The sequence below is a fragment of the Pelodiscus sinensis genome, chromosome 1, assembly GCF_052426305.1.
Source record: "Pelodiscus sinensis isolate ZL-2025 chromosome 1, ASM5242630v1, whole genome shotgun sequence".
NCBI lineage: Eukaryota > Metazoa > Chordata > Testudines > Trionychidae > Pelodiscus > Pelodiscus sinensis.
In genome coordinates, this window is record NC_143052.1 from 355892389 (window position 1) to 355955273 (window position 62885).

At 48.9% G+C, this 62885-nt stretch overlaps 5 protein-coding genes and 1 pseudogene across 5 annotated transcripts in view; 4 read left to right on the forward strand and 2 right to left on the reverse strand.

Annotated features, from left to right (window-relative positions):
- LOC102457481 (olfactory receptor 52B2-like) overlaps window positions 1-596 on the reverse strand; it is a 963-nt gene extending 367 nt beyond the window's left edge. The window contains exon 1 of the mRNA XM_006111287.4: window positions 1-596. This exon is cut by the window's left edge and continues 367 nt beyond it. Within this exon, the coding sequence (XP_006111349.4) occupies window positions 1-596 (596 nt within the window).
- An 18963-nt stretch (window positions 597-19559) lies between these two features.
- On the forward strand, window positions 19560-20507 carry LOC102455262 (olfactory receptor 52E4-like). Its single transcript, XM_006111278.3, has one exon. The coding sequence runs from the start codon at window positions 19560-19562 to the stop codon at window positions 20505-20507; it is 948 nt and encodes a 315-aa protein (XP_006111340.3).
- A 9301-nt stretch (window positions 20508-29808) lies between these two features.
- On the forward strand, window positions 29809-30756 carry LOC102455505 (olfactory receptor 52E4-like). Its single transcript, XM_006111279.4, has one exon. The coding sequence runs from the start codon at window positions 29809-29811 to the stop codon at window positions 30754-30756; it is 948 nt and encodes a 315-aa protein (XP_006111341.3).
- Window positions 30757-36200: 5444 nt separating this feature from the next.
- LOC102457739 (olfactory receptor 52R1-like) lies at window positions 36201-37148 on the forward strand. The gene has a single exon (XM_006111288.4). The coding sequence runs from the start codon at window positions 36201-36203 to the stop codon at window positions 37146-37148; it is 948 nt and encodes a 315-aa protein (XP_006111350.3).
- Window positions 37149-41834: 4686 nt separating this feature from the next.
- Window positions 41835-42830, reverse strand: LOC102457991 (olfactory receptor 52M1-like). Its single transcript, XM_075923084.2, has one exon. It carries the CDS (start codon window positions 42828-42830, stop codon window positions 41835-41837), a length of 996 nt encoding a protein of 331 aa, XP_075779199.2.
- A 12444-nt stretch (window positions 42831-55274) lies between these two features.
- On the forward strand, window positions 55275-56211 carry LOC102458228 (olfactory receptor 52R1-like; annotated as a pseudogene).
- The last annotated feature ends 6674 nt before the right edge of the window (window positions 56212-62885 follow it).

Here is a 62885-nt window from a genome sequence, read left to right on the forward strand (position 1 = left end):
AGCAGGTTGAGTGTGATATCGCTGCAGGCCAACCGAGCGAGGCCCATGTGCTGGCAATAGGTGTGAGGCAGGAGGTTGGTTCTGCAAAAGTTCAGCCGCTTTACGAGAAAGATGGCAGGGAAAATGAGACAGAAACTCCTTGTAAGAACAGCCAGCCCGATCTTCCCGATCACAGGCTTGGTGAGCAGGGTGGTGTATCTCAGGGGGTTGCAGATGGCAACGTACCGATCAAACGCCATGGCCAGCAGGATGGCCGACTCGGCGATAAAACTGACATGGACGAAGAACATCTGGGTGAGGCAGGCAGCAAAAGAAATTTCCCCTGCTCCAAACCAGAATAGATCCAGCATCTTGGGCACTGTGGTGGTGGATAACAACAGATCAGCAGAGGCCAGCATGGAGATAAAAAGGTACATGGGCTCATGGAGGCTTGGTTCTGTCATTATGATAAATAGGAGGAAAGAGTTCCCCAAAAGTGCTGTAATGTACATAAGACAGAAGGGGGTGGCGAGCCAGATGTTAGACTCCTCTGTTCCAGGAAAGCCGGTGAGGATGAAGGTGACAGGATCAAAAATGCTGTGATTGTCGGCTGGCATCACATACCATCCCTTGGAGTGTCCGCTCAGCTTCCAGGAACTAACAGCAAAAGGAACAAAATTTCAGTGGGAACCGGAATGTGAGCAAGGACTATGCAGCGGGCGATGACCTGTCCCTTGCGGGGGGGCGGCAATGTGGGAAATTAAGGGGACCCCCCCCCCAGCTAGCCTCCCCTCATACTGTGGTGCTAGGACAAGCTACAGACGTGCTCCCTTTTGTGCACTTCCCCCAGCATTCCCACGGGGACACAATCCTGTTGTGATTACACGAGCCACTGGGTGTGAACCTAAAATTGGGAGGCTGCAGCCAAATTAAGCATAAGCTTCCCAGAATGCGGTGTAGACTCATGGAATTTACTCCCTCCCTCAATGTGGAGAGGAACATGCTACATACTTTGCCCCTCGTGCTATTATTTTCCCAGGCACTTCACTGCAATTCACTGGTTGAGAGAAAACCAAAGCAAATGTATTAACCACAAAGTTCAAATTTGTAAGTGATCATAAGTGATAGCAAATAGACCAAAGCAGATCACCCGGCAAACAAATTCTCACCCTAGCAAATAGTACAAGCAAACTGTCAGATTCTCAAGCTCCAAGCTGCACTTCCCTTGTAGCTTGGAATCCCCAGGTCTTTTATAGCAGGAAGAAATTCCTTTAGCCTGGGTCCAGCACTTCCCCACAGTTCAGTCTTTCTTCCTTGGGGGCTCGCAGGAGTCTTGTTGTGTGGGGAGTGAAGAAAAAAAGGTGAAACCAATTTGCATCTTTAGCCTATGGCGGGACCCGCATTTCAAATGTGTTTTCTAGACCTTTTGGAGGAAAGCTACAGATATCCCAGGATGGAGTCCAGAGGCACATGGGCTGGTCACATGCCCCTGCAGAGCGATAGCATCCAGTATCCATGGGTAGCCTCAAGTAGTCTCAAGAAGATTCTCCAGGTGGGAGAAAAGTTTTTCTCAGAGCCTATTGTTTTATCCAATGACTCATTGTCCTGAATAGGCCCCTCTCCACCCGCTATCTCGATTGAAAGCATCTAGCCAGGTCGACATGACCCAGGTGTAATCACAATAGAATTACAGATGTAACTTCCAATACAAAACCAGTGACTGCAAACAAATAGCAAATTGTAACGTATCCAGTGACACTTCACATGACCCATTTTGTACAAACTGCATCCTGACACCATCATAAACTAATCGTGTCACCATGACATACGAAGTGCACACAAAATCATGAATACCATTGAAAACTTCTTTGTGGCCATGTCTACACAAGGAAACTATTTCAAAATTACTCTATTTGACTTAATAACTTCCAATCTAACAAAGTCGAAATAGTGTGTCCAAACTCCAGGGAAGCCTTGAAATTAGTCTGAGGCAGGCTTCATTCATGTGGAGGGGCTGCCTTGTACTTAGACCCCCAGAACTCACTGGGGAGTAATTTCTTCGAATTACTCTGGGGAGCAGTTATTTTGAACTAGTGGCACTGGAGCTTCCACACTACTGTTATTTCAAAATAACTATTTCAGAACTAGAGGCAGTACAGATTTTGAATTGAGTGGCCTGTTATTTCAAAATAACGGGGCTTAGTAGTGTGAATGCCGAGCTTATCAATTCAGCTTAAGGGGGGTTATTCTGCGTCTAGATTGGCATGATTTTTCCGGAAATGCTTTTAATGGAAAAGTTTTCAGTTAAAAGCATTTTTGGAACAGAGTGTCTAGATTGGCATGGACGCTTTTCCACAAAAAAGCCCCGATTGCCATTTTCGCCATCGGGGCTTTTTTGCGGAAAACAAATCTGAGCTGTCTACATGGGCCCTTTTGTGCAAAAGCTTTGCGCAAAAGGGACTTTTGCCTGAACGGGAGCAGAATAGTATTTCTGCAAGAAGCACTGATTTCTTACAGTAGGAAGTCAGTGCTTTTGTGGAAATTCAAGCGACCAGTGTAGACAGCTGGCAAGTTTTTCCTGAAAAGCAGCTGATTTTCCAGAAAAACTGGCCAGTCTAGACACAGCCCTAGTGTAGAACAGAATTGTGTGACAGCTTGGACCACAAATCCAAAAATGCTCTCTGGCTATGGAAGTTCTCCATTCCCAAAGAAGAAAGATGATTGGATGCGTCTGGCCCCTCCTGTTGTCTATTCCCACCTCAGAATCCCTCCTCCACATGCTTTCCCTCAGGGCTCGATAGTGACTCTGAAAATGAGTTAAAACAGCCACATGACTGGTTCCTTCTCCCCTTACCCTAGGTTCACACTCGCTGCTGTGGAGTCACCCCCGGTGATAGTGGCACGAGGGCAAAGCTTGTTACATTCCCAAGACCTTCACCCAAGAAACATTCAAGCACACAACTAAGCTGGTGGGTAAACTCACCTTCATTTCTACAAAAATAATCACATGAAAAAATGTGTACATTTGTACAACCGGATTGGCCCTAAATATGATGTGCCAGTCCCAAGTGAGGTCCAGTGTACACTACAGACCTATATTGGGATAACGACATTGTTCAGGGGTGTGAAACATCCACCCCTGTGAGTGATGCTGTTACACTGACCTAGCCCTAAAAGCAGCCAGTTGTAAACTGAGTGAGAGGCCAAAAATGGACAGACACAGAGGGAGTTTGCTGGGGTTCGACAGGGACTCTGAAAATGAGTTAAAACAGACACACAACTGGCTTCTTCAGGTTCTGAGGCCTTGACCCAAGAAACACTCAAGCTCCCAAGTAAACTTGTGAGTAAATTCCCCTTGACTTTTATGAAAATTGTCACATGAAAACATTTTTACATTTTTCAGGATTGGGCCCAAAATAGGATGGGCCAGTCCCTAGTGAGGTCCAGTCTATACTACAGACCTATATTGGGATAACGACATTGCTCAGGGGTGTGGAAAACCCACCCCCGTGAGTGATGCTCTTACACCGACCTAACCTTATCAGTAGCCAGTTGCAAACCAAGTGAGTGGCCAACAGAGGACAGACATATAAGGAGTTGACCTGGGGGGATTCCCAGGGAGTTTCTGTGCCTCTCATTGAGCAGGAACGACAGCTGAAGAAGCTCTTCGAAGGAGGACAATGCTGCTGATGAGCGATCAGAGTTGTGACCTGGGAAGGGGGAGCAAGGAGTTGGAGGCACAAGTCATATTCTGGTCCATCCTCCTGGTAGATGGAAGAGACTCAGGTAACCAGGGACCATCAAAGTGTGGAGGTAAATGGGTGGTTGTCCAAGTGGCATGGGAGAGAGAGAGAACTTTTGATTCTTTGACCAGGGGATGTTGTCCGAAGAAGAAGACTTGCTAGCCCCTGGCCATTGCCTTTGAAAGGAAGAATCCCATGCACTGCCCCAAACTGGGGGCCAACTGGCTAAGTGGCCACTCTGCAGAAACAGCCCTGGGGAGAGCAGTGGGTGAGAAACCGGATATGACTGGGCAGCATGACCCTGATTTCCAGAAAGGCCAATGGCATCCTGGGTGGCCTTAGTGGTTGTATTGCCCGCAGACTGAGGGAAATGATTCTTCCCCTCTGTTTGGCCCTGGGGAGGCCGCATCTGGAGCACTGGGTCCAGTTCTGGGTCCCCCACAACACAAAGGATGTGGACGCATTGGAGAGGGTCCAGTGGAGGGCAACCAAAATGAGGAGGGGGCTGGAGCACATGATGTATGAGAACAGGCTGATTTGGGCTCATTTAGTCTGCAGTAGAAGACTAAGGGTATGTCTACACTACAATGTTAGTTCGAACTAACTCTGTAGTGTAGACATACCCTAAGGGAGGATTTGACAGCATCCTGCAACTTCCTGAATAGCCAAGAGAATGGATCTTAGTTGTTCTCAGGGGTGGCAGGTGGCAGAACAAGGAGCAATGGGCTCACGTTGCGGAAGGGGAGGTCTAGGTTGGAAATTAGGAAAAACTCTTTCCCTAGGCGGGTGGGGAAGCACTGGGATGGGTTCCCTGGGGGGGGGGGGGGGGACTCTCTGTTCTTTATGGTTTCTACATCCTGGCTTGACCAAGCCCTGGCAGGGATGGTTTAGTTGTGGTTGGTCCTGCTTTGGGCAGAGTGTTGTATTTGATGACCACCTGAAAATGGGTAACTTGTCCCATATTTTCCATCTTCCCCTGATCTCTACTGGCTGGTCCTGGTATTGGCCAGGTCCCTGCTGGTCAGGCGCCCGCCATCAGCATGAGTGTGGAGGGGCCCAACACCCGACTATCGGGATGGGTGCATCAGGCTGGGGTGGGGGCGGGGTGGAGCTGCAGCACGCAGGGTGATCCGCTCCCCATGCTGCTCGTTAGCACAGCCTGGGTTTCATGGCAACTCTCGGCCAGCAGGGGGTGGCCCCTCCCATTTCTGACCAGCATTGGCTGCCTGCACTGAGCTGCCGTGGCTGGTGAGTTTAGGCAGGTACTGGGCAGGGCCTGTTTTGGGTCACTTCTCGTGCGCGCCGTCCCTCCGTGACTCTGACTGCTTGGCTCTTTCACCCCCAACTAGCCGAGGAAGAGCTGAGACGTGCGCAGGCTAAACCCCTGCCCAGCGCTGGCCCAGGGAGACCCCTCAGCTAGTGTCTGCAGTGGAGGGCAGGGGTGGGAAGCATTTTCCAGCCTGTCCGTGCCCCAAACCATCACCCTCTCCATGGACTTAGCACCACGTTCCTGCGCGGCCATACGGGACCCATCTAGGGCCATGCACCTGATGAGGAGAGCCATGCAGTTTGAGGGGGGGAGTAGTGGAGGGTTCTGGAGAGGAGAGAGGTGCACGGTGAGGTGGGGAATAGGGGGTGAGGAGCGTGGTCCATGAAGGGCTGTAGCACGCCGAGTGGGAATAAGCCCCCCCCTCTCTCTACCTTGGGTCTGGGGATGCCGCACTCCCCTGGAGCCAGCCCTGGAGAGGGTGTGGCTGCAGGGAAGGGGCTGGGGGGATTCTTTCTGACGGCCACAGCCCTGGGGCAGCCTGCACCCCAAAACCCTCATTCCCAGTCACATTTCCGAGCCCCTGCCGGAACCCTCATCACACCAACCACCTGCCCCATCCCTGCCCCCCCCCACAGCCCCCGCCCTGTGGGTGCACGTCACCGATTGCAGCCAACCAGCAGCAGAAGGAATTAGAGGTAACATTGCATAGCCCGCTCCTCCCCTCCCCTCCCCCTCCTCTCCATGTCCTGCCACCAGGGAGCAAGGGGGATTTTCCATGCCACAGTCACCCTCCCCTGCTGAGCCCCCACCCTTTGGGTCAGGCTGGCTGAAGCTCCCGCAGCTGAAGGTCCCTGGGTCTCTGAGGCAAAACACTCCAGCCTCTGACAGAGTTTGCAGGGCCCTGGCGGTTCACTGACAGAGGGGCCCGGCTGATGGAGGCTCAGCCGATGAGGATGGAGCCTGCGACTAATCTCCGAGGCCTTTGCGTGTCCCTGGCACGCGGCGCTCCAGCCCCATGTGCAATTCGCAGGACAGGCACTGAGGCAGGAGAGGGCAGAGCTGAATTTATGGAGTCTGCGGGCGGTTCTCATGGCCCCGTACATGAGGGGAGGGGTCGCAGACCTGTCAGAGAAGCCAGTCTCCGTGCCGGGCGAAGGACGCCGTCTCCACAGAAGAGCCGGTGTGACAGGGACAAACGCAAATTGACAAGCTGCCTTTGGCATGTGGCAACGTATCGCAGCTCGAGGAAGGCAAAACGCCTCCTGCCTCCTGCACTCGCCAGCCCGCAGCACCCCACCTCTCCAGGCCCCTAGGCGTACACACGCCCAGTAGCTTCCCCAGCAAGCAAGACATGGAAGACCATGGAGACGGGGAACAGGAGAGGTGGCCCACTCACAGACAGAGCCCAGGGCAACAAGCCGGCCAGTTTGTGTCTCAAACCCAGCCAGACCCCCTGCCAAAGCTTCCCAGCCCCTCACTCGCTCCCTGCCCTGTGCTCGTGGGGAGGGTGAGGACATCGGAGGGGTGTGGAGAAGCTGCTGGGGGAGGCCCCCCTCCCTCTCCAACCTGCCTCCCCAGCCTGGGAGCAGTGCCCCAGACAACGCTGAGCCTACAGGGGGATGGGACCCGCCGGGCTGGGGCAAGTGGGGACGCGGCGAGGCTGGAAAGTGGGGCTCTGGCTGAGCAAGGGGGCTCAGAACCATGCCTGGCTCAGCTGGCCCGGGGGCTGCACGGAGCACACAGGGCCCGAGGCAACTGCTCCCTAAGGCTGGGACTGAACACATCCCTGGGTCTTCACCTCTTCCTGCCTGCACTACCGGGACGTGGGGGGGGGGGGCAGCTGGGTGATATTGGTGGCCAGCAGCGGCCTGGAGGAGTGGGCTGCCTCTTGATACTGTGAAGGCAGCATGGGACACACCACGTCCAGCCCTGGTGGGTGCAGGAATGAGGAGAGACATGAGCCAGGTCGCCTCTCGCCCGTCTCTCCCAGCCTGGGGCTGAAAGCAACTCCCTCCCACCCCCGTTCTCTCCCACACAGACTCAAAACACTCCTGCTGGCCAGAATCGGGTGCCAACTCTGGTGCAAATCCAGGGGGCTGGGGGCATGGGACCCTGCCAGCATCCGAGAGCCCCTCCCCTCTCCAGGAGAGGCAGGTCCTGCCCCGGGGCCCAGCCAGGCTTTGGGGGAGGAGCGAGCCAGCCTGGATGTTCCCTGTGAAAGAGGAGCACAGGAATGGGGGTGTCGCCTCAGCCCATTCGAAGACCCAGGCCAGAAGGTACCGGAAAGGAGCCCCGCAGCTCAGGGCTGCTTTGGAACAGGGCTCAGGCAACTCAACGCTGATGTCAGGGGCCTGCCCAGCCTCGTTCCCAGCAGTCGCTGAGGAACCTCCCGGGATGCCAGTAACACCACCCGGCATCACGGACTCAGCGTGGGGGAAGACGTGGGTTTGCTCACGAAAGTGCATGGCACGCCCCTGTGATGGCATGTTGGGGGTCCCCCGCCTCCTGCACCCCCGTAGTGGCACGAACAGACCCCACCAGCCAGTAGAATAGGGGGAGTTTATTGCTTCTCCAGGATACAGCACAGCACAGATGTAATCTGATTACAGGAACTGGGGCTATGAGGCCTCAGCCCCCCTTGAGATGGGGGGTGGTTGGGTCCTACAATCCCAGCCCCCCCAGCTCCTTCTCCCCTGCTTCCCAGACCGAAACTAACCAACTCTCTCTCAGCCCTGCCCCCCAGCCAGGGGTATCATTCCACCTTCCTTTGTTTCTCTCCCTGGGGGGGTAGCTGGTCAGGCAGGTTTGGAGCCCCCTTTGCATAATGACTCATCCCCTGCCCTGCTGGGCCATGCTACAGACAGCAGAGATCACACAGAGCCCACATAGCAACCAGCAAGGTACCCCCACTGCGCGTGTCTCCGGTGCCACCGGATTCTTTGTTGTTACTCAGTCGGGGGAACACGGGTATGGAGAAAGCCGAGTCATCGCCAGCTCCTGGGTGCTGAGGTTCGGACACAGACAGCTCCGATGTGTGAAACAAACACGCATCAGACCCCAGACCCCTGAGCCCACTGGTGCCGTGAAGGGATGTTCGATGTGTGTGAAGGTGGGTGATTTGGGGGTGGAAGTTCACAGGACTGGAGGGGATTTCAATGGAACGACCCAGCCCTGTGCCACTGATTCAACAGCAAAGCCCCCAGGAATTTCCAAGGCACGGATCACAACCTCGACACATTGAAACCCAGCCACCTCTTCCTGCCACCCTCTGCACTAGGGGTGAGGGAGGCAGCCCCGTTCCAGCCAACCCCCCTCTCCACATTTCCTAGGTTCCAGCCACCCCGGGGCAGATTCCTGCCCTGCCCAGGACTCACCAGGCTCCTGACCCAGCCGGGATGAGCGATTGCTGCCTAGACACAGGGAGCTGCAGGGATGGAGAAGCCGCACTGCGCAGGGCGGAGGGACAGGGGTGTTTATACAGCAGCCCTGGGAATCTCAGCGGAGGCTCTGAGCCAGCAGGGAGCCCCCAGGACCTGGCCTCTGAGACTGACTCAGGTGGAAAACAGCAGCAGAGAATTAACCCTTTCCCCTCCCTGGCTGTGTCTGAGCCTGTCTCCTATTGTACGCTATTTAGAAAGGTTGTGGCGATGTTGAGGCAGCCAGCTGCCCTGTTCTTTGACACCAGCTGCCATCTCAGACCTGACACACTCACTATACATGGGGCCTACACACTATTTACCCATAAAGACTAGCGTGAGAGGTGTTCCAGCCTGTCTGCACACACCTCAGGATTCACACCCATCATATAGCCCAATGTCTGAGGGTATATCTACACTACAAAGTTAATTGGAACTAGCAGAGCGCTTAATTCGAACTAAGTAAACCTCATTCCACGAGGACTAACGCCTAGTTTGAATTAAGTAGTTCAAATTAAGGGCTGTGTAGCCCCTTAATTTGAACTAGTGGGAGGCTAGCCCTCCCCAGCTTTCCCTGGTGGCCACTCTGGGCACAACCAGGGAAACTTTTGTGCCTCCCTCCGGGCCCCGGAGCCCTTAAAGGGGCACGGTCTGGTTACGGTCCTTGTGCCAGTTTCAAGCCTACCAGCACCCAGCCAGCAGACCCTGCACCTGGCACGGGATGAGCCAGCCACCCGCTGCCACCCAGCCCTCCGCCTCTTTCCGGGACCAGGCGGGCGGCTCCCAGGAGCCTGCCCGTAGCCGTAAGAGGCGAGCGCCTGCCTGGTCTAGTGCGGAGATTGTGGACCTCATCGAGGTTTGTGGGGAGTCCTCCAATGTCCACGACCTCCGCACTAGGCACAGGAATGAAGCCGTCTAGGGCAGGATAGCTGCCAGCCTGGCCACCAAAGGCCACATGAGAAACCAGGAGCAGGTTTGCATGAAAATCAAGTTGGTCCAGTGAGACCCCCACCCTGAGCCCTGAGCTTAGAACATAAGAACATAAGAACGGCCGTACTGGGTCAGACCAAAGGTCCATCTAGCCCACTAGCCTGTCTACCGACAGTGGCCAGCACCAGGTACCGTGGAGAGGATGGACAGAAGACAATGACTAAGTGATTTGTCTCGTGCCATCCATCTCCAGCCTTCCACAAACAGAGGCCAGGGACACCGTTCCTACCCCCTGGCTAATATCACTCCATGGACCCAACCTCCATGAATTTATCTAACTTCTCTTTAAACTCTGTTCTAGTTCTAGCCTTCACAGCCTCCTGTGGCAAGGAGTTCCACAGGTTGACTATGAGCTGTGTGAAGAACTTACTTTTATTAGTTTTAAGCCTCATGTCCTCTTGTCCTTATATTATGGGAACTAATGAAGAACTTTTCTTTATTCACCTTCTCCACACTACTCATGATTTTATAGACCTCTATCATATCCCCCCTCAGTCTCCTCTTTTCTAAGCTAAAAAGTCCCAGTCTCTTTAGCCTTGCTTCATATGGGACCTGTTCCAAATCCCTAATCATTGTAGTTGCCCTTTTCTGAACCCTTTCCAAAGCCAAAATATCTTTTTTGAGGTGAGGAGACCACATCTGTACACAGTACTGAAGATATGGCGTACAATAGTTTTATACTTCCCCTCCTCCTTCTTTCCCTGGCTTCCCCCTTCCAGCTTCCTCCTCCCAGGTTTCCCCCTCCCCTCTCCCACCCTCTCTCTTCCCCTCTCCCACCTCCTTTTCCCAGTCTCCCCAGAGATTAATCCCCCCCCCCCCAGTTTTGTTAAATAAAGAGAGTTTCTATTTTTGAACACACATGTCCTTTATTTTTACATCTGGAACGGGGGCTAGGGAGAGGTAATTGGAAGGAGGTGAGGGAGGAATGGGGTACGAGCCCCCGATGGGGAGGCCTCCTGTATCTTGACAGCCCCCCTATTAACCCCCCCAGATGGCAGCCTGCGGCAAGTGCAGCCGGGCTGATGGTCGAGTGCTGTGATGTGCCGAGTGTGGGCACTCGGGGCACTCCAAGACAGGACTGCTTTGCCGTCCCTCATTGAGTTAGACAAGCAAGTGGGGAACCCTGAGAACTGTCTGTCCGGGGTGGGGGTCGGGTCCCTTTAAGCACAGCCCTCAGCTAGCCTGAGGCAGCAGCTCCACGCTCTAAGTCCTAACCTGATGCCCTGCTGGCACTGCTTCCGGCCAGCCTTAACTTCGGTTCAGGGTCCACTCAATGTGGACATGCTAGTTCGAATTAGTAAAACGCTAATTCGAATTAGTTTTTAGGTCTAGATGCACTAGTTCGAATTAGCTTAGTTTGAATGAACTAATTTGAATTAAGTTAGTTCGAATGAGTGCTGTCGTGTAGATTTACCCTCGTATCGTAAGTTTCACTCACCCATGGAAGGCCAAAGCCCTGGAAGGGGCCTCAGAGCCTCGGACAACTACAAATCATTGCTCAGAAACTCGAAATCATGCCTCCCCTTTCAGAAGCCCAATTTGCAAATCTATTCACGGTGTACTTTAAATAATTGCTTGTTGCATATCTCGTTTTTGTTTTTACTTTCTACCCCTAGCCAATCACCTATGGACCACACCTACCGCCTATCAGGGAAACACTATTACCTCTCCTACACATCCCAAGGGGAAGTAGTTATGCCTCGCACATTTTGGGAGGAGGAGTGGGGATATAGGCTTGTGTTTATCAATTGTGTTTACCTGAGCCGAGGGCGGAGTTACTATGTAATCTTTTCGATTTTTTGGCTTATTTGCTCATAATATCTTGCTGCTAGAACCTATCAAGGGTCTTGGAAATGCCCCTTCCTGTTGTTTCTCTCCAGCCATCAGCTCCCTTTATAGCGTCTTGTGATCGTTTACGTGGCAGTGTTCGCTGAGCCCAAGTGGCAAGGTAGCACTCTGCCAGCGTTGTGTGTAATAAACCTGCCTGTTTGAATCTACACGATGTCTACATTTTTGGTTTCCAAAACACCCCAAGAACGATCACGTTTGTTCTTATGGAGCCTGTACGTATGTCTGGGGTGTTGCTGTACCCCGGATTTAGAGAGTCGAGGATGGGGAGGGAATCTCTTTTATGGGACGAACTTTGTCGGCTCGTTCACCTGAATGGTCACTTAGAATAGAATAACGGCTCCCCTTAAACTCTCTCTTCTCCCTGGTACCATGCTGTAACCTTTCCTTGCCCTGATGAAATGCACCGGGTGGCTCCAAAGCTTGTCTGCCTCACCACGAGATGCTGGTCCAATACAAGATAGTCCCATCCCCACCCTGTATCTCTCAGGATACGTCTACACTGCAAGCTTACATAAGAACATAAGAACGGCCGTACTGGGTCAGACCAAAGGTCCTTCTAGCCCAGTATCCTGTTTGCCGACAGTGGCCAGCACCAGGTGCCCCAGAGAGGGTGGACCAAAGAAAATGATCAAGCGATTTGTCTCCTGCCATCCCTCTCCAGCCTCTGACAAACAGAGGCCAAGGACACCATTTTATCCCTTGGCTAATAGCCTTTTATGGACCTAACCTCCATGCAATTATCTAGCTTCTCTTTAAACTCTGTTATAGTCCTAGCCTTCACAGCCTCCTCTGGCAAGGAGTTTCACAGGTTGACTACACGCTGTGTGAAGAAGAACTTACTTTTATTAGTTTTAAACCTGCTACCCATTAATTTCATTTGGTTTCCTCTAGTTCTTCTATTATGGGAACTAATAAATAACTTTTCTTTATCAGCCCTCTCCACACCACTCATGATTTTATTGACCTCTATCATATCCCCCCTCAGTCTCCTCTTTTCTAAACTGAAAAGTCCCAGTCGCTTTAACCTCTCCTCATATGGGACCCGTTCCAAACCCCTCATCATTGTAGTTGCCCTTTTCTGAACCCTTTCCAAGGCCAAAATATCTTTTTTGAGGTGAGGAGACCACATCTGTACACAGTATTCAAGATGTGGGCGTACCATAGTTTTATACAGGGGCAGTAAGATATTCTGGGTCTTATTTTCTATCCCTTTCCTAATAATTCCTAGCATCCTATTTGCCTTTTTGACCGCTGCTGCACACTGTGTGGAAGTTTTCAGAGAAAAACTCTGAAAGCTTCTTTCAGAGTAAGGTTTTCTGGAAGAGATCTTCCAGAAAAGCTTATTTCGAAATAGAATGTCTACGTGCAAAAAGCGCAAGAAAATAGTGATGTATTGATTCGACATTTAAGGCCACCCGGAACCACTTCAGGCAGGGAATTAGGGCAGCAGTTGCTTCCTGGAGCTGCTGCCTAAGGCTAGCTGAGGCACTTGCTTATAGGGACCCCCCTGGCCAGCCATTTCTCAGGTTCTTCTGCTTGCTTGCCTACCTCTCTGGGGCTGTGTCCAGACTCAGGGGTTTTTTCGAAAAAAGTAGCCGTTTTTCGAAAAAACTTCACCTGCGTCTAGACTGGAGCCGCGTTCTTTCGAAAGTTAAATCGAAAGAACGCGGCTTTTCTTTCGACGGAGGTAAACCTCATTGCACGAGGAAAAACGCCTTCTTTCGAAAGTTCCGCGTGCAGTCTAGACACTCACTTTCGAAAGAAGCTTGCAGTCTAGACATAGCCTGAGGGACAGCAAAGAATTTCCTCTGCGTGCTCTGGTTGCCCTGCCTTTGGGCACTACAGCACATTCCCTACCATGGAGCCGGAACTGCCTTCGGGCATGTGATAGCCCCATACGGCCATGCTGCATTTTCTGGAGACTGCCTTCATGGCCCTGCACAAGCTCGACCTCCAGCTCATTGTGGAGGACCTCTGCCTGCCTGCGGGAGCAAGGCCCTTGCAACTGCACCCCACGCTGGAGCACGCTGGAGGCTGGACTCAAGTTCCAACTGGTGGGACGGGCTGGTGATGGAGCAGTGGGACAACCAGCAGTGGCTTCAAAACTTCTGCATGAGGAAGGAGACATTCTTGGAGCCATGTGTCTGGCTCACCCCTGCCCTCCTACGGTGGCACACCCAGATGTGACCTGTCATCCCCCTGGAGAAGCAGGTCGCCATCACCGTCTGGAAGCTGTCCACGCCAGACAGTTACCCATCCATGGCCAACCAGTTCTTCATGGGAAAGTCAACCATCAGGACCCTTCTCATGCAGGTATGGCACTCGTGGGCTGCAATCCCAGGGGTGATTACTGGAAAGGGGGTGTTTGGGGTGTACAGGGTGGCCTAGGGGTGGTGGGGGGAAGCCCCGTCCCCAGGGGGTTCTGCAGTCCAGCCCTCACACAGCCCTGCGGGGAGGGGGACTTCATAGGGGGTGGCTCCTGGGGGTGTTTGTGGGAGGGGGAGGGCTGTTTTGTTTCTTTGTTTGTCTCCTTTTGTAGGTTGTAAGGGCCATTAACACCATCTTGATGCGCAGGATCATCTACCTGGGTGACCTGGACTCCATTGTCACCAGATTTGCTGCCCGGGGCTTTCCCAACTGCGGAGGGAGAGGAGGGGGGCTATTGATGGAACCCACATCCCCATCCGGGCCCTCGACCACTGTCAAGTGCATCACATAATCCGACAGAGATACTTTTCTATGGTCCTGCAGGCCGTGACTGACCACTGTGCACAGTTCAGAGACATTTTTGTTGGCTGGTCGGGGAAGTCGCACGATAGCTGTGTCTTCCCCAACTCCAGCCTCTACCACAAGCTGGACGCTGGCACATTCTTCCCCAAGTGCAGCATCAGTGTCAGGGACAATGAGATGCCACTGTGCATTGTGGGGGATGCGGCCTAACCTTTCATGCCATGGCTTATGAATCCATACACTGGACACCTAGACCCAAGTAAGGACCAGTTCAATGGTCGCCAATTCAGGATTCACATGCAGGCAGAATGCGTTTTTGGGCAGTTGAAGGTGTGGTTCAGATGCCTTCTGACCCACCTCGACATGGGGGAGCAGAACACCCTCCCCTCCCTGGTGATCTCCACATGTTGTTTGCGCCACAACATGGTGGAAAGGAAGGGGGAGGCCTTTCTTACAGGGTGGGGGACAGAGGCTGGCCGGGAGGGACAGGCATTTGAGCAGCCGCACACAGCTGCCATCCACCAGGCCCATCAGGTGTGGTTGTGTTAGAGAAAAGAAACTGCCCCCCAGTAAAAAAGTTTGGCCAGGCCGCTCTTGACTCCTTGAGAGAAACCGGCCGCACCCTTCCTGCATACCATTGCCTTTAGAAAAGGGGAAGGTGTGAAAAGGGGAAAATAGCCTGACTCTCCCACCCGTCACCTTGGCGTGAGAACTGCGGGGCTTACCTGGTCGCATGAAACCTGCAGAGTTTTGGCCCAACCCCTGGGACACAGACCCCCCCACTTGGTGACCATTGGGCAATATATGGTAATATGCAAGCGCGGGAAAGCGATGTGCAGATTTGGGGATAAATACCCATGGCACAGTTTGCTCTAGGAGGTCTTCGCAACACACGTACCACCGTGCATGTGCCTTCTCATATACTTCAAAGCGCTGCCGGCCTGATCAACCGACCAGCCACCTCCCCAGACTCTCGGGCGTAACCAAGGCCTTCGCAACCGAACCGATATCTGTGAAATGTTCTGTGTGCTGTGTAAATTGGTATGTATGATTTGATTTTTTCCTGTTGTATAAGCTTAGTGTTGTAGTTGTTTTTGGGTAGTACATAAGAGTTTGTAGTTATCAGGGGAACGGGGCCAGTCCTGGGAGGGGAGGCGGGGCCAGGCCTGGGAGGGGAACGGGGCCAGTCCTGGGAGGGGAACAGGGCCAGTCCTGGGAGGGAAGCGGGGCCAGGCATGGGAGGAGGAGCAGGGACTGGAGCAGGTACTGGGATTGACACCCGGAAGGTCAGGAGCTCCTGGACACACACATGTTGTGGCCCTGCTGCAGCAGCTCATCCCAGACCTCCTGGGTCAGTGTCTGCTGCATGACGGACACCTGCTCTCTCATGAGCTCCTCCTCGACCCTCCGATGTCTATGACTCTCCTGGTTGGGCGGCTAGCTGGGTGCTGTCGATCACCCCACAGTCACGGCTGGTCCGGCTGGGGAGAATAAAGAGACATGATCAGTCATCCCTGGAGACACTGTCCCTGAGGCCTTGCCCTAATCTGAGAGCTGAGAGCAAGAGTTCTCAAGTCAGAGGAAGGTGATGAACTAGGACCAAGGCCATGTGTGGCCTGGTCAGCAGGTCCTGCCTTACAGGGGCCCAGAGGTCCCCAGAGAACCATGCTCCCCATCTCCCCTCACCCCCATCACAGGGACAAGCCGGCAAGGGAAGTGTCCGGCCACATTGGGGCCACACACACACCTGCACCTGGCAGCGCTGTCCCCGGGAGCAGGTTCTGCCTCAAGTGTGCAGGCCTGCCCATGTACCGTGTGTGGTATTGCAGAGTCTGTGCGTGGGCATGATTGTACCCTTGTCCCCAGACTCCTTCCAGCAGTGGCTGGGGGTGGAAAGGCATCTCCCATGGGGGTCAGAAGTGTGGGCCGCCTTCCTAGAGCCTGTGAGCAAGAGCCCAGGGATGCTCCGGGGCTGCCTCCTGGGTCTTTGTGACACAGACTGGCGCTGCACATACATCCACATACACTGACTGCAGCATGAGGCCGAGAAGGCCGAGTGACGATCACACCCCAACCCCTTAGCACCCGCCACCCCAACCCTGTTGGGGTGGAAAACTACTCGGAGGAGGGGGAAGGCTCAGGCTGCCTATTCCCAGTGGGATCGCCAGCCTCGCCAGCTCCCTGGGCAAGGCAGAGAGTGGGTGGGGGTTGGGAGGTTGCCCTGTGCCCCCAGAAGGGGTGGGGCTATGGGCAGAAGGGGAGGGGTCAGCTCAGTGCCTTCTGGAATGCCTCGCCCCAGCCCTCCATGATTTCCGGAGCTTTCTGTGCAGCCATCTGGCAGCGATTTTAAGGGCCTGGGCCTCTGGCTGCTGTCGGGAGCTCCGGGTCCATTTATATCAGCAGGTTCTAGTTAAACTGTCCCCCTTCCATTCCCCTCCTCCTGCCTCTTCCAGCCTTTCCTCAGCATCACGCCCCATGATCAGTTCCTTCCACAATGTCCCAGAGCAGGAGTCTGTTCCCCCTTGGCATGAGGGAGGGACTGGGGCTACAGCAGGGAAGTCAGGGTGCCTGGGTTCCCTCTGCCATCTTGGCATCCCGTCTCCATCTGACCATGGCTAATTCATGTCCCCCCATGTCTCAGTTTGCCTCTCTGTACAACGGGGATGTGAGCAAAGCCGCTTTCCTTGCTAGGGGTTGTGAAGACCCTTCAGTGGAAGATGCGGCCCAGTGTAATGGTAGCTACCATTGAGCAATACCATTTGTGGATCCACTGTTGGAAGCTCGTATGTCTGGGGAAGGCTCTCTTCTCTCCCTGCAATCAGCTTTCTCCACGTCTGTCTGTCCACAGTCAGTCCCCTGGGGCAACTGGCATTGGCCACTGTCGGCAGACAGGACAAAGGGATGGATGGACCTTTGGTCTGACCCAGTCTGGCCGTTCTTCTGTTCCATCCATTCCAGGCATTCACGGGGGATCCAACTCTCTGGAGATCCAGCCATTATCCTACGTTTTTCCTCCTAATCAGCTACAACTGATGAATACACACAAACGCACAGAGCAGCCAATTCCTCCCTGACTCCGCCCAGAGCCCGAGTTCTCCTCTCCCTTTAGGGACTTGCCTTAACTGCTGTTTACTCCTAGAGCTGTATAAATAGCCCAGAAGAGGGACCACGCTGCTCTCCAGGCTGCTTCCATGCAGATGCCTCTTCTCCGTGACAGGTTGAGAAAACCGTGAGCGGATTGCAGTACTGTGAATGGTGCACACCACTATGTCGGCTTGCGGCGCGGGAGTATTCAGTGGATGCTGGGGTGAGAGGTGCATGGGAAACAGCAGCCTGATGGGGATTCCTAGGAAAGGCCCTTATGTCCACAAACTCACAGATAGCTGTTTCTTGTTCGACAAGACCAGGGAAATATCTTTCTCCCTCCCTCTCTCTCTCTCTCTCACTCTCTCTCTCTCTTTTTGATCTATTTCTTCCTGATTGCACACTGCTTATTCCGAAAGATAGATATCATCAACTCATAGTCAACCTGTGGAACTCATTTCCAGAGGATGTGGTGAAGGTTAGGGCTTTAAAAGGGTTCACAAAAGAGTTAGATCGATTCATGGAAGTTAGGTCCATCAATGGCTATTAGCAGGGCTTGCCGAACTGCGGCGAGCCCCGCTCGCCAGCCGTGCTGTCCAGCGATCTGCCCATGCGCAGATCGTTCTGTGCATGTGCAGATCGCAGGAACCCGGCTCTTCCGGGTTGCAATCTACTCGCCACGAGCGATTAGATTGCATTATTTATCAAGTCCTGGTTATTAGCCACGATGGGTAACAACCGTGTCTCTAGCCTCTGTTTGTCTGGAAATGGGTGACAGGGGAGGGATCACGTAAGAATTACTTGTTTTCTGCCTTCTCTCTGGGGCATCTGGTATTGGCCACTATCGGCAGGCAGGAGACTGGGCTAGATGGACCGTTGGTTTGACCCAGTCTGGCTGTTCTTATGTTCTTATGAATGAGACGTCTAGTTGATCGGTCAGTTTGTACCTGTGCTGTGCATAGCTCTGCAGTGCCCTGTAAATGTAATTTAACATCCTCTTTGACTTCTAATGGATTGGAAACTATTTCATCACAGTGCACCCCATGCTACTTCCTTGGAAATGCAGGAATATTTCTTGAAGGCCTTTACAGTTTCTGCCACATGAAAAACTTTTTTTCTCCTCGTAGGAATTAGTCTGCAGCATGTCGAGGTTTTATTTTATCTTTAATGTATGTAATAACCCACATTGTGGAATCCTGACTCCTACCACACAGGGGGTTTCCCCTCATTTTTTTATAGTCATAACTTCCAATAGTCAAAAGCACCATTTGGGAAGGAGGGGAGGGAGAGGAGCCATGCATAAGTGGGAAGCGGCTTGCTTCTCTTTCCATTCCCCTGACGATAAAGGAGTGAGGGGAAGGTACTTGGATCCCGTGCATGCCTTTCTCTGCTGGGTGGTGAAGGGAGCAGGCAGAAGAGTAATTCCCAGAATCCAAGTACTTTCCTCTCTCTCCCTGATTATCAGGGGAATGGGAAGAGAAGCAAGCCACATCCCAGTACACACGGCTGATGCCCGCTGACTGTCCCAAAATGGCGCCCTTGCCGATAGGTGTTGCTTGCTCTCTATTTTCCCTCCTTTGTCATGTATATTTCTTTCCTTCCACTTTACTGCTGCCTTCACATTGCCACCGAAAAAGATTTTTAGCTAAAATTGAGTATTTCCTTCATTGTGGAATTGAGGATTTTTAGCAATCTGATCAACTCTTCTGAAGAAGTTCCAGTTTTTATTCCTATTTCTGTAAACTTTTTCTCTCAGTCAGTTTTGTTCATAATTTACCTCAGCTTTGGGGAAATCGCCCTTTGGAAGCAATAACTCTCTACAGGAACTGCTGGTTGGGAATTGTGCTCTGACTATTTGAATACAGTCACGTTTATTCTTTTGTTCTTCTTCTTCATATATCCCCTCATCTCTTTCTTCTCTCAACTAAATGCTCGCAGACATTACGGTCTGTCTGAAGTAGGGAGCCTCCCCCATTCCAAGAACCTCTTTGAACAATCCCTTTTATCTCTGCTCAGCCTTTTGTAGATGCTTGTTGATGACCATATCTTTAACCCCAGGTGAGTGACAATGTACTTGGGACTCTCCTTACAGCATTGACTTTCTAGACCATAATCTTTGATATAAGGGCCAAAAAAGGATAACCAGAGGCCACAGTCTAGTTTCCGTTAAGGTTTTCAAAGCTGTGATGTGCAGGAATTGCTGACACACAAAACACCATCAAATACGGATTTGGCATCAATAGTGTCAATCCTTCATATTTCACTCCTCTGAATAATGAAAATGTAATTTTTAAGGGGGTGAAGAGAGACCAATCTCCTTTCCCCATGGGAACATGTATAGTCTCATACTAACATTACCTTTCCATCCAGGCATGTCTGTATTTCTACTGCGACCATCACCGTAGATCCAGGGCACGCTCAAGAAGTCAGGGGAACATATGGTACATTCCAGAGACATTGTTCTGCCTCAGAGTTCGAGACCTTCTCCCCTGCTCCATGTCAGATTCAAACACAACCAACTTCACCAGCCCCTCCTCTTTCATCCTGCTGGGAATTCCTGGCCTGGAGACGGCCCATGTCTGGATCTCCATCCCTTTCTGCATCATTTATGCCATAGCCATCTTGGGGAACATTGCCATCCTGTTCATTGTGAAGAGGGAGCCAAGCCTCCATGAGCCCATGTACTATTTCCTCTGCATGCTGGCCACCACCGACCTGGTGCTGTCTACATCCATCCTGCCTAAAATGTTGGCAATCTTCTGGTTCAATTCCAGGGAGATCCCTTTCAATGCCTGCCTCATGCAAATGTACTTCATTCACTGCTTCACTGCGTTAGAGTCAGGAATCTTTTCGGCCATGGCTTTGGATCGTTATGTGGCCATCTGCCACCCCCTGAGACATTCGACCATCCTGGCGAACCCTGTGGTGGCCAAGATTGGTTTGGCAGTGATGTTTCGCGGCTGCACATTCACGATGCCTTTTCCCTTCCTATCAAAGAGGTTGCCGTACTGCAGAACCAACATCATCTTCCACTCCTACTGTGAGCACATCGGTGTGGCAAAGCTAGCCTGTGCTGACATACGTGTCAATAGTTACTATGGTCTGTTTGTGATCTTCTCTGTGATGGGTGTGGATATCATTTTCATCACTGCGTCCTATGTTCTAATCGTCGGGACCATCTTCAGCCTCCCCACAAAGGACGCCCGGCTCAAGACTTTTGGGACATGTGGGTCCCACCTCTGTGCCATTTTATCCTTTTACATCCCTTCTCTTTTCTCCTTTCTCGCACACCGATTTGCCCACAATGTGCCCCTGAACTTCCACATTCTCCTTGCCAACGTGTACCTCCTGGTGCCTCCTATGCTGAACCCCATCATCTACGGGTTGAAGACCAAACAGATCCGGGATAGGCTGCTCCATCTCTTCACTCGTAAAGGGACATAAAGTTTTCTTCATGTGCTTTGTGCCTCAGACCAATCAATCGGCAGAGATGGCTAATGCCAGGCACATTTTCCTGGATCACTGACTTAGCTGTGCGGTGTCACATGACAAACTGGGCAATCTGTGTAAGGAGCTCTTTAATTCACAGAGTTAGACTCACAGAATCCTAGTTTTGGAAGAGACCTCAGGAGCCTTTGAGTCTAAGCCCCTGCTCAAAGCAGGATCAACCCCAACTAAATCTTCCCAGCCAGGGATTTGTCAAGCTGGGATTTAAAAACCTGTAGTGTTGGAGATTCCACCACCTCTCTAGGTCCCAAAACAAACCCCCTGTGAATCCCCACTTGTTATGTCCTTCCAGCATGACTGTGAACCATTAATAACTACTCTCTGAGAATGTTTATGCAGCTAGTTATGCACCCAAATTATAGTATCCCCATATAGATTGTATTTCCCTAGTTTATTAATGAAAATATCATGTGAGACCATGTCAAATGCCTTACTAAAGTCTAGGTATATGACAACCATCACTTCTCCTATATCCACAAGACTTGTTATCCTATCAAAGAAAGCTATCAGATTGGCTTGACATGATTTGTTCTTTACAAATCATGTTATTATCTTCCAAATGTTTGTAGGGGGATTCCTTAATTAAAGAGAAATTAAGAGAAAAGAAAACAGCCCCTATGGAATATGCTTCAGATATAACAACACCAGTGTAACAGATGATAAAAGGGGCATCCCAGCCTAGGGGAAGCAGGAAAAGGAGACAGAGTGTTTGGGAGATGCTAGAAAGAGGCCACTGGTGATGGGGAAGGTGCCGGTGATGAGGATGATGTGTTAATAAACTACCTATATACAAGAGTTCCCATAGTGTGAGTGTTGTATCTGTGCTCTTCAGGGTTACCAAGCACAGAACCTGTCAAGCCTAAAGGTGGTAACTGGAAATTACATCAGCCGTCTCAGATCCGGAAGCACTTTGTCTAATGGGTAGAGTATACATTAGGAAAGATTCCTACAGGAGCTGGACCATTCCCCCACTTCCATCTGTTAAGAATTCTTCTAAGGACTTTCTTCACTTTTCTCTTCTCAGGTGAAATTTTACCTTTGGATGTTTTGTTCTCACAGGATACACACAGCCCTTCACATTATGCAGCCCCAATTTATCACAGCGGTACAATTAGAATGTGATTATCATGCATCCTGTACAAAGTATGTCATGTGCGGTGTCATTGGAAAAGTTCTGATTTGCTGAACGTGATTATCCTGTGTGTCCACGCATCTCACTTTTGGGTCTGGAGTTATGAATATTGACTCTGTGTCTGTATTTCAAATATGGCTGCTCCTGGGTGACACCCACAAACAAGATGCTTCCCCTAGCTGGGAAGGGTTTTTTAGAATAATAGAATCATAGAATACAAGGACTGGAAGGGACCTCGAGAGGTCATCGAGACCAGTCCCCTGCCCTCATGGCAGGACCAAGTACTGTCTAGACCATCCCTGATAGACATTTATCTAACCTACTCTTAAATATCTCCACCGATGGAGAGTCCACAACCTCCCTGGGCAATTTATTCCAGTGTTTGACCACCCTGACAGTTAGGAACATTTTCCTAATGTCCAACCTAAACCTCCCTTGCTGCAGTTTAATCCCATTGCTTCTTGTTCTATCCTCTGAGGCCAAGATGAACAAGTTTTCTCCCTCCTCCTTATGACACCTTTTTAGATACCGGAAACTGCTATCATGTCCCCTCTAAACCTTCTCTTTTCTAAACTAAACAAACTCAATTATTTTTGCTAGCTTCTGTAGCACCTCTTGGAATGAGAACATGGGGTGATTTTGCATCATTGAATATGACCATTTTCATTATTGTTGCTACCACTTCTGTGCAGTTGCTACAAATCTTCTACAACATATGTCCTGTCACGTGTCAATGGGAAAGTTATGATGTGCTAAGCATGATTTGCTTGTTTCGTTTCTCTTCTCTTCTCTTCTCTTCTCTTCTCTTCTCTTCTCTTCTCTTCTCTTCTCTTCTCTTCTCTTCTCTTCTCTTCTCTTCTCTTCTCTTCTCTTCTCTTCTCTGCCTTGCCTAGCCTAGCCTAGCCTAGCCTAGCCTAGCCTAGCCTAGCCTAGCCTTCCATCTTTGGTTATATCTAAATTGCTTCCCTCTTGTGGAAGAGGAAATGCAAATGGGGTGCATTCTCATTTGCATATTCTTTTCTGATCCTTTTTGTGGAAGAGGTTTTTACAGAAAAAAATGCAATGTAGAAGGGGCTGTACCTGCTGTTTAACAACCTCCTTGAGGGCGAATGGACTGGACAGTACTTCTCACTTTGCATGATCTGAATATTTAATACTGCTTCTTTTCATGGAAATAAAATAGAATTTCAAAGAAATATTTAGAGCACATCTTCCATTTCTTCAACATTAACTCTAGTAATTAATACTAGTACTATTTAATTCTAGTAACTAGAGTTTTCTCCCTCTAGTAATCTGCCTCCTAGCCAAGGCCCCGAGTTGGGGTCCTTGCCCCTCGAGGAGCAGTACAGACACTGAACCTCTTCAGATCCAAGGAAAGTGCAGTTTAGGGCCCAACCACCTGAGGTAGTACGTCCTAGTTGGGATTGAGCCTTCTTTGGGCAGGGGGCTGGACTTGATGACTCCTGAGGTCTCTTCCAGCCCTAAGATTCTATGACCCCAAAGAATTAGGTGAGCCCCCTTTAGCAATGGAAGAGGGAATGTGCACACTGGTTGCCCCCCCCCCCCCCCACAGGTAACAATTATTTACACTGGGTTTGTAAATGATTTTATTAAGTTGAAGCAGTAGGATTTAAGTGCTGATAAGTGAGAACAGGCCGAGCAAAATAATTTACAAACTAAAAGAAACAAAATCGCTTGGCTAATTCTACTCTGAAACCTCAGCACAAACTTACTCAAACTCACCCTAGAACCTCTTTTCCTGCTGCCTCTCCAAACCAGGCTGTCTCTCCACCCTGGGGTCTTCGGCTCTTTCTTTCAGGTGCAGCCCGGCCAAAAGACCAAGGCCCCTACCTTCCCATTCTTTTTGTTAAAGAATTGAAGTCACTCTCTACCACCCACTGCTAAGACTTAAGATTGTTTAACAATTGGGTAACACCCTCCATGTCTCTCATTCACACATTTAAAACCCACAAAGTATTCCCCACTCTATACTCTAATTTTTACACACACAAATGATACACAATGAGGTGTAAAAGGTTCAAATTACTAAATTCAAATTACTGTTTAACTGCCGCGTGTAGCCGTGAGCAGTTAGTCTGGACTAGTGGCATTTAAAAATGGCGCCCGGACAGGAACATGCAAATAAAGCCCAGGATATTTAAATGTTCAAATGCTTACATTAGACTCCCTAGTTCAAACTAGGGGGCTAGTGTAGACGTACCCTAACAGGAAAATCCTAAAAAAACAGCAAATAATCTAGTAGCACTTTAAAGTCTACATAGTTACAGGAGGCTGATAAGAACCATTAGTTTGCACTTGGAAAGGAAGATGACCCACACCAGATTCTACACCAACATCAAGAACCATTAGCACCTTCATTGGTTGGTTGGTTGAGTAGGTCATTAAAATGTGGAAGACAATGTGTGAGCCATCTAATATCCTTTTTCATACCATCTGCATAAGAATTAGACTTGTGAATGAAGTTACGTTCCAGCCCTTCTCTGTGTATTAGGTTTGTGGAATTGGCCTGAAACAAAACAGAGACTTGGAGATCCATTAATGAGTGTCCAGGCAGATTAAAGTGTTCTCCAACAGATTTCTGTGTATTGCTTTTTTGGATATATGATTTGTGTCCGTTGATTCTTTCCCGTAGGGATTATCCAGCTTGGCCAATATACATGGCAGTGGGGCATGGCTGGCATTTGATGGCATAGATCACATTAGTGGATATGCAGTTTAATAAGTCTTTGTTTTGGTGGCTGATGTCGTTGGGTCCAGTGATGAAATCATTACTGTAGATGTGTGTGCAGAGCTGGCACCCGGGCTGATTGCAGGGCTGGGTTCCCGGATGATTATGATGGAGGTGTGTTATGTGGTAACTGTAAAGAATTTGTTTGAGATTGGGGGGTTGTCTGTAAGCAAAAATTGACCTTTCCCCCACGGCCTCTTAGAGCGAGGGGTTATTTTCCAGGATAGGTTGTAGATTGTGGATAATGTGTTGCGTGTGGCTCGGATGCTTCTTCTGCTTCATGTCCGGGGACCTTGGGGACCTCAATGGTGGGGGGATCCTGGGAGGACAGGGAGATAGGCAGGAGGGGGACCTGGAAGGGGTTGGACATGGGAGGGGGAGCAGGGACTGCAGTAGGGACCGGGACTGGTGCCAGCTAGATCAGCAGCTCCTGGATGGTCACACACAGATGTTGTGTCTCTTCTACAGCAGCTCTGTCCACATCTGGGCCTGCCACTGCACATCATCCCGGACCTTCTGGGCCAGCATCTGCTGCATGTCCCGGAAGATGGACACCTGCTCCCTCATGAGCTCCTCCTGGAACCTGCAACACCTGCAGCTCCCCCCAGTCAGGCGGCTGGCTGGGTGGTGTCAATCACCCCACAGTCACGGCTGGTCCGGCTGGGGAGAATAAAAAGACATGGTCAATCATCCCTGGAGACACTGTCCCTGAGGCCTTGCCCTCATCTGTAAGCTGAGAGCAAGAGTTCTTGGAAGGTGATGTCCCAGGAGCAAGGCCAGGTGTGGCCTGGACAGTGGATCCTGCCTTACAGGGGCCCAGAGGTTTCCAGGGGACCATGCTTCCCACCCCACCCCCTAGTCCCACAGACAAGCAGGCAAGGAAAACGTGGGGCCACGCTGGGATCGAATGGCTGGGAAAGGGGCCTCGAGCAGCCTGGCTGCGCTGTCCCCAGGAGCAGGTGCTGCCTCAAGCATGCAGGCGTGCCCGTGTGCTGCATACAGCACAGCAGAGTCTCTGTGCGGGCTTGTGACTTTGTCCCCAGCCTCCTTCCAGCAGGGGCTCCTCATTGGGAGTCAGAAGCATGGGCAACCTCCCCAGAGCCCATGAGCAGGAGCCCAGGGGTGCTTTGGACCTGTCTCCTGGGGCTACGTGGCACAGACTGGTGCTGCACATACATCCACATGCACCGACTGCAGCACGAGGGCCAGGCCAAGAAGGCCGAGTGACGATCGCACTCCAGCTCCTCCATACACACTGCCCCTGATATGTGTGTGTGAAAAACGACGAGAACTCAGCTGGTAATCTCTCCCCGGCCTTGGAGGATGCCTGGGACACATCCAGGCTGTAGGGTATTGCCTCCAGCATCATGGTAGTCATCATGCTGGCTGTGACTTCCTCCTCCTCCTGGGCTTGACCCCTGGGTGGGCGAAGACTGGTGTCTCCATCCCTGAGTCCACCACCAGGAATGGGGAAGGGAGCCTCGAGCATCCTGGGCTTCCATCGGGGCCACACACACACCTGTACCCGGCAACACTGTCCCCAGGAGTGGGTGCTGCCTCAAGCATGCAGGCATGGCCGTGTGCCGTGTGTGGCACTTCAGAGTCCACGTGTGGGCATGTGCCCTTGTCCCCAGCCTCCTTCCAGCAGTGGTTGGTGGTGGGATGGCTTCCCCCTGGGGGGACAGAAGTGTGGGTGGCCTACTCAGAGCCTGTGAGCAGGACCCTGGGGGTGCTCCGGGGCTGCCTCCAGGGGCTGCATGGCACAGACTGGTGCTGCACATACAACCACGTGCACGGACTGAAGCGGAAGGGCCAGGCCAAGAAGGCAACGATCACAGCACAGCCCATCTGCGCCCAACACCCCCACCCCGTTGGGGTGGAAAACTACTCGGAGGAGGGGGAAGGCTTAGGCTGCCTCTTCCCAGTGGGGCCGACAGCCTCGCCAGCCCCCTGGGCACGGCAGAGGGTGTGTGGGGGTAGGAAGGTTGCCCTGTGCCCCCAAAAGGGGTCGGGCTATGGGCAGAAGGGGAGGGGTCAGCTCAGTGCCTTCCGGAATGCCTCGCCCCAGCCCTCCATGATTTCCGGAGCTTTCTGTGCAGCCATCTGGCAGTGATTTTAAGGGCCCAGGGCTCTGGCTGCTGTCGGGAGCTCCGGGTCCATTTATATCAGCAGGTTCTAGTTACACTGTCCCTCTTCCCCTCCCCTCCTCCTGCCTCTTCCAGCCTTTCCTCAGCATCACGCCCCATGATCAGTTCCTTCCACAATGTCCCAGAGCAGGAGTCTGTTCCCCCTTGGCATGAGGGAGGGACTGGGGCTACAGCAGGGAAGTCAGGGTGCCTGGGTTCCCTCTGCCATCTTGGCATCCCGTCTCCCTCTGACTGTGGCTAATTCATGTCCTCCCATGCCTCAGTTTGCCTCTCCGTGCAACGGGGATGTGTGCAAAGCTGCTTTCCTTTCCTAGGGGTTTTGAAGACCCTTCGGTGGAAGATGCGGCCTAGTGGAATGGTAGCTACCATTGAGCAATACCATTTGTGGATCCACTGTTGGCAGCTCGTATGTCTGGGGAAAGCTCTCATCTCTCCCTGTAATCAGCCTTCTTCACGTCTGTCTGTCCACAGTCAGTCTCCTGGGGCAACTGGCATTGGCCACTGTTGGCAGACACAACAATGGGCTGGATGGACCTTTGGTCTGACCCAGTCTGGCCGTTCTTATGTTCCATCCATTGCAGGCATTCACAGGGGATCCAACTCTCTGGAGATCCAGCCTTTATCCCACGTTTTTCCTCCTAATCAGATACAACTGATAAATACACACAAGCACACAGAGCAGCCAATTCCTCCCTGACTCCGCCCAGAGCCCGAGTTCTCCTCTCCCTCTGGGGACTTGCCTTAACTGCTGTTTACTCCTAGAGCTGGATAAATAGCCCAGAAGAGGGACCAGGCTGTTCTCCAGGCTGCTTCCATGCAGATGCCTCTTCTCCGTGACAGGTTGAGAAAACTGTGAGCGGATTGCAGTGCTGTGAATGGTGCATACCACTATGTCGGCTTGCGGCGCGGGAGTATTCAGTGGATACTGGGGTGAGAGGTGCATGGGAAACAGCAGCCTGATGGGGATTCCTAGGGAAGGCCCTTATGTCCCCAAACTCACAGATAGCTGTTTCTTGTTCGACAAGACCAGGGAACTGTCTTTCTCTCTCTCACTCTCTCTCTCTTTGATCTATTTCTTCCTGATTGCACACTGCTTATTCCGAAGGATAGATATCATCAACTCATAGTCAACCTGTGGAACTCATTTCCAGAGGATGTGATGAAGGCTAGGGCTTTAAAAGGGTTCACAAAAGAGTTAGATCGATTCATGGAGGTTAGGTCCATGAATGGCTATTAGTAGGGTTCGCCGAATCACGGCGAGCCCTGCTCGCTAGCTGTGCTGTCCAGCGATCTGCACATGCCCAGATAGTTCTGCGCATGTGCAGATCGCAGGAACTCGGCTCTTCCAGGTTGAAATCTACTCACCATGAGTGAGTAGATTGCATTATTTGTCGAGTCCTGGTTATTAGCCATGATGGGTAACAACTGTGTCTCTAGCCTCTGTTTGTGTGGAAACGGGTGACAGGGGAGGGATCACGTGAGAATTACTTGTTTTCTTCCCTCCTTCTGGGGCATCTGGTATTGGCCACTATCGGCAGGCAGGAGACTGGGTTAGATGAACCGTTGGTTTGACCCAGTCTGGCCGTTCTTATGTTCTTATGAATGAGATGTGTAGTTGATCGGTCAGTTTGTACCTGTGCCGTGCATAGCTCTGCAGTGCCCTGTAAATGTAATTTAATTTAACATCCTCTTTGACTTCTAATGGATTGGAAACTATCTCATCACAGCCTGTGCACCCCATGCTACTTCCTTGGAAATGCAGGAATATTTCTTGAAGGCCTTTACAGTTTCTGCCACATGAAAAACTTTTTTTCTCCTCGTAGGAATTAGTCTGCAGCATGTCGAGGTTTTATTATGTCTTTAATGTATGTAATAACCCACATTGTGGAATCCTGACTCCTACCACACAGGGGGTTTCCCCTCATTTTTTTCATGTCATTTATCTATCATCAGAACTTCCAATAGGCAAGGGCACCATTTGGGAAGGGCGGGAGCGGGCAGTAGCCATGCATAGCGGAAAGCGGCTTGCTTCTCTTTCCATTCCCCTGACGATAAAGGAGTGAGGGGAAGGTACTTGAATCCCGTGCATGCTTGTCTCTGCTGGGTGGTGAAGGGAGCAGGCAGAAGAGTAATTTCCAGAATCCAAGTACTTTTCTCTCTCTCTCCGATTATCAGAGGAATGGGAAGAGAAGCAAGCCACATCCCAGTACACACGGCTGATGCCCGCTGACTGTCCCAAAATGGCGCCCTTGCCAATAGGTGTTGATTGCTCTCTATTTTCCCTCCTTTGTCATGTATATTGCTTTCCTTCCACTTTACTGCTTCCTTCACGTTGCCACCGAAAAAGATATTTAGCTAAAATTGAGTATTTCCTTGATTGTGGAATTGAGGATTTTTAGCAATCTGATCAACTCTTCTGAAGAAGTTGCAGTTTTTATTCCTATTTCTGTTAACTTTTTTTCTCAGTCAGTTTTGTTCATAATTTACCTCAGCTTTGGGGAAATCACCCTTTCGAAGCAATAACTCTCTACAGGAACTGCTGGTTGGGAATTATTCTCCATTTGTCAGTTTGAATACAGTCAGCTCTATTCTTTTGTTCTTCTTCTTCATATACCCCTTCCTCTGTTTCTTCTCTCAACTAAATTCTCACAGACGTTACAGTCTGTCTGAAGTAGGGAGCCGCCCCCGTTCCGAGAACCTCTTTGAACAATCCCTTTTATCTCTGCTCAGCCCTTTGTAGATGCTTGATGATGACCATATCTTTAACCCCAGGTGAGCGACCATGTACTTGGGACTCTCCTTACGGCATCGACTTTCTAGCTCAGGATTATTGATATAAGGGCCAAAGAGGGACAAACAGAGGCCACAGTCTAGTTTCCATTAAGGTTTTCAAAGTTGTGATGTGCAGGAGTTGCTGACACACAAAACACCATCAAATACGGATTTGGCATCAATGGCGTCAATCCTTCATATTTCAGTCCTCTGAATAATGAAAATGTAATTTTTCAGGGGGTGAAGCAAGACCGAACTCTTTTCCCCATGGGAACATGTATAGTCTCATACTAACATTGTCTTTCCATGCAGGCATGTCTGTATTTCTACTGCGACCATCACCGTAGATCCAGGGCACGCACAAGAAGTCAGGGGAACATATGGTACATTCCAGAGACATCGTTCTGCCTCACAGTTGGAGACCGTCTCCCCTGCTCCATGTCAGATTCAAACACAACCCACTTCACCAACCCATCCTCCTTCATCTTGCTGGGCATCCCTGGCCTGGAGACAGCCCATGTCTGGATCTCCATCCCCTTCTGTGCCATTTATGTAATAGCCGTCTTGGGGAACTTCATCATCCTGTTCATTGTGAAGAGGGAGCCAAGCCTCCATGAGCCCATGTACTATTTCCTCTGCATGTTGGCCATCACCGACCTGGTCCTGTCTACATCCATCCTGCCTAAAATGTTGGCAATCTTCTGGTTCAATTCCAGGGAGATCCCTTTCAATGCCTGCCTCATGCAGATGTACTTCGTTCACTGCTTCACTGCGTTAGAGTCAGGGATCTTTTCGGCAATGGCTTTGGATCGTTACGTGGCCATCTGCCACCCCCTGAGATATTCGACCATCCTGGCGAATCCTGTGGTGGCCAAGATTGGTTTGGCAGTGATGTTTCGTGGTTGTACAGCCACAATGCCTCATCCCTTCCTTGCATGGAGGTTGCCGTACTGCCGAACCAACATCATCCCCCACTCCTACTGCGAGTACATGTCTGTGTCAAAGCTGTCCTGTGCTGACATACGTGTCAATAGTTACTATGGTCTGTTTGTGATCTTCTCTGTTATGGGTATGGATATCGTTTTCATCACTGCATCCTATGTTCTAATCGTCGGGACCATCTTCAGCCTCCCCACAAAGGACACCCGGCTCAAGACTTTTGGGACATGTGGGTCCCACCTCTGTGCCATTTTATCCTTTTACATCCCTTCTCTTTTCTCCTTTCTTGCACACCGATTTGCCCAGAATGTGCCCCTGAACTTCCACATTCTCCTTGCCAACGTGTACCTCCTGGTGCCTCCTATGCTGAACCCCATCATCTACGGGTTGAAGACCAAACAGATCCGGGATAGGCTGCTCCGTCTCTTCACTCGTAAAGGGACATGAAGTTTTCTTCGTGTGCTTTGTGCCTCAGACCAATCAATCTGCAGAGATGGCTAATGCCAGACACCTTTTCCTGGATCACTGACTTGGCCTGTTCAGTGTCATATGAATAATTGGGCAATCTGTGTAAGGAGAACTCTTTAACTCTCTAACTCTCTAACTTTACAGTTAGACTCACAGAATCCTAGGTTTGGAAGAGACCTCAGGAGCCTTGGAGTCTAAGCCCCTGCCCAAAGCAGGATCCACCCCAACTAAATCTTCCCAGCCAGGGATTTGTCAAGCTGGGACTTAAAAACCTCTAGTGTTGGAGTTTCCACCACTTCTCTAGGTCCCAAAACAGACCCCTGTGAAACTCCACTTGTTATGTCCTTCCAGCATGACTGTGAACCATTAATAACTACACTCTGAGAATGTTTATGCAGCTAGTTATGCACCCAAATTATAGTATCCCCATATAGGTTGTATTTCCCTAGTTTATTGACGAAAATATCATGTGAGACCATGTCAAATGCCTTACTAAAGCCTAGGTATACGACATCCATGACTTCTCCCTTATCCACAAGACTCGTTATCCTATCAAAGAAAGCTGTCAGTGGCTTGACATGATTTGTTCTTTACAAATCATGTTATTATCTTCCAAATGTTTGTAGGGGGATTCCTTAATTATTCTCTCCCTTATCTTCATTGTCAAATGTGATAGGCAACCACAAAAGGCCCACGGTCACAAACTGACATTTATGAGAATAAGTTGAGATCACTGATACACTGACCTATTAGAAAAAGACACTTCACCATAGTAAGGTGAGGAAATACAAACAAAGAGAAAAGAAAACAGCCCGTACGGAATATGCATCACATATAACAACACCAGTGTAAGAGATGATAAAAGGGGCATCCCAGCTTAGGAGGAGCAGCAAAAGGAGACACAGTGTTTGGGAGGTGCTAGAAAGAAGCCACTTTTGATGATGAGGAAAGTGCCGGAGATGAGGATGATGTGTTAATAAACTACCTATATACAAGAGTTCCTGCAGGCTACGTCTACACTGGCATGATTTTCCGGAAATGCTTTTAACGGAAAAGTTTTCCGTTAAAAGCATTTTCAGAAAAGAGCATCTAGATTGGCAGGATGCTTTTCCGGAAAAGCAGATTTTCCAGAAAAGCGTTCATGGCCAATCTAGACGAGCTTTTCCGCAAAGAAGTCCCGATCGTCATTTTCACGATCGGGGCTTTTTTGCGGAAAACACTACTGTGCTGTCTACACTTGCCCTTTTCCGGAACCGTTTTCTGGAAAAAGACTTTTGCCCTAACGGGAGCAGCATAGTTTTTCCAGAAAAGCACTGATGATTTTACATGAGATCGTCAGTGCTTTTGCGGAAATTCAAGTGGCCAGTGTAGACAGCTGGCAAGTTTTTCCAGAAAAACAGCTGATTTTTTGGAATATCTTGCCAGTGTAGACACAGCCATAGTATGAGTGTTGTATCTGTGCCCTTCAGGGTTACCAAGCACAGAGCCTGTCAAGCATAAAGGTGGTAACTGGAAATTACATCAGCCGTCTCAGATCAGGCAACACTTTGTCTAATGGGTGGAATATACATCAGGAAAGCTTCCTACAGGAGCTGGACCATTCCCCCACTTCCATCTGTTAAGAATTCTTCTAAGGACTTTCCTCACTTTTCTCTTCTCAGGTGAAATTTTACCTTTGGATGTTTTGTTCTCACAGGATACACACAGCCCTTCACATGGCTGCAAAACTATGCAGCCCCGATTTATCACAGTTGTACAATTAGAATGTTACTATCATGCATCCTGTACAAAGTATGTCATGTGCAGTGTCATTGGAAAAGTTCTGATTTGCTGAACGTGATTATCCTGTGTGTGCACGCATCTCACTTTTGGGTCTGGAGTTATGAATATTGACTCTGTGTCTGTATTTCAAATGTGGCTGCTCTTGGGTGACACCCACAAAGCAAGATGTTTCCCCTAGCTGGGAAGTGTTTTTTAGAACAATAGAATCATAGAATACTAAGACTGGAAGGGACCTTGAGAGTCATCGAGTCCAGTCCCCTACCCTTACGGCAGGACCAAGTACTGTCTAGACCCGTGGTCCCCAACCCAGTGCCCGCGGGTGCCATGGCCCTTTATGTGCGCCCGCAGAGCAATCTGGGCTGGCCCCACCCCCGGGTGTGCATCAGGTGCCAGCCCCGGGCCCATGGCCGGCCCCGGCCCCAGGTGTGCCGTGCGTGCCGTTACCGACCCTGACCCCCGCCCCCGGGTGCGCCACGCGTGCCCTTGCCGGCCCTGGCACTGGCCTTGGCCCCGCCGCTGGGGGCACCGCGCGTGCCCTTGCCAGCCCTGGTGCTGGCCTTGGCCCTGCCCCCGGGGGCGCCGTGCATGCCCGCACTGGCCCCGGCCGTGCGGAACCTGGGCAGCCCCTGCCCGGGATCACGGCACATGCCGGTGCCGACCTCAGGTGTGCGGCGCATGCTTGGCCCCGCCCCCAGTCACGTGGCCTTTCTCCCTTCTCCTCATGACACCCTTTTAGATACCTGAAACTGCTATCATGTCCCCTCTCAGCCTTCTCTTTCCTCATGGAAAGAGGTTTACCGCCTTCGGAAAAAGCCCTCCGTTATTTCACCAAATGAAATTAATGGGTAATAGGTAGCAGGTTTAAAACTAATACAAGAAAGTTCTTCTTCACACAGCGTGTAGTCAACCTGTGGAACTCCTTGCCAGAGTAGACTGTGAAGGCTAGGACTATAACATAGTTTAAAGAGAAGCTAGATAATTTCATGGAGGTTAGGTCCATGAAAGGCTATTACTCAGGGAATAGAAATGGTGTCCTTGGCCTCTGTTTGTCAGAGGCTGGAGAGGGATGGCAGGAGACAAATCGCTTAATCGTTGTCTTCGGTCCACCCTCTCTGGGGCACCCGGTGCTGGCCACTGTTGGCAGACAGGTTACTGGGCTAGAAGGACCTTTGGTCTGACCCAGTACGGCCGGTCTTATGTTCTTATGTTCAATATTTTGTCGAAATAGAGCAATTGCAGTCTGGACGCTAGATTTGTGTTCCGGGATTACACACACTTCGGAAACCCGTTCGCTGCCTCCATCCCAGCAAGGTTTTCAGATAGTGTCTTTTTCTGCTGGGCTTCTTTCTCCCCTAACCTAAGGGTGTGCATTTTCATCTGTCCTTCAGCAGAAGGTGCGGCCCTGTGTGATGATAGCGACCGATGCGCAATACCAATCTCTGATCCATTGTTGGCAGTGTGCAGGGAGTCTGATCCCCCGAAGTGGCCCCCGGCCCTGTGGTGGGCTGGTGGGTTTCTGACGTGCAGTCCTGCAGCTCCCACCTCACCGGAGCGAGAAGTCACCACTTCCAGCTGGTTCTCAGACTCGCCTGCAGAGAAAGGGGAAGGCTCAGGCTGCCTCTTCCCAGTGGGGCCAACAGCCTCACCAGCCCCCTGGACAAGGCAGAGGTTGGATGGGGGTTGGGAGGTTGCCCTGTGCCCCAAGAAGGGGTGGGGCTTTGGGCAGAAGGGGAGGGGCCACCTCAGTGCCTCCCGGAATTCCACCCCCAGTGCTCACTGCTGCCCGGAGCTCTCTGTGTAGCAATGCAGCAGCAATTTTAAGGGCCCAGGGCTCTGGCTGCTGCCAGGAACTTTGGGTCCTTTTATATCACCAGGTTCCGGTTTAACTGTCCCCCTTCCCCTCCCTCCCTCCTCCCACCTGGTTCGCTGGCCTGCCCCTTCCTGCCTGTCCTCAGCATCACGGCCCATGAACAGTCCCTGCCACTAAGTCCCAGAGCAGGAGTCTGTTCCCCCTTGGCATGAGGGAGGGACTGGGACTACAGCAGGGAAGTCAGGGTGCCTTGGTTCCCTTTGCCATCTTGGCATCCCGTCTCCCTCTGACCATGGCTAATTCATGTCCCCTCATGCCTCAGTTGGCCTCTCTGTACAATGGGGATGTGAACAAAGCTGCTTTCCTTGCCGAGGGTTTTGAAAACCTTTCAGTGGAAGGTGCGGCCCCGTGGAATGGTAGCTACCAATGAGCAATACCAATCTCTGATCCATTGCTGGCAGCTCGAATGTCTGGGGAAAGTCTCTTCGCTCCCTACAATCAGCCTTCTGCACATCTGTCTGTCCACAGTCAGCCCAGGCATTCACAGCGGATCAGGGAGCCCTCTGGAGATCTAGCCATTATCCCACGTTTTTCCTCCTAATCAGCAACAACTGATAAATACCCAATTCCTCCCTGAGTCAGCCCAGAGCCCAAGAGTTCTCCTCTCCCTCTAGGGATTTGCCCTAACTACTGTTTACTCCTAGAGCTGGATAAATAGCCCAGAAGAGCAACCAGGCTGCTCTCCAGGCGGCTTCCATGCAGATGCTGCTTCTCCGTGACAGGCTGAGAGAAGAGTGAGGGGATTGCAGTGCTGTGAATGGTGCACACCGTTCTGTCGGCTTGCGGCGTGGGAGAATTCAGTGGATGCTGGGGTAAGAGGTACATGGGACACAGCAGCTGATTGGGATTCCTAGGGAAGTGTCTCTCTCTCTTTGGTTCTGCTTCTTCCTTATTGTACTCTGCTTGTTCCGAATTACAGATATCTCCAGTATCCCGGAAAAGCATTGCAGTCAAGACATACCCTTAGTCAGTTTTGTTGCTAATTTACCTCAGCTTTGGGGAAATCACCATTTTGAATCACTCACTGTCCACCAGTACTGCTGGCTGTGAATTGTTCCCTGTTTGCCCATGTGAATACAGTCAGGTGTATTCTTTTGTTCTTCTCCTTCAAATGCCCCCTTCATGTCTCTTCTCTCGACCAAACAGTCCAAGACATTTCAGTCTGTCTGCAGTAGGGAGCCTCCCCCATTCCAGGAACCTCTATGAACAATCCCCCTTATCTCTGATCTCCCCTTTATAGATGCTTCATGATCGGCACGTCTTTAACCCCAGGTGTGTTCTAGCTGGGAGCACCCATCCCTTCCCCCATCCTGCACATGTCCCAGTTAAGTTTGGATTTGAGCAACTAGGTGCTTGGGACTCTCCTTACAGCATCGACTTTCTAGCTCAGGTTCCATTGATTTAATGACCAATGATGGACAACCAGAGGCCACAGTCTGGTTTCCTTTAAGGTTTCAGAAGCTGTGATGTGCAGGAATTGCTGACACACAAAGCACCATCAAACACGTACTGGGCATCAATAGGGTCAAACCTTCATATTTCACTCTTCTGTGTCAGTCTCTGAAGAGAGACCAATCTGTTTTCCCCGTGAGAACAGCCTCCAGAACTGCACAGAGTCTCACACGAACATTGTCTCTCCATCCAGGCATGTCTTCATTTCTACTGCGACCATCACCGTAGATCCAGCGAACACACAAGAAGTCAGGGGAACATATGGTACATTCCAGAGACACTGTTCTGCCTCAGAGTTGGACACCTTCTCCCCTGCTCCATGTCAGATTCAAACACAACCCACTTCACCAACCCATCCTCCTTCATCCTGCTGGGCATCCCTGGCCTGGAGACGGCCCATGTCTGGATCTCCATCCCCTTCTGCATCACTTATGCCATAGCCATCTTGGGGAACTTCGCCATCCTCTTCATAGTGAAGAGGGAGACAAAACTCCATGAGCCCATGTACTATTTCCTCTGCATGCTGGCCATCACCGACCTGGTCCTGTCTACATCCATCTTGCCTAAAATGTTGGCAATCTTCTGGTTCAATTCCAGGGAGATTCTTTTCAATGCCTGCCTCATGCAGATGTACTTCATTCACTGCTTCACTGCGTTAGAGTCAGGGATCCTTTCGGCCATGGCTTTGGATCGTTACGTGGCCATCTGCCACCCCCTGAGACATTCCACGATCCTGTCAAACCCTGTGGTGGCCAAAATTGGTTTTGCAGTTATGTTTCGCAGCTGCACATTCACCATGCCTTATCCCTTCCTGGATAGGAGGTTGACGTACTGCAGAACCAACATCATCCCCCACTCCTACTGCGAGCACATTGCTGTAGCGAAACTGGCCTGCGCTGACATACGTGTCAATAACTACTATGGTCTGTTTGTGGTCTTTTCTGTGATGGGTGTGGATATCATTTTTATCACTGTGTCCTATGTTCTCATCCTCAGGGCCATCTTCAGCCTCCCCACAAAGGACGCTCGGCTCAAGACTTTTGGGACCTGCATCTCCCACCTCTGTGTCATTTTGTCCTTTTACATCCCTTCTCTATTCTCCTTTCTTGCACACCGGTTTGGCCACAATATACCCCTAAACTTCCACATTCTCCTTGCCAACGTGTACCTCCTGGTGCCCCCCATGCTGAACCCCATCATCTACGGGGTGAGGACCAAACAGATTCGGGACAGGCTGCTCCCTCTCTTCACTCATAAAGTGACTTAAAGTTTTCTCCTTGTGCTTTGCACCTCAGAGCAACCATTCTGCAGGGCTCGCTGGTGCCAGACACATTTTCCTGGATCACTGACTCGGCCTGTGCGATGTCACATGACACACTGGGAAATCTGTGTATGGAGAATTCTTTAACTTACATGGTTAGAATTATAGAATGTTGGGGTTGGAAGAGACTTCAGGAGCCATCGAGGCCAACCCCCTGCCCAAAGCAGGACGAACCCCAACTAAGTCATCCAAGCCAGGGCTTTGTCTAGCTGGGACTTAAAAACCTCTAGGGATGGAGATTCCACCACCTCTCTAGGTCCAAAAACAGACCCCTGTGAAACCCCACTTGTTATGTCCTTCCAGCATGACTGTGAACCATTAATAACTACTCTCTGACAATATTTATCCAGTTATGCACCCAACTTATCATATCTCCATCTAGGTTGCATTTCCCTAGTTTATTGATAAGAAGATCATGTGATGCTGTGTCAAATGCATGAGTAACGTCTAGGCATGCCACATCCATCACCTCTCCTTTATCTACAAGGCTTGTTATCCTATCAAAGAAAGCTATCAGATTGGCTTGACATGATTTGCTCTTAACAAATCCATGCTGGCTGTTACCTATCCCCTTATTATCTTCCAAATGTTTGCAGATGGATTCCTTCATTATTTGCTCCATTCTCCTCATTATGAAATGTGATAGACAACCACAAAAGGTCCACGGTAACAAATTGACATTTATGATAAATTGAGATCATTGATACACTTACCTATTAGAAAAAGACACTTCGCCATAGTAAGATTAGGAAATACAAACAAGGAGAAAAGGAAACAGTACCTACTGAATAGACATCAGCACGGCTCGACAAATCATATAATCTACTTTCCCGTGGCAAGTAGATTACAACCCGGCATAGCCGGTGCAGCGCAGTCTGCGCATCTGGCGAGCCCTGGACATCAGACATAACAATGTCAATATAACAGATGATAAAAGTGGCATCCCAGACGAGGCATAGCAGGCAGAGACAAAGTCCTTGGGAGGTGGCAGAAGGAGGCCCTAGGTGGTGAGGACGGCGAACACCTTGGTTGTTCTAAAAGAAGTGGTGTGAGTACTGGGTATGGTGGTGCAAGTGGTGTCGCAGAGAGGGCTTTAAATTTTTTGACCATGGGACGTTGTTCCAGGGGCAAGGATTGCTAGGAAGAGAGGAAGATCACCACAGGCGGGCTTTCCAACCTAGCGAGGAGGGCCTTAAGTGATGCCCTCCAGGGGATGGTGACCGAAGCCCTGAGGTAAGTGGGGAAGTGGAGCACTATGAGGAACCAGAAGAAGGAGGGCACAAGAAAGGGCCCCCTGATTCCCACTCAGAAAGCAGAGCAATCAGGTAATTGTCCTGTGAAGGCAAGAAGCCGAGGAAACAACCAGGAAGAAATGGAAGTCCTGGCACAAGGAAGGTTTGATTGGAGTCACAGAGACTTGGTAGGGTAACACACATGACTGGAGCACTTTCAGGGTTAGGTATTGTCGACAGGGGGAGTAAAAATTAATAGGTTTGAAATGGCCTTTTGCATTAGTGACCTTTTGCATTAATGCCACAGCATTTCCCTTAAACATGCTTTTTTTTGTTTGTTTTTGTTGTTTGGGATGACAGGGTACAGCTGAGACCAGTATTACGTTTTGGTATTTATAACCTTGTTCTCTCTCTCTGTTCTGTAGCCTAGGAATCCAGATAAGTATGGAGCGTCTCTACTTTGTTGTGTCTCATGATTATCCTCATTGGCTCTGCATAACATCTTCAGGGTCGGATTCTTTGTAATCTCTGTAACTTGTTAGTCTGTAGCATGGGAATGTGTTGATTTGATTGGAAGTTCTGTAAATAGTAATTAGGGGTAGGTAAAATTGTATTAATTATTTGCTTATTAATATTCATTTTATGGGAGTTAACATTACTAAAGGCTTTAGGAAAAGTAGTGATAGACATGTGAATTAACATATTAAAAGAGATAAAAGGGTATGATTAACACTAAGTTGTTGCCACTCCAACATCATGTTAATCTCTGAGGTAAACGTGCGTAGACAATAAAGAGGTTCCATTTACCCTATTCACTCCTAGGTCGCCTGTTTCTTCTCTAACAGATATAGACGTGTGGGACAAGTTCTCCCAATGGCTAATGGCATGTGAGAAGGCAGCATAAATCTTCAGACCCTCTGTATGAAAGTGGAGAAAAGTTTGTGGAGAGTCTCTGGGTTCAGATGAGAAATCGGGGATGGAGGAGAGGGGAAGTGACCTAGGCCGCCTTCCCACCCTGATGGCAGTCACCGTGAGGAAGAGAGATCTCCCCATCGGCACAGGAATGAGGGTGTGGGAGTCCTGCTGGCCCTGTGCACCAGGCACTCTTTGGCTTCCCCATGTGGCTGGGGTCCCAGCTGCCACATCAAGTGTGGGGGCGTTGCTCCTCTCCCTGTGCCCATAGCGGTGAGAGACACTCCTGCTTCCACAGCCAGCTGAGTGGCTGCCAGGGTGGGGGAGGAACTAGGGAGTTGGGGATACCAGAGTCACCCCACTAACCCCATGTGCCAGGAACTCTTCTGCCTTCCTGCGTGTCAGTGTTGTAGCTCTTAACATGTCAGTCGGGACTCTGCTGCCAGCCCAGTGCCAGAGGCTGAGAGACAGGGAGAGAGAGACCAACCCTTCCTGGCCCAGCCGGGTTGCTCCCAGAGTGGGCTACTTAATTGGGCTTCCGGAGTGTTTAATTTTTAATTCACACTTAGGAGGAAAGCACAGACTGTAGCTGGATCTAATACGTCTTCAAAAACGTAAAAGGGTCAGTCCAGTAAGTAGCACAATTGTCTACCCAAAGAAATGTATTTGTGGCTGAAAATGGGATATTTGAATGTAACCCTTCTGCCAGGTAGCGCCGGCAGCAGCCAGGGCTGGGTTCAATATCTAGGGGTTCCAGTTCATCCATCTCACACAGAATGGGCTCCAGCCACCACCCAATAGCCTGGGAAATCCACACACATCCCTGGGTGCCTCCGAGAGGCAATGCTTCCCCACTCGCATGCACGGAGTCTGAGTGTAGAAAAGAAACTTTTAATAAAGAGGGAGAGAAGTGACATGGCATTAACTTGGGAAAACACCACAGAGATCAGGACCAACCCACGAGTAAACATCCCAGCTCAAATGGATGGAGCAATGTCCTTTGCCTCTCAGGCCCACAGGTCCAGCAATGGAAGTGTCCCATTCACATGCCAAACCTTTCTCTGTACCCCACTCACAGTTGGTGCCCTTGGTCTGGGCAGATCAGAGCTCAGGGGTGATTATCAGAGCTCACCTCCCACCCTTGGCGGGGGTGGAGGGATAGGAGGCATCTAATCCACTCTATTGGCTACTCACCGCTCTTTCTGCCAGCCGCTCTTGCCAGCCACCCCACTGGCTCCTCTGGCTGCCTGCCACTGCTCTTACTGGCCAGTCACCAGCCGCTCCCACAAGCCGCCCTGCTGGCCAGCGGCTCCTGCCAGCGTTCCTGCTGCCCGCCTGCCGCTATTCCTACTGGCCGCCTGCCGTCCGCTCCTGCCTGCTCCTGCTTCCACGATGGGTCTGGCTCTGGTCCAAACCTAGTGATTTCACATCTTTGTCAGTTTCTCAGCAATTTCAGCTCTTGGCCACCACCTAGGCTGGCCAAAAGATTCCGGCTCCCACTGGAATACTATTTCAAAATAATAAAGAAACTCCTTATGGAGTCTGTTTAAGTCTATCCTTAGAAGGGAGCCAGGGGTGGGGCGGGACGAAACAAGTTGAACCAGTCTTACAGCTCATGTCTGGAGGGCATGTAGCTCACTGATTCAAGCGCCTTCCCCCTGCAAATCCACTTGAGTCTGGAAGGGGGAGGCTTGTTCATCCTAGACTCTATAGCGACAGTTTCTCTCCTGCAAGCATGGGTGTCATATTTTACAATTCCTACATTTAGGGTTAACGTGGTTTGTGACCCCACAACAGCCAAAGTAGTTACAATACACCACATTCCATTCCAATATTTGACCATCCATCAGGGCTATAGCATTGGCTGAACTGGATGTACATAATCACACCCTGGATTCCTTTCCCATTCCAGCATGAGCTGTATTCCCATATCAATAGTGGAATATCTTAAAGGGCTAAATAACTGAACAAGCATAACCCCACCTAGGACTGCTCTCCCCTTTCAGCTGGCTGCATTGGAAGCAGTGGTTCAGACCCTGCTTACATGAATAATAATCATCATCATCACCACCCAACTAGTGATGGAGAGGTGCTTGAAAAGTTCAAGGCAAACAAGAGAGCGCAGCAAGCGAACGCACCTCAGAGAAAGCTGGGGATATGGGGGGAAATTTCAGAACAGAAGTGGAGACTTGAGGGATGTAATGGGTAAGGAGGTAGAAATTTGGGGGAGAAAGTGGGGCAGGGGGCTTTTCTTTGAGGTAATAGAAAAGGAGGTCTCAAGGATCCTATTACCAGAAGTTAGTGAGGTGACGAACCCTATGAATTGATGGGTTTTGCTCAGAACAATTCACCAGTTTCAGTCACTGACAAAGCAAAATAAGAACAGGACAGGATGTAATGACTCTCTGACGGCCCAGTAAGTGATTCAGGGAAGAGGGCCCAGCACCATGTCACCAGCCAGCTCTGCACAGACATTGTAGAGGCCTGCTCAGGTGCCTTTTTGAAAAAAAAGGTGCAGCAACCTGTCCCGGATCTGCTTGGTCCTCATCCCATAGATGATGGGGTTAAGCATGGCAGGCATCAAGTAGTACACGTTGTTAATGAGAGAATGGAAATGCTGAGGCATCTTCTGGTCAAATCGGGATGTGAGGGAGAGGAAGAGCCCTGGGATGTAAAACACTATAATGGAACAGAGGTGGGAGATGCAGGTCCCAAAGGTTTTGAGCCGGGCGTCCTTTGTGGGGAGGTTGAAGATGGCCCTGAGGATCTGGGTGTAGGATGCAACAATAAAAATCACATCCAGACCCAACACACAGAATAGCACAAAGAGGCCATAGTAACTACTGGCACGGGTGTCACCACAGGCCACCTTCACCACGGCGATGTGGACACAGTACGGTTGGGGGATGATGTTGGTCCTGCAGTATGACCACTGCCTCGCCAGCAGGACCATGGGCAGTACAATCACGCTGCTGCGCAATGACATGGCCAGACCAATCTTGCCCACCACTGGGTTTGTCACAATGGTGGAATGTCTCAGGGGATGGCAGATGGCCACATAGCGATCCAATGCCATAGACACGAAAATCCCAGACTCCATCACTGAGAAACAGTGAAAGACATAGAGCTGAGTGAGGCAAGCACTGAAATTGATTTCCCTGCAATTGAACCAGAAGATGCTCAGCATTTTGGGCAGGATTGATGTAGACAGGACCAGGTCACTTACAGCCAACATGCAGACAAAATAGTACATGGGTTCATGGAGGCTCGACTCCATCTTCACTATGAACAGGATGGTGAAGTTCCCCAGGATGGCTATAATGTACATAATGCAGAAGGGGATGGCGATCCAGACATGGGCTGTCTCCAGGCCAGGAAAGCCCAGCAGGATGAAGGTGGAGGGGTTGGTGAAGTCGGTGGTATTGGAATCTGACATGGAGCAGGGGAGCTGTCCAAATCCCAGGCAGAACGGTGTCTCCTGCATGTACCATACGTTCTCCTGATTTCTTCTTCTGTGCTTGGGGTCTAGGATGATGGTCACAGGACAAATACCTGGAAGAAGATACAACAGTCATAGAAGATACAACATGCACCATTGATAGCTATTGTCATGGCTGAAACAAATTGGTCTCTTCACACACTGAAATGTAACATTTTCATTATTAGGAAAATTATTAATGAAAAATCTGGAAAACTTTAATAGGCACAATAAGTAGTCCTGCGGCACCTTAGTGAGCAACACAAATATATAGTATTATGAGCTTTTGGAGGCATAACCCACTTTATCAATTGATGAGCTGGAGAGGAATAACAGAAAACAAGTATTTTATAACAGAAAAAAAGGTACTTGTCAATTGCAGGACCGGTGCTAATGAGGCTAATTAAGTGAGCTGGAAGTGTCCAATACTTAGCATTTGATGTTAAAAAAAAAGGTGTTAAAGATAGAGAAGACTGGCCTTATGTGACATCCAGTCAACGTCTTTGGTCAAGCCCAGGGAAACAGTCTTGAATTTGCAGATAAAGGTCAATTCTGCACTCTCCTTGTAACTGTCGGGTAAAATTCCTTTGTAGAAGAATGGCTCCTTTTGGACCCTGATTGAGTGCCCAGGCAAGTTGAAATGTTCCACTTCAGGTCCCTGTGTTTTACCATTTCTGATGTCTGATTTTTGGCCACTTATCCTTTGTCACAGAGACTTTCCGGTCAGGACAATATCCATGGCAGAGGGGCATTGCTGGCACTTAATGGCATAGATCACATTAGAGGATGTGCAGTTGTATGAGCCCCTGATGTAGTGGTTGATGTGGTTAGGGCCTGTGATGGTGTTGTGTCTCTAAATATGTGGACAGAATTGACAGAGAGGTTTATTTCAGGGGTAGGTTCCTGGGAGTGTGTATATGAGGTGTTATGTGACAAAGGGTATAGGGGTAAACTGAGGGAGTCCATGGTATCTTGCTGAGAACTGAGAACTCAAATCCTAAATCGACGAGGAGTCCTGTGGCACCTTATAGACTAACTGAAGTGTAGGAGCATAAGCTTTCGTGGGCAAAGACCCACTTCGTCAGATGCATGTAGACGAAGTGGGTCTTTGCCCACGAAAGCTTATGCTCCTACACTTCAGTTAGTCTATAAGGTGCCACAGGACTCCTCGTCGCTTTTGCAGATTCAGACTAACACGGCTACCCCTCTGATACAAATCCTAAATCTTTCAGGCCAGGCGTGAGAAGCACACAGACAGTAGCTACCGTGACCCTGGTTCCCCTGGCAACCACATTCCATCAGGCCCTCTGATAAGGCCTGGCTGGTACCGCGGTTTCTCTCACTGTCTCCTATAATTTCAGATAAATAAACCTGGATCCCAAGGACTCTGCCAACGCAAGGAAGTAGTCATCTCACAGTAGACACATCACAATTTCAGCAAAACAAGTTACCATCAACATGTCCATTTTGTGTATGTTGGCTCATTTAGCTTGTTAGAAATAACTACCTGCATTAGTGGTAACATGTTTGGCAATGGGCGGGGATCCTGTGTAACCTTGTAGTCCATTGGCTTATGTGCACATAATGTTTCCACCACCAAACCTACCAAAGTATGACCCGATGGTCAGGAGGGAGGGGTAGCTCAGTGGTTTGAGCATTAGCCTGCTAAATTGAAGGATGTGAGTTCAATCCTTGCAGGATCAAAAACTTGTCAGGGAGGGTCCTGATGTGAAGGCAGGAGACTGGACTTAAAAGGTCCCTTCCAGTTCTAGGAGATAGGCAATAGCCATCACACTTTTATTTTTTTTAAATCACTTCTCCTCCACCCATCTGCTGAATATATAATCTAATGTATGTTTTGATTTAACTAGTGCTCACCAGGTTAACCCCTGGATGGTACTCCACCAGCTGTGTGAACCAATAAATCCTCTGCTTGTTTTCACCTGCACCCAGTGTGTCTGGAATTCTTCCCTACAAAGGGGGAGCTGTAGTCATCATGACCAGGTCCAGTTATGAACAGAAGGCTGCAAGATGACTCACCAATAGCACATTCTACACGCCTTGTTTTTCTGATCCCATTGAGGAATACCAAAAGAAACTATACCATCTTCTTAGAGAACTCCTAGCTACTGCTTGGGATCAAACACACCCCACATCCATAAGCCTGGAAATACTGGACGTCCCATCATCTCAGTCATTGGCATCCCTACAGAAGGATTATCCAGCTATGTTAACTCTCTCCTGTGACTCCGTACCCCCCTTCCCTCCACACACACATACCATGGACATGGACTTATGGACACAAATAGACCTAACTCAAAGATGCTTTGAACCATTTGCTTCATGTAACCTATTAATCTTCATGTCATAATCCACTGAATTTGTGTATTTTATTTTGGCGAATGTATCATTCTTCTGTGTAAAGTTAGATCTATGGGGTATGGAATGCTTTATGGGTTTAAAAGTGCAAATGTGTGTGTATATGAGGCGTTATGTGCCAAAGGGGGAGCTGTAGTCATCATGACGAGGTCAAATAATGAACAGGAGGCCTCCAGACGACTCACTGACACTACATTCTACAGGCCTCCTTCCTCTGATCCCAATGAGGATCAAGTCTACACAGACAATGTCCCACTACCCCCCCACACACATCCGGAAATGTGGGAAGTCCAATTATCTCAGGCATCAGCATCCTTACAGCAGGATTATCCAGCTATATTAACTCTCTCCTGTGACTCCTCCATCCCGCCATGCTTTGTGACATAGACTTATGGACACAAATAGACCTAACTTTGGACAATTTGCTCCATGTAACCCATCAATCTTCATGCCATAATCCCCTGGGTCTGTCTATTTTATTTTGGTGAATGTATTTGGTGAAGTTAGATCTATGGATTTAAAAGTGCAAAGGCAAGCCATCAAGGGTGTTTCCCTCAAAGTCTGGTCCACTGCACACAGCCTGTTTTGTCCTTTCAGTCTTAGCAAGGGTTGGTCACAGGCAGTCATGTGACCTCCCTCACTTGTAGGGACTGGCCAGGTGATTTCCTATCTCAGGGTGGAAAGTACAAACAGAAATCCTACCCAAAGTAGAGTTTATAAAACAACAGGAAACTAGCAGGGCTTTGTTTTTGGTTGGCTGGACACACCCGAGGGAAGGAACCAAACACCCCAGGGTGAGGGACACCCCTGGTTTGGAAGGCTTTGCTGGAACAGAAACAGTGTTAAGGTGCGTTTGTAATAAATTTGTAGTGTGGTTTCAGTGTTACAGTTAGCTAAGCATTTTCTGTTATTTTAAATTTGTAATCTACTTTGCTCTGTCTCTTCCCACTTATTACCACTTAAATCCTACGGCTTGTACTTAATAATATCCCGAAATAGCACAGCAGTGTAGACGTAGGCTTACTCTACTTAGACTAAAAGACGACATTGTCATCATATGGACCCATGAGTAGAAGACTTTTGAAGAATTCTACAGAGATTTCAACAACTTCCACCCCACCATCAACTTTAGCCTGGACCAGTTCATAGAAGAGATCCACTTCCTTGACACTACAGTACAAGGACATGAAGGCCACATTAACACCACCCTCTACCAGTAACCTACTGACCACTATTTACCTACATACCTCCAGCCTCCATCCAGGACACATCACACCATCAACTGTTTACAGCCAAGACATAAGATACAACCGGATTTGTTCCATTCCCACAGACAGAGTCAAACATCTACAGGATCTTTATCAGGCATTCTTAAAAATGAAATATCCACCCAAGGAAGTGCAGAAACAGACTGACAGAGCCAAACGAGTAAGAAGGAATCTACTTCTTCAAGACAGGCAAAACAAGGAAAATAACAGAACACTACCTTTTATCACCTACCGACCCCAGCTAAAACACCTCCAGCACGTCACTGACAACCTACGATCTATCCTTGAAAACAATCCCTCACTCTCACAGGCCTTGGGAGTCAGGCCAATCCTTCCCTACATACAACCCCCCAACCTGAAGTAAATTCTTTCCAACAGCCACACATCACACCACAGACACACTCACTTAAGAACCTCTGTCTGCAACAAACCCCACTGCCAACTCTGTCAACGCATCAGTGCAAATGACACCATGACAGGCCCTAACCACATAAGCCACCACATCAGAGGCTCATACAATTGCAAACCCTCGAATGTGATCTATGTCGTCAAGTGCCAGCAATGACCCTCTGCCATGGATATTAGCCAAACGGGACAGTCTCTGAGACAAAGGATAAATGGACACAAGTCAGACATCAGAAATGGGAACACACAGAAACCTGCAAAGGGAATATTTTAACCTGCCTGGGCACTCACTCATGGATTGAAAAGGAGCCATTCTTCTACAAAGGAATTTCATCAGCCAATTTAAGGGAGAATGCAGAATTGACCTTTACCTGCAAATATGACACTGTATTCCTGGGCTTGAACAAAGACATTAACTGGATGTCACATTACATAGCCAGCCTCCCCTGCCTTTAAGACCTTATTTTTACATCAATAGCTAAGTATGGGACACTTTCAGCCTGCTTCATTAGCCTCGTTAGCACCGGTCCTGCGATTGACAGGGTTTTTATTTCTGCTGTAAAATACTGGATATTTTATTATTCCTCTCCAGCTCATCGTGTGATGAAGTGGGTTTTGCCCATGAAAACTCATGATACTTAAATCTGTAAGGAGCCACAGGACTATGCATTCTTTTTAAAGTTACAGACTAACAATGGCTTACCCTTGGAGACTTTTAAATAAGCAATAGCAGGAAGAATGAGTTGGGGCACATGTTACCCATCTTTGTTCCTTAATTCATTGAAAGTCAGGATAGAGCTTCTGTGCAGTAAGGAATCCTCGTTCAGCTGGTTGCTCAAAATTTGGGAATGGGAAAAAATTCAAACCTTTTCAAAACATGTTCCAGAAGGAGCCACCCCCATTGGCACAGACCGCAGTGAAAAGCCCTGGGGATCATAGCTAGCAACTGCACAGAAATACCTGCTCAGGCACAGCCATGGCCAAAGCCAGGACAATCTTAGGATGCCAAGGAATGGCATGGAGAAGAACTTACTCAGGAAATGTGCTCAGTTTTTGTCACTCAGTCTTTGGAAAGGACACAGCTGATGTAAAGGCGGCTGCTAAGACAGGCTACAAGAAATGTGGGAGGCTGCCCTTTGGGGACAGACTGAAAAGTCAGGGACTATTAAGTTTAGGAAGGAGACAAACAAGGGGAATATGAGACAGGAGAGGATAATAGAAAAGTGAAATGAATGCCCCTCACCTCTCCCACCACACCATCAACAGCAGTCTCCATGCTCAGAGCCGAGGCAGGGGTTGGCATGTTTATAAGGCAGCTCTGTACCATCCCCTGGGGGCATCACTAAGCACCTAGAGGTGAAGCAACATCTGGATGTAAGCAGGCTGGAGACTGGAGATTTCCTAGCCAACATCTGTTTCCGTTTCCATGCCTCTGAGCTCAGGTGTATCAGTAAACAGTAATTAAGGGATATTCCCAGAGGGAGACGAGAAGATTCAGGCTCCCTGCTGAGTCCGAGAGGAATTGGCTGCTCTGTGTGTTTGTGTATATTTTGCAATCCGTGTTGATTTAGAGACCTGGAGACAGGTGACCAAAACAAAAGACGAACACTTCCTGCAGTGAGTCGTGGCTGTCATAAAGGGGTCAGAGATCTGCAATCGTCACCAGTAACTAGCAACATACAGGTTGAATCTCCTCAATCCTCCGTCCTTCCCCACTTTCCCATCAGATCTTTCATTGTGTTTGCAGATTCCACATTCCTCACACCAGCGCCCCTTATGGTTTCTGGAAGTAGATTAGTGGGGGAGCCCCACACTCTGGGTCAGAGGGAGGCTGCCCCACCTCTCTACATCTCTGGTCATCACCCCAGTAAGGGAGTTACCTGGCAACCACAGCCCGTGGCCCTGGCCGGCCATGCAGAGCTGCAGCCAATCAGGGTCTTTGTCCTGCAACCAGGACAAATCAGCAGTTACGAGTCCAGTCCATTGGTCAGGGCAGGGCACCAACGAATCGCTGGTTCAGGCCTGTGTCCAGGGCCGAGCATCCAACAGCCAGTTCTGGGACCCAGGCCCTCAGTCAGGGTGGGCAGTGAAGTGTCTAGGGCTCAGGGCTGTTGCCAGAGTCGACCTGTGAACAGTTATTAGTACCAAGGCCTTGGTCAGGGGAAGGTCTGTAGCCAAGGCCTCTAGTCAGAGCTGAATCTGACATTACAAGCACCAGGCTTTAGTCAGGATGGGCAGTAAAGGGCTGAGATGTGAGGCTGTTGGGCATCCTAGCTCCAGTGGATGTCTAACAGTCATATCCTGCTTGGGCTAGAGATCTGGGACAGCTTGACCATTGTTAGGGTGATGGGGTAAAAGTGCATGGTCCTTCTCAATTGCACCACACCAGTTGTGTTGGAATCTGACATGGAGCAGAGGAGGTAGAACGATGTCTCCTGCATGTGGCTGTCACAAAGCGAAACTATTGTTTGCTGCACCTTGGTCATTTCCTGCCCTACTCTTCGTGGGTTCCTGGATTCATAGGGGGTCCTCTGCTTCCATTGGGTGGATATCCACTGCAGTGTCCACTGGTATTTTTCATGGTATTTAGTTATTTTAAATCATCATGGTCAATGATCAATTTGAAAGTGGCCGGAGAAGACAGGGTCTAATGGCACACATAGCCCATTTAAGAGAGATAAACGCAACAGGAACAAGTCCCTGGGACCAGATGTCATTCACCCAAGAGTTCTTAAAGAACTCAACTGTGAAGCTGAGAAACTAGTCACTGTCGTTTGTAACCTATCCTTTACATTCGTTTCTGTACCTAATGATGAGAAGATAGCTAACGAGACGCCAATAATTAAAAAGGGCTGTGGAGGTGAACCTGGCAAAGCGAAGAGTGAGGGGGAATTGATAGCAGCCTTAAACTTCCTGAAGGGATGTTCCAAAGAGGATGGAGAAAGGCTGCTCTCAGTAGTGACAGATGGCAGAACAAGGAGCAATGGTCTCAAGTTGTGGTGGGAGAAGTCCAGGTTGGATATTAAGAAAAACTATTTCCCTAGGAGGGTGGTGAAGCACTGGAATGGGTTCCCTAGGGAGGTGGTGGAGTCTCCATCTCTAGAGGTGTTTAAGTCTCAGCTTGACAAAGCCCTGGCTGGGTTGATTAAGTTGGGATTGGTCCTGCCTAGAGCAGTGGGCTGGACTTGATGACCTTCTGAGGTCTCTTCCAGTTCTCTGGTTCTATGATTCTATGATTACAGACTGGTGAGTCCAATGTCAGTACTGGACATTAGGGAAAAGTTCCTAATTGTCAGGGTGGTTAAATACTGGAACAAATTTCCCAAGGAGGTTGTGAAATCTCCATCTCTGGAGATATTTAAGAGTAGGTTAGATAAATATCTGTCAGGGATGGTCTAGACAGTATTTGGTCCTGCCATGAGAGCAGGGGACTGGACTCGATGACCTCTCAAGGTCCCTTCCAGTCCTAGTATTCTATGATTCTATGAGTATGTGACGTTGTTCCAGGAACAAGGATTTTCTAGGAAGAGAGGAACATCAGTAGTGACAGATGGCAGAACAAGGAGCAATGGTCTCAAGTTGTGGTGGGAGAAGTCCAGGTTGGATATTAAGAAAAACTATTTCCCTAGGAGGGTGGTGAAGCACTGGAATGAGTTCCCTAGGGAGGTTCCCTAGGGAGAACTGTGTCCCGGTTCTGGGCGCCACATTTCAAGAAAGATGTGGAGAAATTGGAAAGGGTACAGAGAAGAGCGACAAGAATGATTAAAGGTTTAGAGAACATGACCTATGAAGCCAGGCTTCATGAACTGGGCTTGTTTAGTTTGGAAAAAAGAAGATTAAGGGGGGACATGATAGCGGTTTTCAAATATCTAAAAGGATGTCACAAGGAGGAAGGAGAAAATTTGTTCCTCTTGGATACTGAGGACAGGACAAGGAGTAATGGGCTTAAAGTGCAGCAGGGGAGGTTTAGATTGGACATTAGGAAAAAATTCCTAACTGTCAGGGTGGTCAAATATTGGAATAAATTGCCAAGGGAGGTGGTGGAATCTCCCTCTCTGGAGATATTTAAGAACAGGTTAGATAGACATCTGTCAGGGATGGTGTAGACGGAGCTTGGTCCTGCCTTGAGGGCGGGGGGTTGGACTCGATGACCTCTTGAGGTCCCTTCCAGTCCTATTATTCTATGATTCTATGATTCTATTATGGGAATAATGAAGAACTTTTCTTTATGCACCCTCACCACACCACTTATGCTTTTATAGACCTCTTTCGTATCCCCCCTCAGTCTCCTCTTTTTTAAGCTGAAAAGTCCCAATCTCTTTAGCCTCTCTTCATATGGGACCTGTTGCAAACCCCTGATCATTTTAGTTGCCCTCCCCTCTCCCACCCTCTCTCTTCCCCTCTCCCACCTCCTTTTCCCAGTCTCCCCTAGTTTTGTTCAATAAAGAGAGTTTCTATTTTTGAACACACGTTTCCTTTATTTTGTACATCAGGAAGGGGGGCTAGGGATGGGTGTAGCCAGACAGACTGCCCCATCTCAAACAATCTTGCTTGCCCTCTGAGATGTCTGTATACAGAGCAGAGAAGGAACAATAAGCAGATCAGCATAGCCATTAAGCTTTGATCTGCTTTGACCAGGATATGCGAGTTTCTGACTCTGAGTAACGATTAAGGAAATAAGCTAAGCTCGAGGCTGCAAGAAGTGTCAGGCTGGCACCTATGTTGATTCGAACACACACAGTCCCTTGGAGAGGAATTTCCCACTGAGAAAACAATGTCCAGTACTTCAAATTTAATCATCTCAATTCTCTCTTACAAGTGTAAATTAAGTTCACAACTCCCTTGTAAGAATTGGTCTCACAGCAGACAGACCAGCATCAATTGGCATTACAGATAAGAAAGAGAAAATACGTGACCCAATAGGTATATAAGATGGGCCCAGGATACACTCACTTTGAGTGTCAATCTACCATTTACCTGCTGGTCAGGTTAGGTGTTTGACCTCCCGAGGTCCACGGGGACGCCCACCTCGTATTTTCGTATTTTCGTCTTTCCGAGGAATTGAGGGACCGATCCTGGCCTGATGCGCTGGGACCGAGTGACGCAGAAAGGGATAAAAATTGTACCTGTATGTGTCCTTTTGTTTTAGTGCATGCATAGAATAGAGCTCTTTAAAGATTAAGCTGTCATTTGGTACCATTATTTTCTGTTTTCTATCTTTATTTTCCTTGTAAACATTTTTTAAGATGTAATCTATCTATCTATCTATCTATCTATCTATCTATCTATATTTGCCAGCAGTTAAGAAATAGAACAATAGCCATTGCAACCACATGATTTATAAGCTTCCTCAAATAAACCTGTAACTGTTTAAGCTTTAACCTGACTCCTTCAGTTGCTGTAATAGAACCAAGCACAATTTAAAAGAACTTCAGCCGGTCATAAAGGGACAGATATAGGGAGAGCTTGGGCGTTTGGATTTGTGTCACACCCAGGTGGCAAATTCCGTTGGGGCGCTTCTCAGCCTCGCCGAGGCTGCCCGCTGCGAAGGAATTATGAATTCTAGCAGCTGAAATCTGAAGCATAATAAGCTCTCTCTCTACACTTATTGGGGCGCCCTTCAACCTCTTCCAGGTTGCCCACTGCAAGGGACCCCGGTCTCAGCAGTTAAAGTCTTGGGTGTATAGTACACACACACATACCATTCACTGCCCTGACCGTCGGCTGACAATGGGTAAGTGGAAGGAGGTGAGGGAGGAATGGGGTACGAGACCCTGATGGGGAGGACTGGGGTGGCTCTGCGGGCTCCTTTCCGGCAGCCCCCTGATTGACTCCCCCAGATGGCAGGCTGCGGCAAATGCAGCCGGGCTGATGGCCGAGTGCTGTGATGTGCCAAGTGTGGGCACTCAGGGCACTCCAAGCCAGGACTGCTTTGCAAGCGGGGAACCCCTGAGAACTGTCTGTCCGGGATGGGGGTCGGGTCCCTTTAAGCACAGCCCTCGGCTAGGCTGAGACAGCAGCTCCACGCTCTAAGTCCTAATCTGATGCCCTGCCGGCACTGCTTCTGGCCATCATTAAGCTCGGTTCAGGGTCCACTCAATGTGGACATGCTAGTTTTAATTAGGTCTAGATGCGCTAATTCGAATTAGTTTAGTTCGAATTAACTAATTCAAATTAAGTTAGTTCGAATTAGTGCTGTAGTGTAGACATACCCTAGGTTCTGTTTGTCTGGAAATGGATGATAGGGGAAGGATAACATGAAGGTTACCTGTTGTGTTCCCTCCCTCTGGGGAATCTGGCATTGGCCACTGTGGGCAAACAGGACACAGGGTTAGATGGACCATTGGTCTGACCCAATATGGCTGTTCTTATGTTCTTACGACTGAGATGTGCAGATGATCGGTCAGTTTGTATCTGGGCCGTGCATAGCTCTGCGGTGACACTATAGCTGTAATTTAACATCTTCTTTGAGTGCTAATAGATTGGAAACAATGTCATCACAAACTGTGTGCCCCGTGCTACTTCTTTGGAAAGGCAGAATTATTTCGTGAAGGCTTTCACGTTTTCTTCCACATGAACAACTTTGTTTTTTTCCTGCTAGGAATGGGTCTACAGCATTTCGAGGATTTATTTCGTCTTTAATATATTTAATAACCCAATTGTGGAATCCTGGTTCCTACCACACAGGGGGTTTCCCCTCATTTTTTTCATGTCATTTATCTGTAGTCATAACTTCCAATTGGCAAGGGCACCATTTGGGAAGGATAGGAGTGGGCAGTAGCCATGCATAGCGGGAGGCGGCTTGCTTCTCTTTCCATTCCCCTGAGGATAAAGAACCGAGGGGAAGGTACTTGGATCTCGTGCATGCCTCTCTCTGCTGGTGGTGAAGGGAGCAGGCAGAAGAGTAATTTCCAGAATCCAAGTACTTTCTCCTCTCTCCTTGATTATCAGAGGAATTGGAAGAGAAGCAAGCCGCGGCCAATACATGGCTATGCCTCCGGGCTGTCCCTAATTTTCTCTTTATTTTCCCTCCATCCCCTTTATCATATACCTTGATTTTCCTCCACTTTACTGCTGCCTTCATGTTGCCACTGGAAAAGATTTTTGCCAAAAATTGAGTATTTCCTTAATTGTGGAATTGAGGATTTTTAGCAATCTGATCAACTCTTCTGAAAAAAGTTCCCGTTTTTATTCCTATTTGTAAACTTTTTCTCTCAGTCAATTTCACTGATAATTTACCTCAGCTTTGGGGAAATTGCCCTTTTGAAGCAATAATTCTCTACAGATACTTCTGTCTGGGAATTTTTCTCTGTCCATTTGAATATAGTCGAGTCAATTCTTTTGTTCTTCTCCTTCATATATCCTTTCATTTGTTTCTTTTCTCAACTAAACAGTTGGATGCATTTCAGTCTATCTGCAGGAGGGAGCCTCCCGCGTTCCAAGAACCTCTCTGAACAACCCCCTTTATCTCTAGTCGGCCCTTTGTAGATGGTTGATGATCAGCACATCTTTAACTCCAGGTGTGTTCTAGTTGGGACCCCCTCCTCTGCCGCCCAGTCCTGCACGTGTCCTGGCAAAGGTTATATTTGAGCAACCAGGTACTTGGGACTCTCCTTACGGCATCGACTTTCTAGCTCAGGATCATTGATATAAGGGCCAAAGAGGGATAACCAGAAGCCACAGTCTAGTTTCCTTTAACAAAAGACAGAACTACGTAGCACTTTAAAGACTAACAAGATGGTTTATTAGGTGATGAGCTTTCATAGTCCAGACCCACTTCCTCAGATCAATATGTGGAAGAAAATTGGCACAACCTTTGCCCTCAACCCTCCTCTGTTCTTAAACCTGATTCATCATTTTTATACGTGTTCCCTTTTTTTTATTCTATCACTTTGGTATATATGGTTGTGCCAATTTCTTCCACATATTGATCTGAGGAAGTAGGTCTGGCGCACGAAAGCTCATCACCAAATAAACCATCTTGTTAGTCTTTAAAGTGCTACATTGTTCTCTCTCATGTTTCAGCTAGACCAGACTAACAAGGCTGCATCTCTATCACTAGTTTCCTTTAAGGTTTTCAGAGCTGTGATATGCAGGAATTACTGACACACAAAGCACCATGAAATATGGTTTTGGCATTAATAGGGTCAACCCTTCATATGTCACTCCTTTGAATAATGAAAATGTAATTTTTCAGGGGGTGAAGAGAGACCAATCTCCTTTCCCCATGGGAACATGTAGAGTCTCATACTAACATTGTCTTTCCATCCAGGAATGTCTGTATTTCTACTGCGACCATCACCATAGATCCAGCGAACACACAAGAAGTCAGGGGACTATATGGTACATTCCAGAGACACTATTCTACCTCAGAGTTGGAGACCTTCTCTCCAGCTCCATGTCAGATTCCAACACAATCTATTTCACCAGCCCCTCCTCCTTCATCTTGCGTGGGATCCCTGGCCTGGAAACAGCCCATGTCTGGATCTCTGTCCCTTTCTGCATCGTTTATGCCATAGCCATCTTGGGGAACTTTATCATCCTGTTCATTGTGAAGAAGGAACCAAGACTCCATGAGCCCATGTACTATTTCCTCTGCATGCTGGCCATCACCGACCTGGTCCTCTCTACATCCATCCTGCCTAAAATGTTGGCAATCTTCTGGTTTAATTCCAAGGAGATCCTTTTCAACGCCTGCCTCATGCAAATGTACTTCATTCACTGCTTCACTGCGTTAGAGTCAGGGCTCTTTTCGGCCATGGCTTTGGATCGTTATGTGGCCATCTGCCATCCGCTGAGACATTCGACCCTCTTGGCGAACTCTGTGGTGGCCAAAATCGGTTTGACAGTCATGCTGCGTGGCTGCACATCCATTATGCCTGTTCCCTTCCTGGCAAGTAGGTTGCCATACTGCTGATCTAACATCATTTCCCACTCCTACTGCGAGAACATCGCTGGCCTGCGCTGACATACGTGTCAATAGTTATTATGGTCTGTTTGTAATCTTCTCTGTGATGGGTGTGGATATCATTTTCATCACCGTGTCCTATGTTCTCATCCTCAGGGCCATATTCAGCTTCCCCACAAAGAGTGCCCGGCTCAAGACTTTTGGGACATGTGGGTCTCACCTCTGTGCCATTTTATCCTTTTACATCCCTTCTCTTTTCTCCTTTCTTGCACACCGATTTGGCCACAATATACCTCTGAACTTCCACATTCTCCTTGCCAACGTGTACCTCCTGGTGCCCCCCATGCTGAACCTCATCATCTACGGGGTGAGGACCAAACAGATCCGGGACAGGCTGCTCCCACTCTTCACTCATAAAGGGACTTAAAAGTTTTATGCTGGTGCTTTGCGCCTCAGAGCAATCAATCTGCAGAACTCGCTGATGCTAGACACATTTTCCTGGATCATTGACTCGGCCTGTGAGATGTCACATGACAAACTGGGCAATCTGTGTAAGGAGAACTCTTTAACTCACAGGGTTAGAATCAAAGAATCCTAGATTTTGAAGAGACCACAGGAGCCATGAAGTCTAACCCTCTGCTCAAAGGAGGACCAAGCCAACTCAATCATCCCAGCCAGGGCTTTGTCAAGCTGGGACTTAAAAACGACTGGGGATGGAGATTCCACCACCTCTCTAGGTACCAAAACAACCCCTGTGGAGTCTCACATGTGTATGACCTTACAACATGACTGTGAAACATTAATAACTACTCTCTGAGAATATTTATCCAGCCAATTACGCACCCAACTTATAGTATCCCCATCTATATTGTATTTCCCTAGTTTATTGATAAGAATATCATGTGAGACCATGTCAAATGCCTTACTAAAGTCTAGGTATATCATGTCCAGCACTTCTCCCTTATCCACAAGGCTTGTTATCCTATCAAAGAAAGCTATCAGATTGGCTTGACGTGATTTGCTCTTTTATTACCATGTTATTATCTTCCAAATATTTGCAGATGGATGCCTTAAGTATTCGCTCCTTTATCTTCATTTTCAAACATGATAGACAACCACAAAAGGCCCATGGTAACAAATTGATATTCATGCTAGTAAGTTGAGCTCATTGATACACTGACATATTAGAAAAAGACACTTCACCATAGTAAGGTGAGGAAATGCAAACAAGGAAAAAAGGAAACAGCTCCTACGGATCATATATAACAGCCCCAGCATCATATATAACAACACTAGTGTAACAGATGATAAAAGGGACATCCAACCTAGGGGAAGCAAGAGAAGGAGACAGTGTCTTCAGGAGGTTCCAGAATGAGGCTGCTGGTGAGTGTGGGGAGGGTGCCGGTGATGAGAAAGATGACAGCTAACACCTCAGTTGTTCTTGATGGAGTGGTGTGAGGACTGAGTATGCTAAATATATTAATAAACTACCTATGTACAAGAGTTCCTATAATGTGCGTGTTCCATCTGTGCCCTTCAGAGGTACCAACCACAGAATAATAAAACACTGGGCCTGATCCTGGGACAAAGGACCCGTCACCCTAAAGGTCGTAACTGGAAATTTCATCAGCAGTGTCAAACCAGACAACACTTTCTGTAATAGGCGGTGTAAACGTAAGTAAAGTGTCCCACAAGAGCTGGACCATTCCCCAGCTTCCATCCATTCGAAATTCGTCTAAGGACTTTCCTCGCTTTTCTCTTGTCAGGTGAAACTTTTCCCTTTGGATGTTTTGCTCTCACAGGAGAACCACAGCCCTTCACATGGCCGCAAAACTGTGCAGTCACCTTCGCTCTGCCTGACTGAACTGTTCTCAGTGTCTGTAAATACCCTGTTTAGCCAAAGGAGCAGGCTTTGGAAATCCCAATGAGAGAGACTGGGAGGGATTGAGAGGGAGAGAAAAAAACCAATTCAAACACTAGTCCAGTCTCTGTCCTGCTTATTGGTCATGGCTTTTGATTGTTACATGGCCATTTGCCATACCCTGAGACAGTCCACTATCCTAGAGAACTCCACAGTGGCCAAGATTGGCTTGGTCATTGTGTTGCACAGATGTATGTTGGTAATACCTTATCCCATTGTATTGAGGTGGCCATACTGCGGCACCCACATCATGCCCCAGTCTTAGCTTTGGTGAAGCTGGCCTGTGTCGACATCGGCGTCAGTAGTTACTATGGTCTTCTCTGGGATGGATGTGGAAGTCACTTTTATTGCTGCGTCCTTCTATTCTAACTCTCAAGGCCATCGTCAGCCTTCCCACAGAGGACACCCGTCTCAAGACTTTTGGGACCTGTGGCCCCTCCTTTGTGTCATTTTATCCTTTTACACCTCAGCTCTCTTTTCCTTTCTTACACACCAGTTTGGTCACCATGTGCCCCTGAAGTTCCCCATCACCTATGATACAAGGACCAAGTAGATCTGGGAGAGGTTGCTCTGTATCTTCACTCATAAAGGGACCTAAGAATTTGTCCTGGTGCTTTGCTTTGTTCAAAGCAATCTATCTGCAGAAGTTGCTGGTGTCAGGATGCTGGGCACTTTTTCCTGAATCACTGACTTGGTGTCAAACGATGTTAAAACCAATCCTGAACTGACTGTGCTGTGTCAGCGTGACAAACTGGGGATTCTGTGTGTGACTTTTTAGCTCTAGGGAGAGGGAGCCCATCAGGATATCTGTGATCTGTCTCAGCTCTCAGGCAATGGCTACACTGCCAATTTTTTTGCAGAAGAGGATATGCAAATCACATTTTCATTTGCATATCTTCTTCCAATTCTTTTTGCGGAAGAGGCTTTGCTGACAAAAAGCCCGGTGTAGGCTTCACCAAAGCTATGGGGCTCTTCTCAAATCCCAAAGGGTGGTCTGGACACTGGGGCATGCAGGTCCTGTTGTGTGTTTACCCTGATCTGAGCTTGGCACTTGGTGGCCCCGATTGATCACAGTGGTACAAATATGATGTGATTATGACATAGTTATGGTGCATTCCCCTCAATCTTCTCTTTTCTAAACTAAACAAACTGAATTCCTTCAGCCTTCCCTCATCGGTCATGTTCTCTAGACCTTTAATCATTCCCGTTGCTCCACTCTGGACCCTCTCCAATTTCTCCACATCTTTCTTGATGTCCAGAACTGAACACAATACTCCTTCCCAGACAGTCGCTTCCCATTCTGTATGTGTGAAACTGATTGTTCCTTCCCAAGTGGAGCACTTTGCATTTGTTCTTATGAAACTTCATCCTGTTTACTTCAGACCATTTCTCCAATCTGTCCAGATCATTTTGAATTATGACCCTATCCTCCAGAGCAATTGCAACCCCTCCCAGCTTGGTATCATCTGCAAACTTAATAAGCGTACTTTCTATGCCAATATTTAAATTGTTGATGAAGATATTGAACAGAGCCAGTCCCAAAACAGACCCCTGCGGAACCCCACTTGTTATGCCTTTCCAGCAGGATTGTGAACCATTAATAACTACTCTCTGAGTATGGTTATCCAGCCAGGTATGCACTCACCTTATAGTAGCCCCATCTAAGTTGTATTTACCTAGTTTATTGATAAGAATATCATGTGAGACTGTATCAAACACCTTACTAAAGTCTAGGTATACCACATCCACCGCTTCTCCCTTATCCACAAGACTCATTATCCTATTAAAGAAAGCTATCAGATTGGTTTGACATGATTTGTTCTTTACAAATCCTTGCTGGCTGTTCCCTATCACCTTGCCACTTTTCAAGCGTTTACAGATGATTTCCTTAATTACTTGCTCCATTATCTTCCCTGGCACAGAAGTTAAACTAACTGGTCTATAGTTTCCTGGGTTGTTCTTATTTCCCTTTTTATAAATGGGCACTATATTTGCCTTGTTCCAGTCCTCTGGACTCTCTCCTGTCTCGCATGATTTTCCAAAGATGATAGCTAGAGGCTCAGATACCTCCTCTATCAGCTCCTTGAGTATTCTAGGATGCATTTCATCAGGCCTTGGTGACTTGCAGGCATCTAACTTTTGTAGGTGATATTTAACATGTTCTTTTTTATTTTACCTTCTAAAACAAGCCCCTTCCCACTAGCATTCACTATGTTAGGCGTTCCTTCAGACTTCTCAGTGAAGACCAAAACAAAGAAGTCATTGAGCATCTCTGCCATTTCCAAGTTTCCTGTTGCTGTTTCTCTCTCCTCTCTGACCAGTGGGCCTACCCTGTCCTTGGTCTTCCTCTTGCTTCTTATGTATTCGTAAAAAGTCTTCTTGCTTCCTTTTATTCTGGTAGCTAGTTTGAGCTCATTCTGTGCCTTTGCCTTTCTAATCTTGTGGGGGGTTTTGTGCAAAACTGGGTTTTTTCTAAGGTTTTTATTGTGCAAAGCAGCCCTGTCTACCTTGCGGTTTTTCGTGCAAAAACCTCTTCCACAAAAGGATCGGAAAAGAATATACAAATGAGAGTGCAACATATGCTAATGAGTGCTCCATTTGTATTTTCTCTTCCACAAGAGGGAAGCAGTGTAGATTTAGCATTTGTGTCTGGAGTTATGATCACTGGCAACATATAGGCATTTTTCACATGTGTTCTGGGTTATGCCCCTCACATGGATAAGGGCAAACCACTGTATGTTGAAGGCCCATTAAGGAAACCTAACTTTCACAGCCTTGGTCTACACTATGGCGTTATTTCAAAATAACAAGCGGGGCATCCGCACTACCAAGTTGGTTAATTCAAAATAATAACTCCCGCTTTCCATGGTGAATAATGCTTATTTCAAAATAGTTATTTAGAAATAGCACTGTGACGGACCGGGCCGTGTCTGGGCAAAGCTGAGGGCGTCCGCTCAGGGCGAATTGCTCAACCTCGGGGCTCCTTACAGTCCCCAGATTGGTGACCTCTCCAAACAGGTCACAAACCAGTCCCATGGAGCGCTTCAGCTGCCTGACTGAAGCCTCCCGAGCAAAACCCCTCTGACACCCCAGCAATATCCGTGCCCCAGATGGCCCCGGACCTCATACACAGGTGTGGGAGGGTCTTAGCACCCGAACCCACCTACCTCGAACAAATTCTGTCCGGTTCCAAGAAACCAGCCACAGATCCCTGGGCAATTTACGCTCTGGACCTTACCCACAAATCACGCTGGGCCAATCCTTTAGCATCTAACATCTAAAGGTTTTTTACTACAATAAAGAAAAGCATGAGAGTGAGGTTGTTAAAGGATAGTACATTACATGCATCGAATCTCCCAGTTCTCAATGCAGGCTCTAGCAGAGATGTTACAGCTGCTGGTTTAAAAGTCCTTGTTGCGCATCCTAGGATCAGGATGGGTCCACAGTTCTTTCCGGCTCTTTGATCCCTGCACTGCTGCCTCTGGGATGAAGTGCTGAGCTGAGAACAAAAATGGAGTCCACCACATGGCCTATTTATCCCTCCTTCCTGGTCTCTTCTTGGCTACAGCAGGTCACCTGGCCCGTGGCCTTTCCCTGTGTTCCCTGCTGGCAGCCCTCAGGTGTCAGCCCTCATTCTTAGGTGTGTCCTTGGCCCATTGAGTGCCATTGTCCCACAGGGCCTCGCTGATTAGCATGTCCATAGGCTGGGCTCTGCCCAATGCTCAACCATATGCAGAGAAATATTCAGTATCTACACAGATTAGAGATTCCTAACTTCACACACAGACATTATACAATCACATGACTAGCATACATAGGATTAGGAGACAGTGAGCTTCTATTCAACACCCCACATGGCCCCCTTTTATACCATTTCTGGGGCCAACACCCCCACCTGTGGGTGCAGCAGTGATCTGGCTGCTCCCCTCAAATTCTGTAACGTGACAAGCAGTAGTGTGGATAGTCTGCTGCTGCTATTTCAAAATAATGACTCCCCAGAGTCATTCGAACTAATTATTTCCAAATAGCTATTTCTGGAGTTATTCGTTCAGAATAAGTTATTATGAAATAATTTCCTTGTGTAGACATGCCCACAATGAGCCATAGGAGAAACATGTCCCAATTAGAATATAGGCAACAGCAGTTCTTGTGAGTCATGAAAACTGTAAGGCTATGTGATTACTTGTGTGACCCTGGACTCAATCTTAGGCAAGTAACATCTCACAAGCGGCAATGGTGCAATTTATTTGGCCCAGTAAAATTCCATGCACAGAGTAGAGTATTACAAATGTGAAATCCCCAACCTGTCTTCATTTCCTGTTTCGTTTCTCTGGATTGGCTTTCCCACAAAAATGCTCTTAACAAGATCTGCTGATGCCCAAAGAATTTGAGTGACTCCTGAAAAGACTTTGGCAAGCTAATAATCTATTCTCTCATCGCTGAAGACTCGGATTTTGACAGAGTTCAAAGAGGAACTTATGAGATCCCTTTCTAGCTTTTCAAAGCCTGATTTGAACTTAATCATCTTCACGAGTTTTCTGTCAACTGCAAATTTGACCACCTCACATTTTACCCCTTTTCCCAGATCATTTATGAATATGTTGAAGAGGATTTGCCATGTGCTGGTTTCAGAGGTTCAGGAGCAGTTAGTGGACAGAGCAGTGGGTGGAGGGTGGGACAGTTGTCTGGACTTCTGGCTTCTATTCCCAACTCTGGCACTGACTCACTGCATAGGCTTGGGCAAATCACTTTGCTCTGGCATGGCTCAGTCTGTCCATCCAGGACAGGGGGACAATGTTGCCTCTCAACCCAGCTAAGTTGCGTCTAGAGGTGGGGTACCAAAGTACCAAGCGAAGCATATTTTCTACTCATCACGGCTCATCTTCCGCCCCTCAGAAGTGGGTGCCCTGGGGTTCCAGATAAGATGCAAGGTATGTGGGTCAATAGCCGGCTCATGGAAGTGGGGCTGGAGTTTATCTGCCTCCCAGTGAGCTACCGAAGCTACCCTGGACTGTGCCGAGAATCCTGCCTTCCCAGCTAACACCGTGGCGTATCCTGCTGCCTCTCTCAACTGTTGTCTTTCTGCTCACAGGCCAGGGCTAGGGCAAAGGGCCTGGGACCTTCTGGAAGTATGCCTGTGAGGTTGGTTCTAGAGTGGCCTAGGGGATAGGGCATTTGCC

What these genes read in the sequence shown, in the direction of transcription:
- LOC102455262 (XM_006111278.3), top strand. Translation starts at nt 19,560, where the DNA reads ATGTCAGATTCAAACACAACCAACTTCACCAGCCCCTCCTCTTTCATC.
- LOC102455505 (XM_006111279.4), top strand. Translation starts at nt 29,809, where the DNA reads ATGTCAGATTCAAACACAACCCACTTCACCAACCCATCCTCCTTCATC.
- LOC102457739 (XM_006111288.4), top strand. Translation starts at nt 36,201, where the DNA reads ATGTCAGATTCAAACACAACCCACTTCACCAACCCATCCTCCTTCATC.
- LOC102457991 (XM_075923084.2), bottom strand. Translation starts at nt 42,830, where the DNA reads ATGCAGGAGACACCGTTCTGCCTGGGATTTGGACAGCTCCCCTGCTCC.